At 51.0% G+C, this 69792-nt stretch overlaps 1 protein-coding gene across 4 annotated transcripts; it reads left to right on the top strand.

Annotated features, from left to right (window-relative positions):
• Nucleotides 1–13158: 13158 nt before the first annotated feature.
• On the top strand, nt 13159–66499 carry IGSF9B (immunoglobulin superfamily member 9B). Of its 4 annotated transcripts, none has more exons than XM_049857211.1 (20): nt 13159–13546; nt 23895–24092; nt 25969–26115; nt 31458–31609; nt 31969–32086; nt 33338–33479; nt 33735–33880; nt 36714–36856; nt 37148–37288; nt 37371–37487; nt 37756–37906; nt 39109–39232; nt 43051–43226; nt 45058–45284; nt 46106–46190; nt 48325–48486; nt 48816–48861; nt 49735–51384; nt 52897–52942; nt 58712–58775. In XM_049857211.1, the coding sequence occupies exons 1-19, from the start codon at nt 13483–13485 to the stop codon at nt 52940–52942; spliced, it is 4035 nt and encodes a 1344-aa protein (XP_049713168.1). In that variant the 5' UTR covers nt 13159–13482; the 3' UTR covers nt 58712–58775. The 4 variants fall into 4 exon arrangements, with proteins under 4 accessions (XP_049713168.1, XP_049713167.1, XP_049713166.1 ...); XM_049857210.1 differs by lacking the exon at nt 52897–52942 and adding an exon at nt 62356–66499 and having other exon boundaries at nt 13161–13546; nt 39109–39220; nt 58712–58833; XM_049857209.1 differs by lacking the exon at nt 52897–52942 and adding an exon at nt 62356–66499 and having other exon boundaries at nt 13161–13546; nt 58712–58833.
• The last annotated feature ends 3293 nt before the right edge of the window (nt 66500–69792 follow it).

Raw genomic sequence — 69792 nt, 5'->3', positions numbered from 1 at the left:
GGTATGAGGTCCCCAGCTCTCTGCTTGCTTCCCTTTCCATTTATCTCCTGTAAGATAAAAGGTGGTGCAGGCCACACCCCAGGGAAACTTTCTTTACATTGGATCAGGGATGTGACCTTAGCAAGGGTGTTACAATCCCACCCTAATTCTCTTTAATATAAAATTACAATCACAAAATGGAGAACAACTACACAATACTGGAAATCATGGCCCAGCCAAGTTGATACACACATTTTGGGGGGACATAATTCAATCCATGACACTCACCAATATCTGTTTTTTTGTTTTAATCAGTGCCAAAAATGAAGAGGAATTTCGTCCCGGGATGGAATACACCTAAATTCTCACCCGTATTTGATTTAGATGATTCAGAAGATGAGATTTTTGAACTGGGATTTGATTTAAGAATTTTAGGATGGTGTGTTGGAGTGAATGTGTTTTGCATGTGGGAAGGACATGAATTTTCAGGGGCCAAAGGGTGGAATGTTATGGATTGAATTGTGTCCCCACAAAATATGTGTTGTAATTCTAGCCCCTCTCCCTGTGGTTATAACCCCATTTAGGAATAATTAGTCTTTGTTATGCTATTGTGAAAGTGTTAGCATGGGGTGTGTCTTAAATCAACCTCTTTTGAGATAGAAAAGAGCAGATTAAGCAAGCAAACAGGCACAGATGGGGGAAGACAGATGCCATGCCACAGGAGATCTCCAAGGAACCAAGAAACAGAAACTGAAAAGAGACAAGGACCTTTCCTCAGAGCAAACAGAGAGAGAAAACCTTCCTTTAGAGCCAGTGTTCTGAACTTGGACTTCCAGCCTCCTAAACTGTGAGAAAATAAATTTCTGTTTGTTGAATCCACCCAGTTTTGATATTTATGTAGACAGAGTGGAATGGGAGACTCCCTCACAGTGTTTCCTGCCTCCCAATATTTAGTAAAGCTTCGTTTAAGACTCTTGCTCCTTGGGATTTAGAAAGGAAGCTACTGCATTTTTCACAGGCAGCAGAGAGCCTTGATTAAATTGGAGATGGACAAGATAGAAGATGGAAAACGAGCAAGAACCAGTGAGGAAGGTTGAAGTGGTCGGGTATCTTTATTGCACTGCTAATGGTGAAAAATCTGCAGATGCTTCTATTAAATGCCTGGGTTCATTCTGCCAGATTGGGGGAGATGGGGAGGGCACAAGGAATGAACTCTGTCCTAATGGATTTTCAGTCAGAGAGGAATGGAGGAGTGACTAGGCTGAGGGAAAGTAAGACTGGCCAGGATTCTGGAAAGAAAAGGAGGATTGGGAAAAATTAGGCAGAGTGGTAGCCTCCCTGGCCAGTGACTATTCAGTCCTGTGTTAACCAATCAGGGGTGAGGGGTGAGATGCTTCCAAGAAGATGGGATTTTCTTTCTGTACATGAAGCGATTCTTTTCTGAAAGTCATGGAACCTTCTCCAGAAAGCAGTAGGCCCTGTAAGGACGAGTAGAATTGGGGATCAAGAAGAGTGTCTAGAGGTCTCCTTTTCCTAAAGTAAGTTGTAACCGAAGTTCCTAGCCTTTAGAACAGAAGAGGGTACCTGTTCCAATCCATAGGGGTGTCTTGACTTGACTATATTTCTGAGACCTGAACCAGGATGAAGCAGTTGGTCTACACTGGGGAGTGTGGTTGAGGAATGGTGGTGGTAGGGAGGGAGGTAGAAAGGTAAAGGGGTTAGTTAGATAATGGGTAGAATTAAGAGGAACATCAGGGTGGCTTGATAATTGACTTCCTAATTTTCTGTAAAGTAGTTTAACTCCTCAGCTAGTAACGGACTGACAAATTCCATCTAAGGATGCTCATGGTAGCCTATCCCTTTTGGTTCATCCTTCACCTGTTTCTCTCTTCTTGGTGTGACTTGCTAGCCTCAGATAGTGCCCCTCCTCATCCTGTTTCCTGTATTCATCTCAGTTACCACTCCTCAGGCAATTACTAATTTCATGAGCCAAACTGGGATATGTAATAATATACCTTCACATTTGTATGCTGTTTGCAGTCTTCTAGTTACTTTTGTGTCCATGCTGTCATTCCATCCTCATGACGGTGCCACAAAGGAGGCTGTGCAGTGTCACGACGCTCTTCATATGCACAAATTCTGGAGCCAGACTTCCTGGCTTCAAATCCTGTCTCTGCTCCTAATGTTTGTGTGATCTCAGGCAAGTTCCTTCCTTTCATCTATAAAATGGGGCTGATAACAGATTGTTTCACTTAATGTCATGGGAATTCAAAGACCATTGGAAAGTGCTTAGAACAAGGCCTGGCATGTGAGAAGCTCAATCAGTGTCAGCTATTATTATAGTATTATTCCAGGTTTCAATTAGGGAAAACTGAGGCTCAAAGAGGGTAAATGATCTGCCTGGGTCTCAGAGCTAAGAACTGGCAAGATGCACTTGAACCTAGATCTCCTAGTTCATAGTCCCGCAACATGCAATGCCTTATTACCAAGCAAATCAATATGCTTTGCACAGATTATCCACCTCCTGGTGTAGGAGTTCATGGGGATGGAGCCAGAGCAGTTAGTACCTATATTCAGTGTCTACTCTGCTGTGTGCCAGGCACAGAACTGAGTGCTCTACTGTCAGCAGCTCTGGGAGGTCAGTGTTTTTATCCCCTTTGTAAGACTCAACGAGTTATGTAACATACCAAAGGAGTTTGGATTTGTGATGAGTTGGAATCGACTTGATGGCAATGGGTTTGGTTTTTTATTTTGTTTTTGGTAGTTAGCTCCATTTGCTCTTCTGGAGCAGATAAGGCACTTCCTATGTACTGAGCCTCTGAGAACTTGCTCTAGTTGTGACATTGTCCACAGTGCTGAGGGTCTCAGCTGGACCCACTGCTCACAAAGTGGGGCAAAAAGATTTTAGAAGGATCGTTCTCTTTTATTCTCCCCTGCATTCCCACAACCCTCAGACAAGGGGGATGGCTGTCTGGTTTCAAGTCACAGTTCTCTCCTTGACCCCTAGAGTCTCAGAAATTAGGATGCTGTGCAGGATAAGAGAGTCATCTCTCTCTATTCACCTCTCTAAACCCTTGCTGGCAGCATGGGGGCACTGACAGTTTACAGATGGTGCACTGAATGTATGTGTGTGTGTGTGTGTGTGTGCATGTGACAGGTGCACTCAGAGCTGTTGTGTGCCCGTGTCTTTGCTGTATCTGTATGTATCGCTGATTCTCTACAGGGCTCACATGTATGTGAGAAAGTGTGTGGGTGGGCAGGTCTGCGTGTGGTGGCAGAGCACCTGTTTGTGTGGGTGGTGTGAGTGTGTGTGTGTGTCCCTGGAGTGTGTGTGGTGTGGAGAGTGAGTAGGAGGAGGCTAACAACTGTGGTTGGTGCAATGCTGATGGCACTATGGTTGTGTGGAGTTCTAGTTTTCTCTGTCTCATCTTTACTCCCTCCCTGAGCTACATTTCACACATCAATGTGTGCGCACACACACACACACTGCAGAACAAACACTGCATTCCTAAGCCTGTTCACAGCTACTCCTTATCTACTGACACATACGACCCACCTGCATTACAGTTCAGTACTCAAACGTGCGTAGCAACACATGTGCACACAAAACATGAACACAGAAGCCCAAACATCTGCAGATGGCACAGAAGCTGGCCCCTGTACAACCCTACCTCCTCTGTTCTATCCCTCACCTTCAGCGCCTGCCTTTTCCAAGCTCTGAATCTTATGTCCTATCAATTGGGTGTGGCTTTCCTTGATCTGGTGCTCTTAGTAGATGCATTCAATGGGCTGGGATAAAGACACAGTAAGGAGGGTTACACATCAGTGTGATGTCTTTTGCTCCCAGAAATGTGGGTTTGTTCTCTCTCATTCGTACAAATCCTCATTACAAGAGTCTCCTGATGGCGCCACCTGCTGGTAGCTGTTATCCAGTGTAAATAGCAGGTGTAGGGGTCAGCTGGGTACCCTAGAGATAAGAATTAGGGTGAAGCGAAGGGACACTGGGCTCAGGGCGAGTGTGAGAAAGGTGGAGTTCACACGACAAGTGTCCTTGGAACTCTAACGTAGGCAAGAAGAGAAATGCATTCTGGGGACATATGGGCCAGGGGTTCAGGTGTGGGAAAGCACGCATCTCACGTGCGCGTGAACTATGGGCTGGTATGTGCGTTAGCCTTGCGATGGGTGAGTATATTCCATACACATGCCTCTGCCAGCAGCTTAGGTGGGTAGGGTGTTGTAGATGACGCATGTGTGGCTGTCTGAAGAGAGTCTGATTGTGACTGTGTGCTCAGGGGTGTCTGCATGATGTGTGCACCTGTATAGGTGAGATTTTGCATTCTGTGTGTGTGAGTCCCTCTGATGGGTGGGTTAAATGGCTCTGTGTGTAACGTGCTGCTTGTGTGTGTTTGTGGAGAGATGTGGGTTTCAGTTGTACTAACATACCATATGGTGAAAGCCTTGGCATTTCTGATCATGCCAAATTCTTCGACCTAGAGACAGGGCCCTGAGTTTGGAAAGTGTCACCATTTTCTCCCACACTGAACGTTGGAGTCCCCCTCCCTCCAAAGGTACTGCCTAATATTTGGTTGGTAGCCATCTTTCTCCCTTTCTCTCCTTTTATGTCCTTTTCTAAAGACCCCTAATTCGTGAGGTAAAGTCAGGCCCTGTGGCATGCCATGTACAGAGATTTTCCAGCCACCATCATCTCGGGGCCCAAAGGCAGTTGAACAAACCACTGACCCCCTTTTTGTCTGCCAAGGGTAGACCTTCGCCTGAATGATGAATGATAAACTATCCAAAGAGGTCCCCCACCCCATGCTTTTTTACAGGGCTCAGGCCTCAAAGATCCTCCACAAAAGAAGAGCGGCCTAGGGCAGAGAAAGGCCCTTTCTCCCCACAGCAAATGCTCTTTTCAAACCAGCCTCCCTCTTGTCGGAGTGTCGCAGAGGCCGCCTGGTGCCCCTCAATTAACCTTGGGACGTTGCCAGGAGAGCAGCCGGCACAGCAGCCTGCCCCTCCATCCCCCCTCTCAGCATTCCTCCTTCTATCAGCTCATTGTCTGAGTCCTCATGAGACACTCTTTTCAATGAGACATGGCCCCCACAGTCCCCTCCCACCCTAAGCTTCCCTGGTAGCTGTGCCCTTGGCTGGGCAAGTTTGCCACTTTCAAGTTCACAGGCATTTGCTTTTCCAAGTTGGTTTCCTAGAAAGGTACTGGGAAGGGAGCCTAGCTTCTAACCCTTCAGAAATTGGGACTCTGGATAAACTCTTGTCCTTTCCCATTGACATACCACCACCACTTATATACCCTCCCACTCCACCTCCAGGAACACACCCTTCTCAGACACATACACCAAACCAAACCCATTGCTGTCGAGTTGATTCTGACTCATTATGACCCTATAGGACAGAGTAGAAGTGCCCCATAGGGTTTCCAGGTAGGACTGGTGGATTTGAACTGCTGAACTTTTGGCTAGCAGCCGAGCTCATAACCTCTGTGCCGCCAGGGCACACACACCAGCCCCTTCCACAGAGCTGGGCCTTCCCACGTGAGGCAATCCAGTCTCCTGTGTAGGTGAGTCTCTACTAGCTCACATTGTCCCCTAGTTCCTAATAGCCTAGAAAGAGACACTTGGCTGCAAGCAAAGTTAGAGGTTCAGCTCCATTTCTAATTTTAACCAGAGCCACTGCAGCTGCCTCCCATGGGGAATATGGAGCCCAGAATCTGTGCTCCTCACTGGGCTTTTGGTATACCTCATGTGCACAGTATCTATTGAACACCTACCATGGACTGGTTACTGAACTAACCCCTTAGCTCACTCCATTATTCTGAATACCGCCCATTGTCCACTCACTGTAAGTTCTGCCTTGCTCATGCTGCACCTACTACAGTGCTTGGCTCACAGTAGTTAATACATATTTGTGAGTGCAGGCTGCTGAGTATGGTTGGACATTTACAAAATTCCCCATGAGGCTTAGGGAAGTTACACAACTTGCTTTCAGATACCCTGTTGGTGAGGTAAGGCAGGGATGGGACACAGGTCTCCTGACTCTGAGCCCAGTCATCTCTCCTCTATACCATATGTGGCTATGTCCAAGCACCATGGAAACTTGTTGCTGTGGTACTGTCACGGATGTTTGCTTCTGAGAATAAATCTGGTTCTGTCTCTAGGCTCTCCATACCACTCCGAAACTCAACAAGAGGAGGAACAGAAAGGAAGGGAAGGAGAGAGAAATGGAAAAAAGGTCTCATGACAGAGGCAGTGAAGAAAGAAGGAGACAGAGCAGTAGAGGCGAGGATAGGGAGAGCAGCTAAGGGAGGAGTCAGAGCAGGAGTAGTGGGGACAGTGAGAGCGGGGTGATGTTCCTTCCAAACTCTGGCTCCTGTCTGGCTCCCAGCCCCTCTCTTCTTGCTTCTTCTTCTGCACCTGGTGAAACAGCGCTCATGCCAAGGCTCTGGGAATGGGCAGAGGGGTTGCAGTGGAATAAAGATACATTTGACATCTCCTTGCTTCTCCCACACAAGGACCTTTTATGTGAGGGTTGAGAACTAAGTGTGGAGGGGTCCAGGATGAGAGGTCTGAGGGTCGAATGTGTGCCAGAAATAGACCCCTTGAGGGCCCCCAGCTATGGCTCCAGGCCCATTCTCCTCCATGTGCGCAGCCTATCCATCTGTGGGCCCAAAGCAGAAGCATAGAGCCCTCCCCACCCCATTGCCTGGGCTTCTTTCATTCCCGAGCTCTACCTCTGGGTCCCTCAGTGTTGCTCTGAACAAAGAGAGATCCTTTCTCCTCAGCCTTTTCTTAGGACTACATCTGGTTCTCACTTCCTCCCTCCTCCCTCTCTAATTAACTCCACATTCGCTCTCGTTACTCCTGTTTTCCTACTCATTCTCATTTTTCTAGTTGCCTGATTTCCTCATTTTCCCCATTAACTCTCTACTCTAAGCATGACCACCTCTTGGTTTGTGCCACGAACATACCAGCCATGCCATTCTGTTATTACTGTTATACATTCATTTGCCACGGACATTTATTGAATACCACTCTGTGCTAGGCACGAGGATCCTAGGAAGCAGTATACTAGGTGGCTCTCTGAGAGGTTCCAGACAAGTAACGTCCTTTGGTTGCAATGTCCTATTGTCTCCATATGTTTATTTCTCTCCTATGAGATTTAACTCATACATCACCTACTTCCACCATCTCCAACTTCTTGAAGTTCTATTGCAATGCAAGCCTGTGCCCCAGTCTCTTACCAGGTTCCATATTTGTGCTGTGCATTAGTGAGTTTATTTGTGATCAACCTTATTTTTCCAACTTGAAGCTAACCTCGTACATGACAGAAATTACAGCTTGTCACTTTTGGTGGAGAGCCTGGTGGTGTTGTGGTTAAGTGCTACAGCTGCTGTCCAAAAGGTCGGCAGTTTGAATCCATCAGGTGCTCCTTGGAAACACTATGGAGCAGTTCCACTCTGTCCTATAGGGTCACTATGAGTCGGAATTGACTCGACAGCAATGGGTTTACCATGCCTGGCTGACTGCAAAGTAGGTATTCAGTAGGTACTTGCTAATTAGTAATTTCTGCCTCTCATGCTTCTTGAGCCTGGGTCCTTGAGCCTCCATTTCTTGCATCTTAGCATGATCTGATAGTTAGATTCCTTTCTCTCCCTGATCTTCTCCTCACATCGAGCCCCTTTGTTCCTTCTGTCAATTTCAATGATGCCAGCTGCTTGAGTCCATGATGACATGCTCCTCTGTAAAACCTTCTGTTTGGTGGTTTTAGAAGTCTAATCATATTGAAATCTCTGGCTTTGGGGGATAAAACCAGGCCCAAGCTCCTCGTGTATAATGCAGCAGAGATGGTGGAGGTGGGCTCTGACTTCTGCCCGCTTGTTGGCATGTCTGTGACAGAGGCCCAGTGCATAAGGACTTTGAAACCCTTCTTTCTTGCAGACCTTGGCTATTGCTACCTTCCACTTTAATAGATGGGGGAACTACAACTTGAACAAAAGGGAATGACCAGATCCTAACTTGCTACGATCAGAGCTGGGATGGTTCCGTGGAGCCCTAACTCCAGGCTGTGTCAGTGAGGGCTACTGCTGCCCATCTGTAGAGCACCTCACTGCTGAGGCCTTTACCATAGGCAGGCCAGGGCATACTCAGGTGGACTGGAGTTGTCCCAGGAGTCCCGAGAATCACGTTTTCTATGATGCAGGCCTTGGTGAGTTGGGGGGTTGCCAAATAGTGATAGCGGCGTGTTCCTGTGGGGCATGTCACAAGGAGGGCACTCGCTATGGCCCCTGAGCTCTGTGGGACAAACTCGATGGAGAGCAGAGAACTCCCTTTCTGCATTCCCAGATTAAATGACAAAAACACAAAGCATGTTTTCTCTAAGACTGTTCAGAGCTGGCCTCTGGGAAGCCACGAAGGAGAAGGGGGGTTAGTATGGCTGAGAGTGCTCTGTCTGGGCTGCAGATAAACTTATCCTAAGTTATGGGCCTAGTTTCTTTCTTGGGCAAGGGCTTGTTCCGTTTTCAGGCAGTTTACATATATAAACCAGATAAGAAATGAATACGGCTTGGTTAAAATTCTAGGACCTGGTTTCTTTATCAATTAATTTCTACTTAAAAAAAAAAAAAACCCAGTGCCAAAACATCCTTAAGAACTCTGACTTAAGGGTCAGTGGGAGAAACTGCTTGGTATATACATAAGTGCATCTCTCTGCCCACATATGTGACTAGGGTAGGTGGCTAGAGAATGCCATCTCCTGTCCCCTCACAAGCGTGCTACATCCACCTGATGCACATAATGGTTAGTGCAAGGCGAAGCAAGGTCATCCTGAACCCCTGGAATGTAGCTCCTTCCTGTGTGGGGAGCTCATTTGCATGGGACATCAAAAAATATCTCTTGGGCAGTTTCTCAGGCCCCAAGTAGCTATTCTAGCAGTCTGCTTTGCCCTCTTCAAAAATAAATTCCTGAATATGTTTTCTTATTAAACTCTTCAAAGCACTCACCTTAAGCTAGGAAGAAGCAGCAAAGTCTCTGGTCCAGTTACCATCCCTTAATCCAGCTGTGGCCTTTAGGGAAAGCTGCAACTGAGCAGGAGAACATGAGATGTTCTGGAGGATATGAATCATAATGAAGCTTGAGTTTAATAAGAAAATGTCTTCAGGAACTTATTTTTGAAGAGAGCAAAGTGGAGTGTTAGAATAGCTACGTGGAGCTAGAAAAATAGATTATGACCAGAGACCACCTGCCCAAGAGACAAGCAGGGAGCTGGGAGAGAAAAAGGCCAAGTAAGGTGCCAGGAAAGTTCTGTTAGCATTTTTGAGCCTAGATGGAAATTTCTTAGGCCAAGAGGTTGTGAGGACCCTGTAAAACTTTTCTGTTCTTCTCCTGCAACAGATCTTAAGATTGGGTATTTTTATTTTGGAAATCCAATCTCTCTGTCCATTTTCTTCTCTCTTTCCAAGTTCTCAAAAAAACAAAAAAAACAAACAAAAAAAAAAACTTTTCTCTGGTGTATTAAGAGAAAACAAGCCCAAGGGATTTACTTCACATAGGAGCTGGATTTTTATAAGAATCAAGAGCACATCTGTTTGTGCCCGGGCCTGGTGGTGGCAGCGCGAATTAAAATGAGAAGATTCTAAAATCCAGAGACTCTCTGTGAAACCCTTTCTTTTTGGAGATTTCTTATACAGTTCATTTTTGCCTTACTTTTGGAGACTGTTTTCGTGGCCAATTATATTATTCAAAATGGCTGCAACATTATCTTTCATCCCACAGGCTCTTCTTACAATGTGATGTTGACCTTGTTCCTGTGGGCACCTACAGAGGTGGGCACCTACAGAGGTGGGCACCTACATGCTCTCCCTTGGAGCTGGGGCAGGTTTTGACTCTGGAAGAAATGATGCTCTGTGCCTACCAAGGCTGGGAAGTAAAGGGTGACATATCTTCTGCTTTGTTCTATTGGGATGCCAGCTCCTGGAACCCATCACCATGCTGTGAGGAAGCCCAAGAAGCCTGTGTAGAGCTTGTGTGGAGAGGAATTGGGTACTTTGCCTGAAGCACTGACCAGCTGTCACCATCAACTTGCTAGCCATGTGAGGAAGACGTCTTGAATGTAGATCTCCTACCCCCTAGCTAAGCTGGTGTCACAGGAAGTAGAGAAGAGCTGTCCCCACCAAGCCCTGCCCAAATGGAAGATCTATGAACATGACTCTTGTTGTCTTAAGCCACTACATTTTGGGATGGTTTGTTATACAGCAAAATAACTAATACAGTTCTCTAATGATATAAATACCTAACATGCTCTTTGGGGTTCATTTTGGGTAAATTGCTTTGACTTAGACTTGCCTCTCTTCCTCACAGGCAGCTGTCACAACAACTGTCCTAACCTAGATTATATACAGAGGTCTTCTGGAACCACTGAGGAAAAGTGAGAGGTGAAAGCCAAGAGTGTTCTGGGGCCACATTTGCTCAGTAATATGAAGAGGGAGCAAGGAGAGTCCCCTTTTTTGTCATCCACCTTTCTCATTTGTCCCCCAAGAGCCTGTGGAGGTATGTGGGCAGGTGCTGGGCATGATTTTTCATAGAGTGACCAATAAGACTAGCATTTTATATTTTCAAGAAATAAACACTTCTGTGAGGTTAAGAAAATATGACAATCACTTCCATACACAGTGTTCCTAGATACATCACTGCATTTATTAGGGACATTGATGATTAATGAGGTACACTTAGGAGGTGCTCATAAGAGTGGCTCATGTTCCTCCCGCAGTGGGCTCTTTCCTTTTGGACAGCTGGGAGCCATGCTTACTTTGAATACTTAACTAGATGTGTCCATGCCAGGGAAGGGCTGTCACCCTTCCTGTGTCCAAAGCTTGGCCATATGCCAATTGGTCTTATTCTTCACTGTGGCCTGATACAGTATGACATGTTTGATGATGATGATAACTTTTCCCTTTGTGTCTCGATTTTCTTCCATTTACTCTTTGCCTTACCATCTTGTTCCATTCTGTTTCCAACAGTCTTATCCAGAAGAAATTTATTCTCCTCCTCAGCTGGTACCTTTGAACCCCTTCCTAACCCAACTCATGCTCTTAGGCTCTTTATTTAGTTTTTATTCTTCCAATAGGAGAGAGCTTAATTCTCTATCAGAAACCACCACATTGCATAGGACAAAGTGGATGGCCAAGTAAATACCAAGATGGATGGGGAGAGCTGCTCCGTCTTTTTCCTTACCCTGCAGGCCACTAGGAGAGTGTTGCTCTGAGACCAGATGCTTCTAACTTCCCTGCTTCTTTAAAACCTAAAAAGGGTTAGGAACTGGGGATGGCCCTTGGGAATCTAGTGTTTCTGTTGAGGTAGGTCATAGTTAGCTGCTTAGCATTTTGGAAAGAGGAGAATCTTGTTATCACCACTTCTGCAAATGGACCCCAGTGAGGATTTACAGCCATAGGAAAGTATGCGTGCCAGGACATATGCACTAGGAAAGTGTGTGTGCATGCACGTGTTGGGGGTGTTGTTATTGGGTATGATAGCTGGGAACGAGTGCATCAAAAAGGTCCTAGAGCTGCCAGCTCACTCGTTATTCCCAATACAGACACCTTGGCAGAGAAAGAGAACCTAAAGCAAAGACTCGGGGAGCAATGGCCCCAGGGTTATTCATCTTGAATATGTTTGGATGAGGTGGAGTGGGTAAGGAAGGTGGTTACTCAAGGGTCCTGGGTCTCTAGATTATGTCCAGAGGCTGAAACTTGAAACTCAGTCTGGATATGAGCTATTTTCTTTATCCCCACATACCAATATGCTTGCTGTGTTGCTGGCAGTCCCAGCTTTTCATTTCCTGGCTGGCAATGAGCTAAGAGGGTCCATGGTTTCAGGGAAGGCTACTCCTTTAGTGTTCAAGGCCGCTTTAGATGCATGTTGTGTGTGTGTATGGAGTGTTTCCAGAAGCAAGTCTCTTCCTTGTTCTTTTGGGAGCTTCATGCCCTAGAGCTAGGGCTTTGTGGCTAATGAGTGCTTTGAGAAAATGAAATTCCTGAGCTTTCCCTCTCTGTCCCTCTCCCTTCCTTGGCCAACAGCCCATCCTAGGGAGCTGTGCTCCTCTCATCACTGCTTTCACTCCTTGAAAGAACAAATATCTTCACTGCAGCCTCAGAGCACTGGTGTGAGGTGATTATTTGTAGTAGATGTTTCCATGACACTCATTTATTTCTTCTGCAAATAAAACTGTATTGGGGGAGGGGATGAGGAGAAGTGAAGGTAGAGAGAAATGGAAATATGAAGACCTTCCAGTTTTCTCACCTATCTGCCTCTGTAGGAATAAGTAGCCCCATTCCCCCTGCCTGAGTCCCTCCATCCTACAGCCCTAAACTGCTCCCGGATCCATCTTGGCTTCATGCTGCTGAGATGAGAACAGGCTCTGAGTAAGGTGACGAGGGGAACAGTCATGTGCATGAGGAGGCGGCCTTTTTCAGAAGGGAAAAAAACTTTCATTGCTCAGAGTTGAGCGTTAGCAATGATGAGCAACGGTGACCTGCACTGGGGGTGGCAATGTGTGCCTCGGTGCGCCAGAGTGGGGCTGTGTGACTCCGGCAGCTGAGCCAATGACTCATCCTAAATTTCAGCCACTTTCAGAGGTCATTTTAGTCATCCCCCTGCTTTCAGGCTGGATGGAGCCACCTTGACATCACGTTCTGGGTAGGGGCGTTGTTCTGAGGGATGAGTGTTGGCGAGCGGAAGGGATTGGGGGTGGGGAAGGAAGCGCGAGACCTCTTTGAAAAAATCTCTAGCACAGGACGTTCCCCAGCTTTCCCAGGCTGCCCATTCCTGGGCTTTCCTCACTGAATCCGCACCCTCCTCCTGGGAACTGCTTTTTGCTGGATGGGAACCGGATGTTGGGTTTCCTTGGGTGGGCGGGGGCTCGGTCCTCTCAGACCTGTCAGGGATAATTGAGACTCCCAGGGTTTCAGGCGCACCGCGGAGAAACTACCGTTTCCTTCCCCAGAAACTTGCCACGCAGTGTGAACAGAGAACAGAAGAAGAGAGCAGAGACGCTAAAACGCCTTCTCCCAGGCAATGCGCATGATTCTGCGGCTGTGTGCTCGCCACACGTCAACGCACCTTGAAACCCGGCTCCTCTCCTGCGCAGCGCGACCGGCAGATGTCGAAGCCAATCGGCTCCAATATTTGTGGGCAGTAGCCAATAGCCGGGAGGCGGAGGCGGCCCCAGAGATCCCGGCCCTGCTAGGCTTCACCCCGGCTCGCTCGCTCTGCCAGCGCTCGTAGTGCAGGTGCAGGTGCCGCTGCCGCTGGGCCCGGAGAGGCTGCGCACGCTGAGGGCATGGGGAGCGCGGCGTCCGGGCTGCAGGAGGACAGGCGCAGGACGTGAGGCTGGCGTCCCGGCTTCTTAACGCGCTGGCTCCGGGCATGAGCGGTCGGCGGGAGCAGGAGCGCTCCTGAGATAGGATGACGCTCGGGGCTGGCGGGCGGTAGTACTATGATTTGGTATGTGGCCACTTTGATAGCAAGTGTGATCAGCACCAGAGGTCTGGCCGCTCAAGGTGAGTTGAAGTGCAGCTCGCTCCCCTGTCCGCGCCGGGCGGCTCGGCCCCTGTCCTCTGCGCGCCGGGCCCGAATCCCCGGGCGGAGCGCCGGGACAGATGCGCTGCCGCCACTTCGAGTGCGGGGAGGTTCCGCGCGGGCGAGGCGCGCCCGGGGCGCTGCCGGGGACCGGGGTTGCGGGCCGGAGGCGGCGGGCGGGGCGGATGCCCTGCTGCCCTGGGGCTGCTGGGATATTCGGAGAGGGATGCGCTGCAGCGTCCGGATCGGGTTTTCCACCGTCGGCCCTCCGGGCTTTTAGTCGGCCTGTGGAGCCATTGCCCCTAGAGTGAGAGAGTCCTGGGGCTCTGGGAAGTGGGCTCGCGGCCTCTGCCGGGGCTCGCGGGCAGTTGCAGGTGATTTGGGCAGGCAGCCTGCTGTCGAGCTCCGCGCCCCCGGCCGCTCTCGGGAGGAGCCCCTGCTTTCGGCCGCGCGGCCGGTGCGCTTAAACTCTTCTCCGGGGACAAGCGGTGCGCAGCCTGCTGGCGGCAGAGCTCTGCACCTTGGCCCTCCTAGCTGCGCCCCACGGCAGCTGGAGGTTCGATCGCCTCGTTGCCTTGGCAAGGGGGGCACACGGAGCCCCGAGAGAGGAGGAGAGCTCGCTAAGCCCGAGGTTCCCCAGCCAGACCCGAGGAGCATCCGTTTCTGGCTTGCCTGGGGCGGCGCCCTGCCTATTTTTACTGCATCTGTGCCCCAGCCAGACAAAAGTTCCCCGGGAAGGAGCAGCAGTCGGTGGACCCCGAGTCCCTTCCTGGGCTGGGAGGCCCGGCTGGCTGCGGGCGGGGCGGGGGGGATTCCCTCTGCTAGAACGCAATGCGGAGGTGGGATGCTTCTCTCACCGCTTTCCGCTTCTGAGCTGGGGAAGATGCAAAGGAAAGATGCAAGGGAATTGGGCGATGCGTGCGTGAGCACACCGGGATTGCTTTGGTGACGGGCAAAGCGACCTACAAGCCTCTGGGTGGCACCCTGGCTCTTGGCCCTTGTATGGAAGTTGGAGCGGAGCCTGAGGATGCCACGACTGAGTTCTCGGTCTCGGCGCGCGTCGCCCGGCTGCCGGCAAGTTCACAGAGCCGCGGTGCGTGGGTGGGAGCCAGGAGACAGGACCCTCCAACGAGAGACCCCACTCCCCACGGGGTGGGGGCAGAGTGGTCGGCAGGAGGCGCCTTTACAGGGTCACCTTGTCTGTGTGTGTGTCGGGTGGTGGGGGGAGTGATTTGAGAAAGTTCTCGGAGTGGAGTATCTCCCTTCTGCTCCGTTAGGCTCTGAACACAGGCCCAGGGAAGGGCGAAGGCAAGGGTGATTTTGCTAAGTGGCCTGTTGCTCTGGAGGATTAAAAAATTCCCCATTTCTTAGGTGGGAAAACGGAGGCCTGGGTGCCTGCAATAACTCATGGAAAGCGTGTGAGGTGAATAGGCTTCGTGCTTCGGCATCTGTCTCTCCAGCCTCAGCTTCACCCCCCCAGCCCCCCTTTCCTTACAGCCTCCTGGTGTCTTCTTCCTCCTCCTCTGCAGTTTTTGGTATCTTCCTGTTGTGGGACCCTTGCCGAAAGGATATGCTGGACCTTAAATTGAAAAGAGACACCGAAGGAAGGCTCTGAAATTGCCTCCAAATCTGAGAAGTCAGGGTGGGAGGAGTGGGCTTTTGCAAGTTTAAGTACAGAATAAAGTAAAACGGGTTTACACTGCAGCAACACATAGAATGGCAAGACAGGAGGAAGGACTTCACAGCACTGAAGGTTGTTGGGGTGAAGGTTATGCCTTCTTTGGGGGTGCAGAGAGATCCTTCTTGCTAGGATGCTTGCCCTGCATTCCTGCCTGGCAACAGGGGGCTGACCTTATTAGTCTTTTTTAGCTTAAAGTGGCCCTATGTGGAGGTTAAGGACTGAGGTCTAGAGTCAGATTACCTGAATTCAAATCCTGGCTCTGCCACTTGCTGACCCTGTGACCTTGGACAAGTTGCTCAGCCTCCCTAAATGTCACTTACCTGATCTCAGGGGTTTTGTGCATGTGTTTGTGACTATTAGTGCTTTAAAAAATGAGTATCTACTTGTTATATAGTAAGTACTCACTAAATGTTGTGTTATTTCAGTATCTCTGGGAATCTAGGTCCCCTGTTGGGTTTCTTTCCCTTGGTGGTTCAGGGCATTGAGAGCTGGGGATATGGGGTGGGGGGGGGGGGGGAGTCCAGAAGGCTACATATGTTGTATGTCAGGAGAAACCTTGTCTGTGGGGTGGGGTACCAGTCTCAGGGCTGCGTGGGAATCCTTGGAAAGATCTGCAAAGCTGGGGAGCAGGGAGCACAGGAGGCTAGCTCATGGTACAGCCTCCTGAGGAGGGAGGAGGGCCTGTGTGGCTGGCTTTTGCTTCCATTAGAAATAATAGACAGTGAGCCTGTGCTGGTGAGGGTCTGTGGGAGACTGTCAGCCCTCCTCTGACTGGCAGAGCCGGACTTCCTGGGGGATCCCTGAGGCTATTGTTGAGGTCCTGAAAGGGGGAGCTTGGCTGCAAGTAGAGGGGTGGGAGGGGATGGGTCCTTGCAGTGCTGGGTTGTTGGTTTGGGACTCTATCAAAGGGAACTCAGAATTTTCTCAGGAGACCTGTGGGTGGAAGACAAAGGTGGGATAGAGTCCTTTTCACTTTAATTATGTGTATCTGGAGGGTGCTTAAGGTTGAGTGGTGAGGTTGGGGAGGATGTGGAGGAGACAGGGACAGAGAGATGCGGGACAGCCTGGGAGATGTTGTTTGGAGTGTCAGTATCCTAGATGTGTGCCTGGCACACCTGGGAAGTTCCCCACTCAGTGAGGACTCGGGCCATGTCTGGTTGATGCTTGGCCTTGGCTAGAGGAAGGGAATATTTGGGCCTTTATTCCCAACACTGCCTCCTCCTGCCAACCACTGATTCTGAGTATATTGTCCCCAAATAAAGCGGGGTTCTGACTGAGGGCCTGGTGGTAGTTGGACCGTTGCCCTCTACTCGATGCCAGGCCTTGACCTCCCTCCTTCCTTTTGGCCATGGAGATCAGAGGGAGGAAGTTTAGACCTGGAGGCTGCTGGCAGGATCCCATGGACAGCCTGGAAGTCAGAAGATGTGGCCAGGGGTGTGTGTGTATCCCCAGTGCATGCAAGCCGGGGGCAGGGATATCTACAGCTCAAGCCCAGGAAGAATTGGGGAGGACACGTCAGAAGGGGCTGGCTGAGGGCAGGGGAAGAATCCATTTTCAGCTGCTTACTTGTGGCCCTGCATATGCAGTGGTGGCCTGTTCATGGTCTGAGACCTACTGGGATCTGTTTACCCAAGAAGCAGAGGCTGCTCGGCTGGGGAGTGCTCAAACCCAGCACTGGCCTCCCTCCCTGTCTCCTAGTACCCTCGCCTTTTCTTGTTCAGCTCTGCTCTCTCCTGATGCCAGCTTTTCCTCTGTGCTCCCAGCCTGCCCTCCTGGCCAGGGCACCAGCTTGCAGAGCCCAGACTTCTGCTGTGTATTCTTCCTGGGCCTCTCCTCAGGCCCTGCTAGGTGCCTGCTCACAGCCCAGAGCCTTCCTATGTGCTCATGGGGTGGGGTGGGGTGGGGAGGAAGTCCCATGGCGGCGGGAGGGCGGGGGGCAGACCTGGAATTTCCCAGTAGCTCTCTTCTCCAGAACCTCTCCCCTTCCCTCAAACATCCTTAGGCCTTTACAGGCTGTGACAGAGGGTCCAAGGAGAGTGCTTCCCTTCTGTCTGCTTCCTGGGGCGGGTTGAGCAGCTTGTTTGAGAGTGAGTCTGGATTGTGAAAGAGCAATAATGAGCGAGAGCTCCCAGCGAGAAGTGTGTGTGTGTGCGCGCGCGCCCGCGTGCATGCGTGCGTGTGTGTGCGTGCATGTGCGTGCGTGAGTGTGTGTGTGTGTGTACGTGAAGTGTGGTGGGATGGGGAGGGAGTTAGTGGAGCCTCCAGGGCAGAGATTTCTGCAGGCACAGAGTGGGGAGCCACCCTCTGAAAGATCTGGCTCCTTGCTTGCTTGTCTTCTCACCTGCACCTGAGTCTAGACAACCCAGTAGTCTCTGAAGCTCCAGGATACAGGACTTTGGAAGAGGGAAGCTTGAGTGGGGCAAATGAGGCACAGCTCAGCAGAGGCTGAAAATTGGTCTGCTTTGTGGCAGGGTGGGGGGCAGCAGAGTGGGTGTGGGCGCAGTTCCCCATTGTCTGGGTGCTCACTAGCCCTGAGAAGGGATGGACCCCTGGGGGAGGGGAAGGATGCCCTGGCTGGAAAGGCAGTTCATGGCCTATGTCTCCTCAGGGCGCTGCCCAGGGTGCAAGCCCAGTCTGCCAGAGTCATTGACCTATTTTTCTTAGGAGTCTTCCTTCTCTCTGTTTTCCCCTGAGTGAGTAAGCGGGAGAGTGATGGGCAGAAACTATGCCTTCCCTTCCTAAGGTTCTGAAGAATTCCACGTGGGCCAGGCATAGGAGGGAGGTCTGGCCAGTCCGACTGTCCTAAGAGAAGTGATGGTGAATAGCCCCTCCCTGCCAGTCCTCTGTCCACCTTCCTCCGTTACAGGCACCCACCTAGTCAAGGGGGGCACACAGCTGGCACACAGGGTCTCCTCATGAATTGTGGAGGTGAGTCCTATCCTTGTTTTCTGGCTTCAGAGCAGGGACTGGTGGTGCTTCATCCCTGAGTAGGTTTGGGGCTTACACTGCCCACTTCCTCACCCCCACCCAAGGAGAAGGACCTAGGAACAGGCCTGCCTGGGTCCCTCAGCGGTGGAGAGGGGTGTGTGGTGGCTATGGCTTTGCCTTTCTGACTAGGAGCCATTATGGGAGCTGAGCTGAGATTGAATTACTGACTTCCTTCCTGCCAGCGGCTCCTGGGGAAAGGGCTCTTGGAAATACAATCTAGTGGAAAGCAAATTAAGGTTGCTAATAGCATCACAGTCTCATGCGCTGCTGGAGGGAGCCCCTTTAAGGGGTTAGTGGGGAGAGGCCCCCACAAAATGAAGGGGGCCTTCTCTCCCCAGTATCTTGGCAGTGTACACAACTGGGAGATTTCCTGGCAGGGTCAGTCTGGAGCTCACCTGACCTCTGACCCCACCTGAGAAATTGGATGGGGGAGGGGCTGGAAGGGCTGTGAGGGCACCAATGGGGAGGCCATGGAGAGGAAGGATCTCTCCTCTGAGGAATTGCCTGGGGTGGGCGTGGGGGTCCCAGAGGCCCTCTACCCACCTGCCGTTTGAGAAGAACACGTGCCTGGGCATCATGGTTGTTTTGGGCACAGGCCTCTCCTTCAGGGTGTTACAGGGCCTCATTGAGTGTGCCGGCTCTTGGAATCTCCTGGAGCCTCCTGACTTGTCTGGGAGGAGGGATTGGGGACCATTGGGGGCTGTGCCTGTTTTGGACTCAGCAGGGATTATTTTTAGGCTGGCAGATGGAGGTGGCGGTGGCTGTCGTGGGTATTATTAGACAACGGGCCTGAGGTTTGGAGTCTGGTGCCCAGAGAAGGCGGGGGAAGGAGGCTCCAGTGAGACTTATTCATGAGGTAGAAGCAGTGCTCATACCTCATACCCACCAGCAGAGGCCAGGGTTTCAGGCACCAGTGCTGCCCAGAAAGAGCGTGCCCCAGGGCCAGTCAGCAGCTGCCCTCTGAGACAGGCCTGCCCTGTAGTCCCTTCTGGTCCTCTCTGCTGCTTGCTGGAGCATGGGGTGGGGAGCGGCTAGCCCCTAAATCAATGCTTCAAGAAAGGAGAGGGTGGGGGCTATTTTGGGGTTGCCCTGGAGGCCTGGCCTTGGTTCCCTATGCCAGTGGTTGGGCATGGCAGTAAGGGCAAGGAGGAAACCTTGCCACCTGTTATCTGAGGAACGTTGGATGAACCATTTAGCCTCCTCATTTGCTCCTTTAGAAAATGGAGATAGTAGTACTTCCAGCAGGGGAAATATACGGAATTAAGTGAAAATTTCTGTTGTGCATCCTCTGCAGAACCTGGTAGTCAGTAGGCATTTACAGTATGTAGCTTGCCTGACAGCTGCAGCTTTCTCTGCCCTGAGTCCTTCACCCTCTCGTGGTGTTCATTGTTTCTTGTTCCAGTACCCTCCCCTCCCTAGCCCTGGTGGAAGAGCTGCCAGCCCCTGGTGGCTTTTGGTTCTCTGCCCACAGGGGTGCAATGGCAGCCTGGACTCACTTCCCACTGGGGGCCACCTGGCCTGAGAGCAGGAGATTTGTATTCTGTGGGCTTCTCAAAAGGTCAGCCAGACTGCGGGGCCCCCACCTTCCTGTGCTCTCCTCCCATCAGGCAAGCCACTCGAAAGCAAGCTGGGTAGTCCCCCAGTGCAAGCTGGCCAGGCTCAGGTGCTACTACTTCCTGCCTTCTCTGGAGAGGTGTGTGAAACCTTGCCCCTTACAGCCTCGTTCCCACTGTCTCACCCCTGCGAGTGTCAGGTTGCCCCTCAGAGGGAGAAGCCTGGGGTGCTTTGCAGCAGGTCTCCCCTGAGCTGCTGCAGGCTTCTGTGATAGAGGGAAGGGTCAGTGGGTTCTTCCTCACTCCCAGTCCCTCCCCACCTCAGGCCACTGTCCATCCTTCTCCTGCCCCCTACTCTCCCTGACCCCTTCCTTCCTGCCCCCTTCAGAATAGGGGGTAAGTCGCTCCAGCCAGCCCCACTGGGAGAAGCCTGCCTGCTCCTGGTCAGCCTGGCTCTGTCTGCCCTCTGGTTCTTGGGCACCTTGAAGGTCTGTAGCTCTGTGTCCCAGTGCCTTGTGCTCCCTGTCTCCCTGCGTGTCCCCTCCTCCTGGGTGAGGGCAGCATGGACCAGTCCGGACTATATCTGTCTCTGTGTCTCTCGCCTTCCTTCTGACTTGCTTCTTGAACCTCCTTAACACCTACATTTGGGTTTGGCCTCCTCCTATGCTTGAGTCTGCCTATCTCTTCTCCTCCAAGCCCCACTTCCTCTTTACTGCAGCCTGTTTACTTTGCTTAGCTTGTTTGGGGAGGGGAGTGGCTTTGTTTGTTTGCACTGAGAGTTGTTTTTTTTTTTTCCTTTGGAGAAAGTGTTTTATTAGACATACTTTGGCACAGAAAGGATCAGGCGTAGGGAGAAGTGTTTGTGGGTGATAGAGTGAGAGAATGTGCTATTTGTGTGTGTGTGTGTGTAGTCAGGAGATGGAAAAAAAATCAGTAAATATTTTAGGGTTCAGGAAATCAGGAGTGTGGAGACTGTGACGTGGGCTCCTACTCCTCTGTCCTTTTTTAGGGAGCTCTATCTCCTTTTGTGGAGCCCTGGTGGCACAGTGGTTAAGAGCTTGGCTGCTAACCAAAAGGTTGACAGTTTGAATCCACCAGGGGGCTCCTTGGAAACCCTATGGGGCAGTTTTATTCTGTTTTGTAGGGTCGCTGCGAGTTGGAATCTACTCTACAGCAACAGGTTTGGTTTCATCTCCTTTTGTCTTGCTTGTCACCTCTGGAATGCTTATCTCTTTGAGCTGCTTTTCTGGGTTGAAAGGGCTCTTGGGCTCTTGAGAAGAGATGCCAGAGTGGGGCCCTGTGGCCTTGAGAACACAGTCAGGGGCAGGGAGCTGCGCTGGGAACCCTGGAGCAAGGCTGGGGCTGGGGAGGTGTGAGCTGCACCTCATTACCTATGCAGTGAGAATGAGGCAGTGCTAGGTGCAGATGAGCAGCCAGGCTGTGGGAGCCCAGTGTCAGAACCAGCCTTCTTTCTCACCAACCTGCCTCTTGCCATCCTGCTCCAGCATTGCCCCCCGGGCACCCTCCACCCCAGCAGCCTGAGCTGTTCAGATCAGAACTCTGCTGTTGGAAGGTGGGCAGCCCCCAGCCCCAGGTGCCAGCCTGTTTCCTGGGGCCTCTTCATCCTAGCCCCTAAGGAGAAGCCTTGGGGTAGAGCCGCCTTCTCTGTACTGCCTGTCCCCCACCCAGGTAACCTGCACTTGGAATACCTCCCACTTTCCTCGGGGAATATCTACCACTTTCTCTTTTATTTCCTCCCAAGTCTGTGCGTGCAGCAGACACTCACATGTGCACACACACACTCTCTCACACCTCCTTTGCTGAGCGCTACACACACACACACACACACACCCCCTCTCAGGCACTCTCAGTGCCTGCTGCTTTCCTGTCCTTCCTGGGTCCAGTTTTATCTGCCTTTGTGTGTGCTTCTGGGGGCTGGAGGCAGGGACTGTCCCTGTCTGGGTGCCCTTGGGGCTGTGGGGGAGGGGCTGCTGCAGCTGGGCCCTCTCCCTGTTTTCCCTGGGGGACTAGAATTCAAACTTAGCCCAAAGCAAGGTGGTGTGTGTGGGGGGGGTGGGAAACCTGCTGGGGCCTCAGGCAGGTGAGTGCCACACTCTGCTCCAAAAATACTCTAATCTTAGCTCTTTCTCTGGAAAACAGTGATGTCACCAGTAGCCAATCAGCTTCCTGAAGGGCTTGCTGCCGCCAGGGCCTCCCTCTCCTCCTTGCAACTTGCAGGGAAGGAGAGGGAGAGGAAAAAGGGAAGGGGAGGGAGCTCTGGAAGGAGAGATACACAGAGACCCACAGACCACATACACACAGACCCAAACACAGACACATGCAGAGACACAAGGGTCCCTCTGCATAACAAAGCAAAGGTGCTTCCTAGGCACAGGCAAATCAAAATCCAGGTACACCCCCTACACACACACACACACACACTCACACACATACACACGTGCACACACATGCACACACATGCACATACACACACAGAAACTGGTAGAGACAAAAACTGGTAGAGACATAGAACTGGGAGAGATAGGCAAGTAGGCAGAATCACCCACGTGGAGGGGGAGTTAGAGAGAAAGAGACAGAGGACATTGATGGAGAGAGGTGAAGATGGAGAGACACAGAGATACGGAGGAGTGTGAGAGAGACAGCGGGACACAGAGCAAGAGGGAAGGTGAGAGTGAGAGATAGAGAGACAGAGACAGGTAGTCAGAGACAAAGACAAGAAGCAGAGACAGAGACAGAGAGAAGGAGGGAGGGACACATGGGTGTCAGAGACACATGAAGAGGCAGACCCAGAGCTGCCCTGAGCAGACCCAGAGACCCCTCTGTGGGCACTCAAGGTTGCTCTCTAGGTTGTACTGCTTTGGTGCATGGCTGCTGTCCTAGGTGCTGCCCTGTGTGGCCTGGAGGGTGACTTGCAGAACGTTGGTGGCCCGGCCTTAGGCAGTGCGAGGGAAGGCAGGCTGGAGAGGCATCTCCACAGCCTGACTCTGAATGGGAAGTGATCTGGACAAGGTGACCTTTTGAGCCTCCTGGCCCTTCTTGGCATGGAGCCTGGAGGGGAGAGTGTCAGGCCAAGTTGGGGGCCACAGCCCCTGTGCTGGTCCTGTGTGTTGGTCCTGCAGGCAGCTAACCTCTCTTGTCTGCCTCCTTCAGCTTGTTGGTGGAGGTGGTGGTGGGTCCGTCCTTGCTACCTCCTTCCTGTGCCCCTCGCCTGCCAGCCAGGACTGCTCCCACCAAGCTGTTTGTGTATTTATCCTCTCTATGGGGGGGAGGTTCCCTCCCTTGCAGGAGCTTGGCAGCCCCCAGGCCCTCCTACTCTGTCCCAGCGCCCTGCTCCCCTAGGGTGGTGTCTGATGGCAGCGGGGCTTGGAAACTGGAGTCCATGCCCCTCCCATGCAGCCCTCTCCCATATCTGGCTGGCAGCAGTGGGCAGGAGGAGGCAAACCTGAAGGGTTTCCTGGTAGGTTTGATGCAAGCTGCCTCTGCTTAGCTTGTTAGTAATCCCACATTCCTGTGGAGTCCACGTCTTGTGCTGGGAACATCAGGTTGAACGGGGCGGGATGGGGCCGGGTCGGGGAGGGGGTGAAAGCGGGGAGAGCTGGCTCTCCCCCCTTAAAGCTCTAGTGGGGAGTGTCCCTGGGCAGGCCCAGAGTCTCGTGAAGAGGCTGAGCTCCCCCTTCCTATTCTCAGATTCCTTGTAATTCCCGGGGTGGGGGAAGGAGGGAGGGTGTCAAAGGGTGAGGCCAAGATTATGACTGCTGAGCTTTGGGATGGGGTGGGGAGAGGTCTGGCTTGTAGGATCGAATAGAACTGCTTCCCTGCTCTCTTCTCCTTCCTTCTGTCCTAAGGTTTGTTGGGGCAGAGGGTGGGGGGCAGAGTGCGCACTTGGCATCCTCTGGAGAGCGTAGTGAGGGTGGCAGTGGACAGCCCGGCCTGGGAAGGGGTACGGTGATGAGGTGAGTGAGAGGAGCTGTTGGGGGGGGAGTGACAGGAGGGGCTCCTATGAAGTGGGCGGGGGCTGTCTCTGGGGCTGCTAGAAGGAGGGTCTCTCCTTTCCTATGTCCTGACGACTTCTCTGTCCCCTGTCAGTCGCCCACGGACTGCGCGAGGAGCCTGAGTTCGTGACTGCGCGCGCCGGCGAGAGCGTGGTCCTGAGATGCGACGTGATCCACCCGGTGACTGGGCAGCCCCCGCCCTATGTTGTGGAGTGGTTCAAGTTCGGGGTCCCCATTCCCATCTTCATCAAGTTTGGCTACTATCCTCCACATGTGGACCCTGAGTATGCAGGTAAGATTTGGGTCTCCACTTGGTTTGGTTTGACAAGTGCCCTGGCCTCTCCTCAGGTCCACGCTTCTATTGCTTCTCATCTCTTTCCGACTGGTCTGTTATCTCTGGGTTTCACAGTCTTTGCCTCTTTCCCTCCTTTTGGCTCTAAAAAACCAAATCAGTTGCGGTGGAGTGATTCTGACTCATAGCGACCCTTTTGGCTCTGGAAGGTTTTAATTAAGCTGTGGGGAGAGGAGGGGTTAGGCGGCCGTTAGACATAAAGCCCTTCCCAACAGCACAGCCTAGGGTGTGGGGAGAGGCAGAGGGAGAGGAGGAGGGAGAGGCCCCTGTCAGCTGGAGTGAGGCAGGAGGGCAGGAGAGCAGCTTCTGTGGGAAGGAGCTGGGTCAGGGCAGAGCTGCCTTTGCCAGGTGTGGCTGCACCTTCACCTACTTCCTCCCTCTTGGCTCCAAAGCTGGGGGACTTGTTCCATCCTTAAGTGTGAGTATGTGTCTCCATCTCCCCCTCAGCCGCTCCCCCGCAACCCCGTCTGTGGCACTGGCAGGTGCCTGGCCTCTTTGTCTCCTTGGCCACTTGATTGTCCCCTCCTCCTGGCCCCGTTTGTATCTTGCTCCGCAGTTACTCCTGCCTGCAGTGGTCTCACTGTCTGTGACTCACTGCCAGCTGCCTGCCCGCCCGCCGACCTGCCAGGGAAGAGCGCTGTGGGTTGTGCCTGAGTGTGCTTGTGCGTGAATGCCTGTGTGTGTGTTTGTGTGTGTTGGGGTCCAAAGGAAGGGAGGAAGCAGGGAAGACGCTGCTTTCATCTTTACTTTTAGCTTCTGAACTCCTCATTGCATTTCTCCTAGAGCGCTTCCATTTCTGCCTCTTTCTCTCCTTGCCTGTGTCTGTCACTCTCCTTATGCCACAGTTGGTTTTGATTGGTTTTGTCTGACTTTCAGGAAAATTGCCAGCGTCAAGACAAGGAGAAAAGTGGCCAAGGTCATGATCCTGGCTTGGGGTGAGGGTGGGCTGAGGCGGTGGGTGAGGTAGGTAAGGCCCCTGCGTACTGCTTTGTCTCATTGGTATGGATGAAGTGGGAGGCTACTCCCCATTCTGCTTGGCTTATGCTGAAACTTTCTCTCCTTATTGCCATGAGTGAGACAAAGATGGCAGGTAGCTGAGATGGTAATGAGGAGGGCTTGGAGCTATGGAAGAGAACCATGGGAGTCTATGGTCGCCAGCCAATTCTCTCCTCATTTTCGGGGTTTGCAGGCCCTACTGTTCTCCTCCTTGGAGTCACTGGGCTATGGCAAGATATGAAGTCTCTCTAGCAATGGCAGCAGGACTGGAAAGGGATCCTAGCATCTTGGTCCCTAGTTTGCTTCCACTGCCCCTACTGCAAGGAAGCCAGACAGAAATGGGCTGCTGGGTGCTGATGTTGTGGGGACAAGCTGGGGCAGGGATGTCATTCAACTTGCATGGAGATGCTCTGGGCCCTGCCCAAGGCTTCCCTACCTTACCCACTTCTGTTCATACCGTCTCTTTTCTCAGCTCTGTATCCATCGTGCCTTTCCTTTATCTCAAAAGATCTCCAAAAGGACAGGCATATTCTTAGGCACCAAGGCTTTTCTCAGTGCCAACTCACTGAGCTGCAGCTCTAGGCTGGGACGGGGACAGCTGGGGCTGGAGATCTGGGGAGGGAGAGAGGCTAGTGGCCAGGCTTTATGCCTTTTCCATTGGCACCTGCTGCTGGAGGTTGGTGCCAGCTGTTCTCTGGGGGCCCTGCCATGAGGCATGGTGCGAAGGTTATGGTGGGTGCCCTGCCTATGGCTGGGGGGAGGAATGATGAACTGTTGCCTTCCTGATGGCATCTGGGGATTTTCTCCACTCTGTCCCCAGGCCGAGCAAGTCTTCATGATAAAGCATCTCTGCGGCTGGATCAGGTTCGCTCTGAGGACCAGGGTTGGTACGAGTGCAAAGTGCTCATGCTGGACCAGCAGTATGACACCTTCCACAATGGCAGCTGGGTCCATCTCACCATCAATGGTACGTATGGGCCTCTTTCTAGGGAGTAGCTCAGGAAGATCATTCTTGGGGTCCTGCTTTAGACTGCTCTGGGGAAACCTTCTCTCTGTACCTCACCCCATTCCTTTTCCAAAACCTCATGGAAAAGAGGCATCTTTGCAGGGATTGGCCCCACTAGATATCTGCTTCCCTAGTCCTAAAGTCTCTGTGGTCAGTGGTTGTATAGCAGGAGCCGCTCCCTGGGAGCAAGGTGAGGGTTTGCGTTGCCTTTTGGTGGTAAAGCTCCTTATGGGGAAGGTAGAAACCTGGTTCTTGAAACCAAGAAGGCTAAGGCTTTGCAGAGGCAAAACTCCTTAACTCCTGGTGTCATTTCCCAGCCCCAGGAAGACCCTGCTAGCCCAGGAAATGCTTTCCTACTCACTAGTGGAATTCCTGGAGTCCCACCACAATAGTCTTTCTTTCTAGGCTAATATTTCAGTTCCTTGTTGGATACATTAATTTGAGAAATGTTTATTAAGAATCTATTGTGTGCTGAGCACAGCACTGGATGATGGGGAGACAATGGTGGGCAAACGCTCCCTGCTCAGATGGAGTCCATTGCCTCATCACATGAAGGAGTCCTGGAAAGGAGAACAGTTTTCATGTTTACAATTACTTATGGCCAAGGTTAAATGAGTTTTGCTGTAAGTAGATGCTTTCCAAGTGTCAGAGTCAGGGCAAGGAATCACTCTTGGAGGCCCCAAGGTAACTTCCGATTTCCCGGTGTCGGCCTGGGTTGGTGCATGGCTCTCTGGCTGTGACAGCACCAGAGAATGGACCCTTGGGGTCTCTCTAGAGGGTTTCCTGTGTCCCTAGGAGCCCTCACTTGAAGGAGAGGTACTCTGGGGAAGCCTTAAGGAGGCTGGGACTGTGGGGAAAAGGCAAGGAGAAATGGACCCCATAGTGGGTAGGGACAAACTTTTTATTTTTATTTTTTCCAGGACCCTTATCTTTCTTGCTTCAACTTGTGACAATGTATTTAAACAGTACCACGTTCTAGACACGGTGCTAGTTATCAACAGTGTGTGCTGTTGGGCAGGCCTTGGGTGTGCCACCCAGAGCTTAAAGTCCTTATGGTTTTGATGTTGGGAAGTAGAGTTGCTGTGGCTGGAAGAGAGAAGTTGATGTTGGAAGTCTCTCTCAGAAGTCATCCCTGCTGAAGGAAGGCCCTGTCTGCCCCTACCTTGTGGGGCAGATCACCCCTCCCAGGACTTACATCAGACCCACGCTCCTCCTGGGTCCGAGAACCTACCCAGGGTCCTGGATGAACAGGGTGCTTTAGCAAGAACACTGGCTTCTATTCACAGATAATGCAGAGATGTGGCAGTGTGGGTACAGGCTTCCTGACACTGCCCTCCACATTCATGCACTTGTCTGTTAGTCCGAGGGCTGGATCGGAGGTACCTGTAAGATCTTGGGTTGGTGTTCCCCACCCCCAGCAAGCGTTTGAGTCACCTATTGATGCCAGCTGTTTTGTGCTCAGGGAATGAAAATTTATCTTAATATTAGCCCAAGAAAAAGATCATTAGGAAAGTAGATCTGCTGCTGAAAGTTTGACTGACTGAACACCTAGCCAGATGTCCCCAAGCTGCTTCCTTTCTCATTGCTCTTCCCTCACCTTCCTCTCCTTTGCATTGCCCTGGTGGTCTCCATCCCAGTGACCTGCAGCAGTAGGAGCTCATTAAGCCTCATGCCATGGGATTTAGTCTATTGCTTCCCTGTCTCAGTGTGCACAGGTGAGGGTTGTTTCTTTGGAAATTCCTAATGCTTGCAGTGGAAGAAGCGTGGGCCCAAACCCTAGAAAAATGTGGTTTATTTCATGTATCTACCACATCTTAGCTGTGTGATCCTGGGCAAGCTAAGTAACCTCTCTGAGCTTCAGCTTCCTTGGTTACAAAAAATCAACGCCTATTTTCAGGGTTGTTGTAGGATTAAATGAAATACTCTGTGAGGATACATCTTGAGCAGTGCCTAGAACATCAATTATGTGCAAGACGCTGGCCTTCTTTCCAAGAGTGAAAGAGAGGAAATCGGTGAAAGCGAGTAGCAGGGATACAGGTAACACGTGAGAAGGACCTGGCCTCAGGTAGGAAGATGCAGAGGACTTTGGTAGTTTGAAAGTCCTTTTCAGTATACCAGCAACTATTCATTCAAAACATATCTTTGAATGCGCATTTGGTGGCAGGCTCTGGGATATAGCCCTGGGCACGACTCAGTCCTGGCCCTTAAGGAGACTCCAAGAAAGAGCCAAACCCAGAGACAATTATTATATGGGCTTTGGGAGCACAAAGGAGGGAGAGCTTCTCTGAGGAAATGACCCTTATTCTGGGACCTGAAGGAGGAGGAGGTGCTAGCCAGGGGTGGGAGGTGGGCAAGGATATCCTGCCTGGACTGGAAGCCCAGAGGGAAGGGAGCTGGCAATTCAGGGAATGCAGCAGGTTGTTCATATGGCAGTGTCAGGCAGAAAAGCTAAGAATGTTGACTGTCTGCTCCAGACTTTAGAACTAAGGGTTACAATAGAACGTGTTTTACCATTGGCACGGATACTAAATGGGTAGAGCAGAACAAACACTGCACAAAGTGAAGAGAGATCTTTCTTCCTTATTTCCCTTTCCCTTCGTTCCAAGTCCTCAGTCCAGCCTGGGTATTTTCACTGTTGACAGGAAGTCTAAGCACCAACATTCCGTTGCTTTCAAACTAGAATGTTTAATGTCAGACCTTTTCTGACAGGGCTCACCTTTGAAAAATGAAGGGCTGGTGAAAAATTAGAATTACAAATTGTCTTGTTCTCCTTCTGTGTTTTCTCTGAAGACCAGTGGGGTAGAAACAAGCCCAATTATTTCCTTTATCACTACCAAAAGACCCAATAAGCCCAAGCCTCACTTTAGGTCAGTGAATTTGTTGCAGGGGAGGCCAGCCTTTTTCTAACCTTTTTTTGTGATAAAGAATTAAGCCTGGAAATGCAGCTGGCAAACCAACACCTAATTTAGTAAATAACTGAGAGTCAAACCATTATGTTCTGAAAACTCGAAATTGTTCAAAGTACTTTCCTGATTAGCACCTAAATAATAAAGTAATTATGTAATTAGTAATTAATTTGTCACTTCAGGACATAATTTATTATCTTTTCTTTTAAGCTTGACACCAGAGGTAATAGTGCTGTGGCTGTGCTAGCTTGCTCTGGGGAGCAGGTCTGGCAGGAGAGGGTCTGCTTGGCTTCCAGGCTCTGTTGGGAGGGTGGTAGGAAATGCCTAAAGCTAAGACTCCAGGGTCTCTCTCCCAGGATTTGGAATGATTGTTGCCACTATTTTTAGTATATTCTTAGGCATTAGATGATAACGGATTTTCTCAAAGATGAGTATTGTGTGTTTTCGTATGATGAAGTGTGTTTCTTAATTCATTCCATATTTACTCACCGAGTGTCTCCTGTGGTCCATGTTGAGCTCAGGGCTTTGAGATTAAAGAAGAACGTGGCCTTGCCATAGTTTTGTTCTGAAGAAGCTTGTGTGTTGGTGTTTATGTTGGTCTACAGGTGTGTATATGTGCGTGTGCCTTCGTTCGTTTGTTCACTCAGCAAATACTTTTTGCACATCCTGCTGCATGCCAGTGACTCTGCTCAAAGCTAGGCATACCATGGGGCTCCAGAAAACGTCCTGGGTCTCAAGGGGCCTGCATCCTGATAAAGGGAGCAGACAAGAAGCAGGTGACAGATAACCATCTAAAATGACTTCAGCTAGTGATAAGTACAGAAAATATAGCAGTGTAAGGGGGTGGAGAATGCTGGAGGTGCAGTCTTAGATGAGCTGACCAGGTATCATGTTAGCAAACCCTTGAATGAAGTGAGGGTTGAGACCCGGGCACAGAGTTCTGGACAGAGGGAACAGCAAGTGTGCATGCCCTGAGGCTGGAAGTTGTTGGCACATTTGAGGAACACAGAAAAGGCCAGTGTGGTTAGAGCATAATGAAGGGGAAAAGGGTAGGAGGCAAGGTTGGAGCAGGAGGCAGGGCCAATCCTAAAGAGACTGACTAGTTGTCTGGGGTTTGGAGAGGAGAGAGAGGCCTCTCTCAAAGCTTCTGATTCCTGCCTAGAGGTTCCTGGGGAGATGATAGTAATGGCAAGCTAACCCACATTTTATCTTTGTCTCCATTTTTCAAGCTCTGTTCACAAACATTATTCATTTCTCACTTCAGTTCTGGAGGGTGGAGGATTTAGGTAAGGCCCAGAAAGGTTGAGTAAATTTCCCAAGGTTGCACAGCAGTGGCAGGCTAGGACCTGGACTTGGGTCCTGAGCTTTGGGAACCTTGAGAGGAGCCCAGCATGGCCTGCTCAGCTTATCTCGGACTGGATCCAAGTTGATGTCTTTAAGGCCTCATCTCCCTTCTCTCAGCAATTCCAGAGGACTCTTAGGGCCAGTGTTCAGAAATGGGGATCTTTCCTTGCCATTTCAGACCATAGAACATAGCTCGTGGAGTAAGGTTGACTGAACCACTTCTCCAAGCAGCTCAGGCAAAGGAGAACGAATCTCTTAAAAGGTGATTATCCATAAGATAGAGTTTCAATCCAACCCCAGTGCAGGGGAAATAACTTGGCATCACCAGAGGGGAATTAACAAGAGAGCAGCTTACAGTGTGGACTGTTTGCCTTTATCTATGGAAGCCAGAAAGCGGAGAGGAAAAAGGGTGCTTTTCTCTGCAGAATCTGGGAAAATAAGGCTCTGTGTGACCTTGGCTAGTGATCTGTTTTAGGCCTGGACAGGACTCTGCGCCTCAGCATCCTTCAGACTGTGGGTGGCCTAGACATGTGAGGACCTGGCTGAACTGGGCATGATTAAGACAGTGGAGGTCAGTAGGTGTAATGGATAACGGTGAGGCAGAAGATGGAGGATGAAGAAGAGTCTGGGGAGGATGGGAAATGGAAGTGTACACGAGAGAGCCGTCTGGTCATCGTCATATCTCTAGTGCTAAACACAGCATCTTCCCTGTAGTTGACACTCTGCAGACATTAGTGGGAAAAATGTAGAACTTGGATCCAGCCAGACCGAGTTTGAATCCCAGGACTTCTCCCACCTCCATAATATTCCTAGGCAGATTATTTTGCCTGTGTTGGCCTTTGTTTCATCACCCGTAAAAGAGGGACTACACTATTCATTCTGCAGAGATGCTAAGGGGATTCCTTATGAGAGGTACCAGGTGTAGTGCCTGGCACAAGGTGGGCCCTAAGCCAGTGGCAGAATGACTGGTGGCCCTTGTGGTTTGTTGCACCTGTGATGGCGGGCAGCCACGTAGGCCGATTCTGTCTCTCACTTTCTTGATCTCCTTTCCAGCTCCTCCCACCTTTACAGAAACACCCCCCCAGTATATTGAGGCCAAGGAGGGTAGCAGCATTACCATGACCTGCATAGCTTTTGGAAACCCCAAGCCCATTGTCACCTGGCTCAAGGAGGGGACACTCCTAGGTGCTAGTGGGAAATACCAGGTAAGTGCAGTTCTGAGATGGGGCTGCTGCAGTCTTGTCCTCTCCTAGCTCTTTTTGCTTCCTTTCCTTCCACAAGCTGGCTCTCAGGCCACACGAGTGCTGACACTGCATAGGCACCAGGTGGAGGCGGGAAGCTGTCTGTGGACAGGAGGCTGACTAGCGCGGTTGGAGGGGCCGTGTGTCCTATTGTTGGAGGGAGGTGGGAAAGGAGACGAAATTTCTTTCACGTACCCCAGACCCTGGTGTCTGTCTCTGAGGCTATTTCCCCCTTGACTTCTTTAGACTGCCTGCCCTGGCTGCATAGAACGTCTTTGGGGTCCAGGGTGGGAGTGCTGAGCTCTGTCCTTCTTGGCCCCCAGGTGAGTGATGGGAGCCTGACCGTGTCGGCAGTCAGTCGGGAAGACAGAGGGGCGTACACCTGCCGAGCATACAGCATACAGGGGGAGGCCGTCCACACCACCCACCTCCTTGTCCAAGGTAAGATGGGTGTCTGCAGCTCTTTCTTCAGGGAACTGCCAGCCAGCTGAACTCTGGAGGGGACTCTCCCAGGGCCCAGTGTGCCCAGCGGGGTGGGTAGAGATGGGCATCCATGATAAGTTGGGCACTGGAGCCTCCCCACCACGGTGTGCCTAACTGAAGCTCGCATGGCAGCCTGTGGGAAAGGGTGCTGTAGCTGTGGGCTCACCCACGGGTGGCAGGGAGGCACCCTGGTGAGTGGGGTTCTAGTTTCTGCCTCTATCCAAATGGCATCCCTGCCATGCCTCTGCCTTGCGTGGAGAGGAGCCCTCCCCGGGGTCGTCCATCCCCTAGTGATGGCATCAGTAAGTGACGATCAGAACTCAGGCCAGAGCCCATGTTTACGTAGCATCCAGGGCATTTGTCAGAGCTGAGGTCTTCAGCATCAGCAAGTGAGATGCGGGCCTTCCTGCCTTGGGCCCCAGGGCCCCCAGAAGGTGCTGGACAGCGTCTGGTAGAGGAGTCTCCTCTATTTACTGACCCCAGCCAGCTCCCCTGTCCCCTGCCTGCTGGAGGGACAGAGGCTGGAGACTGGCTGTTGCCTGTCTCGGTGGCAGGGAGCTGCTGAGTCATGCTGTCCTTGCTCCCCAACTCTGAGCATTGGTGATGGTGGCAGCAGGGGCCAGAGGTCACCCTGCAGCTTTGATTAAAGCTGACCACCTCTTGCAGGGGGGAGCCAGCCAGTTGTGTGTGAGTGTATGTGACTGTGTGGTATATGTGTGTGACTGTGTGTATATGTGTGTGTGTGGTAGTGTGATGTGTTTGAGTGTGTGAGAGTTTGTAAGTGTGTATGTGACTGTGTGTGTGTGTGTATGTGAGTGTGTGGACTTAGATGGCTGGTTTGGGGAGCCAGAATTTACAGGAAGATTGTGTGTGGGCAGGGAGGGGGGCATGTGTTTAAAGGCGGTATCTGTAGCCAACCCAAGGGGACACGACACATCTGGCCATACCTCAGGACCTCCTGCATTTCTGAGATCCTTTTGGGAGAATAAGAACCTGAGCACAGAAACCAGCTAGAAGCATCTCCATGACAACCACCTGGGGTTAGTTAGAACTCTTGGACAGTGCTGTCCCCCAGACCCCTGCCCCAGACAAGACATCCTTAGGCCTTACAGAGCTTCCTGGGAGACCCTGGTGCTGTTCTTTCCTCCTCGCCCCTCATCCCCGTCTCCTCCTCAGATGAAGTAACTGTTTGTCTCCCTCTTTCCCCAGGGCCTCCTTTCATAGTTTCCCCTCCTGAGAATATCACTGTCAACATATCCCAGGATGCTCTGCTCACCTGCCGGGCAGAGGCGTATCCTGGCAACCTCACCTACACCTGGTACTGGCAGGATGAGAACGTCTACTTCCAGAAGTGAGCATCCTGCTCTGGCCCTCATGGGTCTTTCCCCAGACCAGGAGGCAAGGCCTCTGGGTAGAGACAGTGGAGTTGTCCAGTCTGCATGCCCTATGTGCTGAGGCTAGAGATGGGGCTGGGAGGCCTTCTCTCTGCCCCACCTGCTGCCCCTGCCTCCCCTGTGGGGCACAAGCATGCACTAGGGACTTGTCTGGTGGCTCCTGGAGGACCCCTCACTTGCCCTCCCTCTATGTCTCCTTGCCTGCCTTGTAGTGACCTGAAGCTACGGGTACGGATCCTGATAGATGGGACCCTGATCATCTTCCGGGTGAAGCCAGAGGATGCAGGGAAGTACACCTGTGTCCCCAGCAACAGTCTGGGGCGCTCACCCTCAGCCTCAGCCTACCTGACAGTGCAGTGTGAGTGGGGTGAGGGGGAGCCATGGTTGTGGGATTTCCAGAGGGTGCAGGCCACTGTAGTATCTGGTATATGAGGCCAGAAGGCAGAAAAGATACATGTCATTTGGTGGGGTAATGACAGCAAGGAAGGACAGAAGGACATCGCAAGAGGAGAGAGACCTGGGAGGTCAGTAGGGATGAAATTACCATTTAATAGGTGTCTTCTGTGGGCCAAGTGTAACTACTCGTGCTACCTCCTCCATCTCTTCAGCTGAGTGCAGGGTAGATTCAAGGGTACGTGGACCCTGCTGACTTCTGAACGATTGAACTGAACCTTAGCCAACACTTCTCTATCTTGAGCAAGTTGCCATTTGGTGCTTTTTTCTCAGGCCTCTGAGAGAGTGAGCTTAGAACTGAGTAGAGTTCCATTTCCTGCCGTCCCTGCATGCTGCCTTCTCACAGCTGTGGATTGGTGGGGCTGAGGGTGTGGGGCAGTGCGCTGAAGTCCCTGTTTGGGGATGGCTGATTCAGTCTTTCCATGACCAGCCTCCCACTTGTCTTCCTGTTGGTCTTCTCTGGAGCTGCTGGAAATCCCAGTGACGGAGCTGAGATCTCGTGCCACAACAGTCTAGGCTTTTGTATGAGGACAGAAATTCAGCTTGCTAATCTTTCATACATCAGCTGCAGTCAGCTGCTTTCCCACCCCCTGGCATGCTGAGCATTGAGAACGAGAGGAGGAATGATGAGTAATGACTTATTTTACCTCTTGGTTTGTGCATGGTCCCGTCACTCCAGCAACAAAGACCCCACATGCTGCTGTAGCTGACAGACCCTCCGTCTTGGGGACTAGTGTGGGAGGGTCATTCATGCCTAGGGATGGGAGTGGCAGGTGGCAGAAGGGCAGCCAGGAGTTTGCAAGACCAGCTGAAGAACAACTGGTGGCCACAGGAGGCGAGGTTTTCTTCTGACTGCCCAGCAGAGCTGGGTGTCGGGGCCTGTTCACCACTAAGTTGCCTGGTGATTGGGCCAGGCTGGACCAGCTGAGGCCTGCAGTCACTAATCTGACATTCCAATTGCTTTCTGATCTATAGAATGGCTTTGCTGACGAAGGAAAAGACATACTTTTTCTACTTCCACTGTGACAACTTAAAAGGACTTTTACAAGGCTGTATTTCATGATGTATATTCGCAAAGCTCAGGGTCTCCCCCACCCACACCTGTAGTCAAGAAAAGCAAGTTAAGGAGTTGTTTATACATTATTTACTCTGTGCTCCAAAGTGTGCTAGAGTGTGAAGGTTGTAAAAGAAGTGGACAGTTGATACCTCTACCGCTGAGGGGCAGACGGCCTGGTCACAGCGGGAAGCGGACTTGTCTTCAAGATCACATGGTGAAGAAGGTAGCTTGGGGAGGGAAGACTTGATAGGGCCACTGTGTCCAAAACGGTGCGGGTCACGTCCTCTAAGCTCAGGCTGCTTTCTGTTGAGAGAGACGTTTGGTTCTCCCTTCTCCCTCCACTGCCACTACCTGCCGCCAACTTGGCCTTTCTACCTCCTTCCTGCCTGCAGAGAGAATCCAGGGGCTTGAGACTTACAGGTGGGTGAGACAAGGATCTTTATTTCTGCTAAAAGGAAGTGTTCAGAGTATTTCCCATTCATAAACCCTTTGAAAACCTTGGAGTAAGAAAAAAAAAAGCACTCTACCACATAAAAATAGGCAGCTAGGTCTAAATATATAACTCGGCCTGGTATTTATGTAATGCTCTTCTCTGAAGAGCTCAGAATGCTGGAAAGATACCGGCTCATTCATCCTCACTGCCTCCCTAGAAGTTCTGGATCTTTCTCCTCAGCACCCTCTGGGGAAACCGGGGCCAATGGAGAGGTGATATCTCAGCCCGCATCACAGGATGGGCCCACCATTGGGTCGCTCCACTCTGTCCCCTTCATTTCTTCTGTGGCCATGGTTTGACTCTGTATTCTAGCTGCACAGATAGGAAACAGAGGCCTAGGGAAGCTGAGCAACTAACTGAATGAAGAGGGAATGGGGGAGAAGTCACCACCTGATGCATGGAACTGACATTTCTCTCTTGGCTTAGGCTATGGGGAGAGTGTGCACTGCTTGCCGTTCAAGACTGACTTAGGGATAAAGAAGGGTGGGGTGCATGGTCTGAGGGAAGAGTCTAGAGCTGGGAGAAATGGGCCCTGACAGCCCTTGCCAGACAGGTGACGCAAACAAGTAGAATCGTTTAAGGAGCACTACAGGCCATGGTGGCACAAACAGTTTATACTCAACTGTTAACCTCAAGGTTGGTGTTTGAACCCACCCAGTGGTACCACAGAAGAAAGGCCTGGCAATCTGCTTCTGTTAAGATTACAGCCAGAAAAACCTCACGGAGCAGTTCTACTTTGTAACACATGTGATCACCTTGAGTTGGAATTGACTCGATGGCAATGGGTTGTTGGATTGACAGACTGTGGCACGTTAGAATACGATTTTAAATGCCCCCAAGCATTGAAAAGACATGTTTTTGAAAGTACAGCAGGCTGACGATGACAGAAGTCTGTAACCTATGCCCAAGTGGTCCTTGGGGACCTGTGGGCCATAGGCTCCAGGAGGGCAGGGGCTGGTCTCTCTGGCCCCCCATGGTGTCCTGGGTGCCTAGCACAGTGCTTAGCTCTGAGGAGCATGAAGTATATACTGACCGAACAGAGGAATGAATGTGAAGGGCAGTGTTTGGAGTTGAAGGGTCTGTGCAGGGCTCAGCAGGGTGGGTGAGAGGCTCGGCCTCCTGCCTGGGTATCTCATTTGTTGCTCCCCCGTGTCTTCTCCTCTCCCTCCCTACACTATCACCTTGCAGACCCAGCCCGTGTCCTCAACATGCCACCTGTTATTTACGTGCCCGTGGGAATTCATGGCTATATCCGCTGTCCTGTGGATGCAGAGCCGCCAGCCACCATGGTCAAGTGGAACAAGGACGGCCGCCCCCTACAGATTGAGAAGGTGCTAGAGAGGCGTGTGCTGGGATTTAGAATGAGAAGCACCTTTGTATGTTATAATGCTTAAATGGGTAAAACAAAGAGCTGCTTCTATAGGGGTCGACAGGCAGGCAGGCAGGCGTTGGCCTTCTCTAAGTGTTTGCTTTTCTCCTGTGGCACTTGGAGCCCTAGACAGTAGCTGGTGTTCTGTAAGTACCTGTCGATAGGCTGGTTGGTCTGCTGGCCAGCCTGTAGCCAGGCAAGGCTGGGGCTGAGTGTCCACTCCCTGACCTGCTCCCGCTCTGTTCTCTGGCAGAACCTGGGCTGGACCTTAATGGAGGATGGCTCCATTCGCATTGAGGAGGCCACAGAGGAGGCTCTTGGCACTTATACCTGTGTGCCTTACAATACTCTGGGGACCATGGGCCAGTCTGCTCCTGCACGGCTTGTCCTGAAGGTAAGGGTCCAGGGCTGCATGGGACCTTGACTGGGGTACCTGAAATGCATGACATCACATGCTTTGCTGTGTTTCCCCTTAGGATCCCCCATATTTTACGGTGCTACCGGGCTGGGAGTATAGGCAGGAGGCTGGTCGGGAACTCCTCATCCCCTGTGCGGCCGCAGGAGACCCCTTCCCCATCATCACATGGAGAAAGGTACCTTTGGGTTCTGGGCTCCTGGGAGCTGTGTTAGGGGATGTTAGTTCAGCCCCCCAAATTGACTTGACAGCCCTGCTGTGGCTGGCCCAGAAGCTTAGTGAAGAGGGCACTCTGGAGGACAGCACAGCGGAAGGGTGGGGGCTTCCTGCTCCGGCTTGGCCCAGGCTCCTGAGGTCAGGGGGCATGTCTCCTCCCCTGCCCTGACGTGGCCCTTCCCTCCCATGCCCGGCTCCTCGCCTGCTTTCTTGCCCCTGGCTTGGGCAAGGTAGGGAAGCCCAGCAGAAGCAAGCACAACGCCCTGCCCAGTGGCGGTCTCCAGTTCCGAGCACTGAGCAAGGAAGACCACGGAGAGTGGGAGTGTGTCGCTACCAATGTGGTCACCAGCATCACTGCCAGTACCCACCTCACGGTCATAGGTAGGTCATAGGTACGTGGGCTGGGAGGAGTTGAGCGCGGGGCTCAGAGGGCCTCTCACAGGGAGCATCTGCATGCTCAGGGACGCCTTTGCTAAGTCAGTCCATCCTTTCTACCCAGAGCCCACCGTGGGCACACCTAGCTGTGGACTCCCTGGAAGGGAACGCCAACACGGTCTGTCCTGGGGGAATTCCTTTTCTGATGGGGAGAGGCAAACGTACACAGCGGTCTCCTGACAGAAACATGCTGCCCCCATATCAGCAGTGTTGACCATTCAGAGCTCCAAGCGTGAGGGCCTAGTGGGAAGCTGGAAGGACTGGAAGGGCTGGATGGAGGAGGGATTAGGCAGCAGAGTAACTGGTGGCGGGTACTGATCTGAGGGGCCTGGCAGTGGGGAGGAGGAGGGCTGGGGCAGGGGGGATGACTCATATCCCTGCTCCCTGAGACATCTAGCATCATATCCCTATTTCCTATTACCTAAGGTATCCCCAGGACCTCAGCTTTATGTCAAGATACCCTGTCCCTTCTCGGGACTGATAGCTATACCCATAATGGTGTCAGCAAGTTTGGGCATTGACTCTGAGTGTCAGGCGCTGGGCTCATCATGTAATTCTCCCCACAACTTAGGCAGTGTGAGCTGGCATTTCCCTCATTCTATGTTTGTTGAAACTGAGGTAGAGGGGACTGAATACCTTGTCCCACGGTACATCACCAGTAAGTGGTGAGGCCCGAACTGAAACCAGAGTCCATGTCCACAGCCACCCTGTGTGCTGCCCCTTCCTTGTTCAGGACAGGCTTGTCTGAGCAAGGGCAGCGCGCGCTCTGATCGTCTCTTGAGGCCAGAGGCCTGTACGGCAGGGTGACTCTGGCTTTGCCTGTGACCTGAAAGGAGAGGGCTTCTGCAGCCGCAGGTGGACTGGGATCAGGAGGACTGGGCTTCCCTCTGGCCCGTGTCCCCATGCTCATACTATCTCCTGCCAGGCTGGATCTGCCCAGTCAGGACAGTTCCATGCCGGTCTGCCTACCCAGGTGGGTCAGAGGGTCAGCACCTCTGAGCATCTCCGCATTCCCAATCACTCACACGTGGGACTCTATTTTGCTGCCTCGTGCCTCAGCCTCTCCTGGGCTCCTGGATCAAGACTGTGGGCGTCTGGCTCCATTGTCTCACGCTCTTTGCAGTCTGAGAATTTCATGTGGTCTCCAGGCACGAGCCCTCACGCCCCGGGCAGTGTCCGGGCCCAGGCCTCCATGACAGCTGCCAACGTGTCCTGGGAGCCCGGCTATGATGGAGGATATGAGCAGACATTCTCAGTTTGGTACGGACCTCTGTGAGTCACCCCCGCATGCTTTGCTCTCTGCTTCTCCCTTCCCGACCTCAGTCTGCCCCAGGGTGGGTGGAGGTTAGGAGGAAGACACAGTGAGTCGCCCGTCAGACCTCCAGACAGTGAGGTGGGTGGAGACAGTGATGAGGTTCTTGCGGGTGATGGGGATGACTGTGAGGGACCAGGACATCCCTGCATTCCTAGCCTTTCAGGTTTGGGGGCCTGTATGGACTGTCGCTTCAATTTTCCATCACTGTTCACTGCCCTCCCCTGGTTGTCTCTTCTGGCCTTCTTTTTGTATGTGTGTCCATGGCTTGTTCTTCCCTAGGTTTCTCTGTCCTCTGGAGCTTGGTTTAGACTCCTGATATTCAAGGGCTTTGTAAAGAGCCTAGCCCGAGGCTTAATCTGATTTTATCTTCTCCTTTCCCCAGTGGAGAAAAGGGGTGCCCACCCTCCTGGCCTTGTCCCCAATGTCTGCATTTTCTCTCTAGGACCATGTGGCTAAAATGAATAAATGTTATTATTCATTTAGCTGGGTGAGGTGATTTGAGATCTTCGCCCAGTCCTTGGGTTAGAAAGAGATCTCGAAGACACGAATCAGAGTGCAGACAGGAGGTGTAGAGAAGGCGGAGAAAAGAAGCAGCAGCCTTTCACCATCACTTGAGGATTTCTGTTACACATTCCTACCTAGAGCCCAGAATCCTGCTCTCTGATAGGCTTTACCTGGTAGCACTCCTAGCCAGGCCCCACCGGAGTTGGGAGAGGGGAACCATATACTACAGGGGCCTCACAGAGGTTCAGAGACCTCTTTCTTTTAAATAATATTTTATTGTATTTTAGGTGAAAGTTTACACAGCAAATTAGGTTCCCATTTAACAATTTTTATACAGCATTTTCCATGACATCGGTTACATTTTCCACAATGTGTCAGCATTCTCATTATTTCCTTTCTGTTTGTTCTGTTTCCATTAATCTAGCTTCCCTGCTCCTCCTTACCTTCTCATCTTTGCTTTAAGGTAAATGTTGACTGTTTGGTCTTGTATAGTTGAGTGTTTAAGAGAGCATGGTACTCACCATGGTATTGTTTATTTTATAAGCCAATCCATTATTTGGATGAAAGGTGACCTCCTGCAGTGGCTTCATTTCCAAGTTAAAAGTGTCTTAGGGTGATAGTATCAGGGGTTCTTTTAGTCTCTATAATCAGTCCAGTAAGTCTGGCCTTTTTTAGGCCAGACTTTGAGTTTTGTTCTACAATTCTCACCCATTCTATCTGGGACCTTCTATTGTGACCCTGGTCAGAATGGTTGGTAGTAGTAGCTGGGCACCATCTAGTTCTTCTGGTCTCGGGCAAGATGAAGCCATGGTTTGTGTGGGCTGTTAGTACTGTGGACTAGTTTCTTCTTTGAGTCTTTGGTTTCCTATATTTTCTTTTGTTCCAGATGAGTAGAGACCAGTAGTTGTATCTTAGATGGCTGCTCGCAAGCTTTTAAGACCCCAGATACTACTCACCAAACTAGGATGTAGAATGTTATCTTTATGAGCTATAATATGCCAACTGACCAAGTTGTCCCATGAGACTATGGTTTTAAGTCTATTAACTCAGTAAACCAATCCTGCGAGGTATTTGGATATATCTAGGAAGTCGCCATAGTTGTGCCCCGTGTGTGCTTTATTATATATATGGATATACATAAAGAATACATGAACATGTATATACATATGCCTACAGATACACCTATACCTGCACACACATGTGCTCACATATACCTTCCTGTACATGTATACGTACATATCTGTATCCACCTGTGTAACCACACACGTTTTTTGGTTATTACTGTTGCTGCAAAATTGTATGCAAAGTTTACTAAAATTGTCCCTTATTCTTGAGTACTTCTTAGTGTCTTCATATACCTTGGCCAAGTTGTACAGACTTCACCCATATTGGGTATTGCCTTATCCCATCACCAAAAATAACAAGTGTCTACTATCTAGAAAGTGGTTCCTCCTCCTTCCCCTTCCCATCCCTGGTAACCTTCAGAGAATGTTTCTTTCTGTGTGTATACTTATTCTTGACTTTTTATAAAAGTGAGATCATACAACACTTGTCCTTTTGTGATTGACTTATTTCACTCAGCATAATGTCCTCCGGATTCATCGTGTTATGTTTTGAGGACTCATCATTATTCTTTATAGTTGCATAATATCCCATTGTGTGTGTGTACCACAGTTTGTTTATCCATTCATCCACTGATGGGCACTTAGGTTGTTTCCATCTTTTCTATTGTGAATAACGCTGCAGTGAACATAGGTGTGGATAAGTCTGTTCGTGTCACTGCTCTTGTATCTCTAGGATATATACCGAGGAGTGGGATTGCTGGATCATAAGGTATTTCTATTTCTAGCTTTTTGAGGAAGCACCATACCATTTTCCATAGTGGTTGTACCAGAGACCTTTTGATACACTTCCTAACCGCAGTGGGCCTGCCCATGTCCCACCATGGTGATATGGTGGAGAGCCCCCAGACTCTGACTCTCCTGGGTATCCTGAGCTCTAAGTGGGCACCTGGGTCCAGATGACAAGCCTGGCTGGGAACGACCTCTTCTCTGGGTTGCAGCTAGGACACCTTCAGTGGCAGGGTCAGGGGAGATCTCTGCAGGGCCATGGAACTGCCAGGCTGGGTGGTCAGGGAGGGGTGTTTGGCATGGCTGCACTGTCTTTGGGGATGCTCAAGTTAAAGGTCTGGGTGTACAGTGAGGGGGGGCTCTGGGTGTAGTTTGGGGTGCCCCTTTCTGCTTGTGGCTGTGCTCCGTGCTGCTGCTCCTCTGTATCGTTTCTCACGCCTGGTCACTCGCTTTGGTGCCCTGGGTGGGGTGAGGGTGTGGTGGGGCCCAGGTGTGGGAGGCCTCTTCCCTCCTCCCCCTCCGACTGTCCCTGACTCTCTGGGCGTTGACTCAGACTAGCTGCTCTTTGCTTTGCTTTCAGCCGCCTCAGCTCACTCTCCTGGACATACACGGTAGTGAGCCTTCAACCTGGCACCTGGTGGGGGCCCCCGTGGGCGCGCACTCAGTTACCTAGCTTGGCTGCCTCTGGAAGGCAGGTCTCAGTCCCATGGGCCGGTGTCTCCTCCTTGTGGTGACAAGTGGGTACTGCACTTTAGCCAGCCAGCTCAGTGCCTGTGTGGGTGGAACATGGTGACAGGTGACAGTGCTCACCCCCAGGCTCCTATTCTCATGCACAGTGTAACCTTCTGACCCTTAAAGCCTGAGGGGTCCTGGTTCCACTGTGGGGGGCCCTGGTCATGTTAGCCATATGTCCTAAAGAGCGGTCCCCTGGAACAAGCCCAGATGATCCAAACGTGGTTAAACCAAGCCCTCTGGTTACTCTGGGCTCCCCGTCTAGTCTGTCCACTTGGGCTCCTTTCCTGGGCCTCCTCTGCTGAGCTGCACATGCTCACTTCCACTGGAGCGCTTGCCTGTTCCCAGCATTCTCACGTTTCCAGGCAGAGCCCACTTACTGTGGGTTATTCACTTCTGAGGGTTGCTACAGGTGGGATTCTCTTATGCCAGTTGGCTATGTGACCATTGTCTTAGCATTAATCACACCTCAGGGTCCCTCTCAGTGCGGGAGATACCAGCAATGGCATCAGAAGGACTGGGACAGCCAAAGTGGGGCAGATCAGCCTGCCCTGGTCATGACTCTCCTGTCCTTGAACCTGGGGAGCCAGCCCCGCACACCTTCCTGAAGACCTTGCACCTGCTCTCTTCTCTCCAGTGTAACCCACCCTGCACCCTGTCCCCTGTCCTCTCTCTTTCTTTTTGGCCAGGATGAAGCGGGCACAGTTTGGGCCCCATGACTGGCTGTCCTTGCCAGTGCCACCGGGACCCAACTGGTTGCTGGTGGACACTTTGGAGCCTGAGACAGCATACCAGTTCAGTGTCCTGGCCCAGAACAAGCTGGGGACGAGCGCCTTCAGTGAGGTGGTCACTGTGAACACTTTAGGTGAGGGGCCACGGGCTGCGATGTCTCGAGGACGTTGCCTAGAGGAGCCGGGGTATATGAAAGTCATGATGATGGTGATGGTATCAACAGCCAACATCTGTTGCTTATTATATGCCAGACAACTTGCTAAGGGCTTTGTATGACCATGTCATTTGATCCTGCCAACAAGGATTTGTCATAGCATTCTGTGGGGCCTGGTGCTAAGTGCCTAGTCCAACTTCAGAGCGGGTGTTGGCCAGATCCTGTTGCATCCTCAGATGGATTGTTTCCTTCCTTGTTAGGCTGCACGTTTGCATCTTCCTGCATCTTTTCAGGGCAATTAGAAAGCCTTCTTCCTCCCTCTGTTTTACCTGCTGGTCATTTCATTTGGCCTGCAGCTTCGTTTGGTGGCTGGCATGTGGTTATTTCCCCCAGTCTCTTCCTACATGCCAGCTCTTCCCGCCTGGGCCTGGTTGCTCACCCTGTCCTGTCTGGCTACAGTCAGATCTGCTCTTCTCTCGGAGCCAGAGAGCAGCTTGAGCAGGCTGTTCCCGAGGTGCAGCAGGTGGAACAGCTCAGCCTTGCTCTCAGGCCATTTTGCCATGCTGGCACCAAGGTGAGTGCACGGAGAGAATGCTAGCTAGCCCCAGCTGCTCTGTTGGGGCCCCCATTTCTCCACCTGGTCCAAGGAGGGCGTTGACAGCATGAAAAAGATAGTCCGAGTTCCTAGTTTCTTGGAAGAGAACAAAAGATATTTTAATTACATTTAATTCTTCCTTTCATCCTGTCCCCTTTTTTTCTTTTGAAGTACAGGCAGTCCCTGAGTTATGAATGTCTGACTTACGTACAACCCGTAGTTATGAACCGACTCCTGTAAAACCTATTATATTAAAAATTCTAGGTACTATAACGGTTCATAAAAACAAACGGGCGCTACTTTGCAACACACATCAAAACATTATTGTTACTGTATTATTATGTTAAAGATGTTTTAGTGTATCTGGAAGTGATTCTTTAATGTTTTTATGCATGGAAAGGTATACTATATACAATATACTAGGACAAACATTTGACTAACCGATGTCAGATACGAACTATACCTCACTGTTCTGGCTTACCTACAAATTGGCCTTAAAGACAGACTTAGGAATGGAACTTGTTTGTGATCCTGGAACTGCCTGTACTCTGCTACCTCATAAGGAGCTCTGGTGATGCCATGGTTAAGAGCTTGGCTGCTAACTGAATGGTTGATAGTTTGAACCCAACAGTTGCTCTGCGAGAGAAAGTGTGGCAATCTGTGTTTGTAAAGATTTACAGCCTTGGAAAGAAATCCTGTGGGGGCAGTTGTACTCTTATGTCTAGAGTTATTATGAGTCAGAATCGATTCGATGGAAGTGGGTGTTCCTGGGTATTGCAAACGGTTAACGTGCCTGACTGCTAGCTGAAATGGTGGTGGTTCAAGTCTACCCAAAGGCACCTTGGAAGAAAGGCCTGGTGATCTACTTTTGAAAAATCAGCCATTGAAATCCCTACGGAGCACAATTCTACCTTGACACACGTGAGGCTGCCATGAGTCACAGTCAACTCAACAGCAAGTGTTATTTTTTAATTCCCTCACGTGTGTCCTTCAGAGATCCCACTTGCCCTGAATTCTCTTCCTTGGATCAGGAGGGCTATTTTACGTGACTCTCTCTTGCCCCTGAAATGGCACCTGCAGAGGCACCGGGGAGGTGAAGACGTTGGGTCCTTGGCCCCAGGGAAGTGTGCGTAGCCAGGAGACAGCAGGGTGGATGAGGATGCAGCAGCCCCTGCACACCCATCCAGTCTCTCCCACCCTTCTTCCTGGCTGCAGCATTCCCCGTCACAACTCCAGAACCTCTGGTGCTGGTCACTCCACCGAGGTGCCTCATAGCCAACCGGACCCAGCAGGGTGTGCTCTTGTCCTGGCTCCCTCCTGCCAACCACAGCTTCCCCATTGACCGCTACATCATGGAGTTCCGTGTGGGGGAGCGCTGGGAGACACTGGACGACGTCATCCCAGGCACTGAGGGGGAGTTCTTTGCCAAGGACCTGTCGCAGGTGAGGGCTAGCTTTGCTCTGCCTCTTTTTCCCAAACTCTGGAGGTGACATGACTCTTTCTAGAGCCATTGGGACCTTTGGGTGACCCTACTCGGGCTTATGAGGTCTAGGCACTCTGCAGTTACCCTCATTTCCGTATTCACCTGTATCTGCTACCGACATCTGGAATCCTCAGATCATGGCAGCTGAGGCCCATAGACTTAGGGCAGCTTGCGGCCTGGAGGACTGTGGTGCCTGGAGGGTCTTCCTGAGCACTGACGTGAGCCAGGCAGGACAGGCTGGGAGCCCGGTGTGTACGCTCAGAGCCCTAGCCTCAGTTCTTGCAGCCAGGCTAGCCTGGCTAGGGCAGAGGACTTCCCGGGATTATCTTCCAGGATTGCCCAGGGAGGGTCCCCTCCATTAACAACTGAGAACCCCTGGAAGAAAATATATTTTCTCTTTTACCGTCTGAACCTCTTTAAACTTTGACAAAGTCTCTCGCTGCTGAGGGGAGGCAGCTTGTTTCGTGGATACAGACCCTCTCATCTGCCCTCCCTGACACTTTTGTTGACTGGGGGTACTGGAGTATGCATGTCTCTGCCAACCCCAACCAAGAACGTGACGTCATGCCCGTGGCTGGAAATCAGCCATGGTGGCGTATTTACACCACAGCCATTGGCAAATGCTATAAACAGGGCTTTTTTTCCCTCCTAACCTCAGAGAGCTGGTCGTTAGGCATCACACCCTTATCCGTGACAGGCCATGTGCAGTGGTAGAGAGGTCACAGGTGGGGTCAGTGGTTGGCTCAGGCCTGCTGACAGGGTGCTGTCCCTGGGCTGCAGGATACCTGGTATGAGTTCCGGGTTCTGGCTGTCATGCAGGATCTGATCAGCGAGCCCAGCAACGTGGCCGGCGTCTCCAGCACAGGTACTCGGGGGGTTCTCTTACCATTACGGGGATGGAGGCCAAATGTGGGTCTCTGTGGAATAGTTCACGGGGGGTTCTCTTATGATTATAGGGATGGAGGCCAAACTTGGGTCTCTGTGGAATAGTTCATGTAGGAAGAGAGGCCGGACTGCAGAGTAAGGAGCCCTCTGGATAAAACCACATGAACTGTAGCATATCTTATGCCCCTCAGACCCATGCTCTGCTTCCATGAGGGATGATATTTTATCCAGCTAGACACTGGCTTCTGACAGATTCTATAAGATAATAACAGGAAGAAATTCAACTAAGCTTGTCATGACAACGGTCAAAAAGAACTTGCTTTAACTCCTATTTGTCATAAATTGTTTCCTCTAGATCCTCCTTCTGTAGTGGGGATAGGGCACCAGTGAGCTGGAGAGAAGAGACAGTAGGTCCATAAGTATTTACTGAATTCCTATTACAAGCCTTCTTCATGGTTATGTTTTATTTAGAAAATTGTTGTTTGTTTTTCCCTCACTTCTTTCCTCTCCCCAAATTGATAAATAAAGCCAGCTCTTTAGCATTTTCTCCATTCTTTTCCTGGCCCCAGTCCCATTTCTATACATTTTTCCCCAGCTATTTTTTTTTATGTTCTGAAACAGAGCCAGGTTCCTCCCCTATTAAGTGGTTCCCTTGGTATGGGAAGAGGCTTAGTAATCAAGTAATAGCACCCTCCTTGCACACAGTTCCCTGGGACCAGTTGGCAAGGATCTTGGCCAGAAATTCCTAGGGTTCCAAAAGCCTGGTGTAGGGTGGACCGGGAGGTGGAGGGGGATGGAGCCAGAAGCCTGGTGTGGGGTGGACGGGGAGGCTGGGGAGCACGAGGTGGCATAAGATGGAATCAGAAGCTTGGGGTGGACGGGGAGGCAGAGAGCATGAGGTGGTGTGAGATGGAGTCAGAAGCCTGGTGTGGGGTGGACAGGGACGCAGGGAAGCAGGAGGTGGTGTGGGATGACGGAGTGAGATTTGGTCATATATTAGGCAGCAGAACCCAGCCTACTTATGTTCTTGGCTTCCTTCCAGGGAGGGGCCAGGGAGATGGAGGTATAGGGAGCAGAGCTTGCAGCCAAATAGAAGACTTAGGGTTTCACAGGATCATCCCAGTGAGCTGCTATGTGCTTCTAATTTCATAACCGGCTCCCGAGGGCTCCACACGGGGTGATGAGGATACGGTGACCACAGCATGCCTCCTGTTTAGGCCCCCCATTCCCTCGGCTGCCACATTCATTTTCTACGCAACCAATTAGCATGATTTGGATCCTTTTTACCCATTACTATTGATCTAGCTATGGCCAGATGTATCACAATATTTGGGTTTTCCCCTTTGATGTATGTCAGCGAAAAGCGGAAGCTCCTGCTATGCCTATCCTACGGGGATAATAGAACAGACTGGAGGCAGGAGGCCCAGCTCTAGTCCTGGTCTGTCCCCAGCTAGCTGTGTGAATTTGGACATGAAAAGAGGCCCTCTCCTCATCTGTAAAACATGCCCCTCCCAGCTCTTGCATTCCATACCTGACATAAGCAGGAGATGCTAAGAAGTTGCAATGTCCACAGTGGTAATGAGTTAAAAATGGATGGGTCTGAATTCTGTAGTAAAAATTCCTCTCACTGCTCCAGTAGTTTATCTCCAGATACCTTCACATCTGGTCTCTCATTTTGTAGTGAGACAGCATGGGGTTAGGGAGAAGATATTGGACTAGAAAGCAGAACATCTGGGTTCTAGTTCACTCAAACTCAGCAAATCATAGTTTTCTCATTTTGAGAATGAGAAGAATACCATCTGCTCTGTCTACCTCATGGGATTAATGTGAGAATATATGGTAACATGAATATGTAAGGCACTGAACAAGTATAGATGACTATTAAGATTATTACTCCCATGGGGATAAGATACAGATGTTATTTTAACGTATACCAAGCTGTGCAGAAATTACTTGGCTTCTGTCAACACCCCCACCCCCATACAGATCTCTTCAGTATTAGGGTTAAGCCCTGACATGGTCTATTCTCAGGGGTGGGCAGCATCTCTGGAGACTGTGTGTCACAGGGCTGGGGCATTTGGGTGGCATTCTGAGTGTGCCACTCTTCCTTGCAGATATCTTCCCACAGCCGGACCTGACTGAGGAGGGGCTGGCTCGACCCGTGCTGGCTGGAATTGTGGCTACCATCTGCTTCCTGGCAGCGGCCATCCTCTTCAGCACCTTAGCCGCCTGCTTCGTCAACAAACAGCGCAAGCGTAAGCTCAAGCGCAAAAAAGGTGGGTTTCCACCCCGTGCCCTGTGATGTCCGGCCTGGTTTTAAATGCCCCCACCAGGAGAGGAAGACCATTTTTAGTGCGGTCCCTCTTGAAAATACGGAGGCTGGGGTCTGTTGCTAGAGCTGCTGGTGCTTGATTTGAAGGAGCAAAGTGGGAGGAAGGGGCTGTCAGGGAGAGTCTGGGTGAAGGCAGGAAGTGGTGGTGGGCCCAAAGACGCCTGAGGTAGGGGAGCTTGTCCCTTTGTCATGCTGCTTCAAGTCGCTGATACCTGGGGGTGCAGATGCAGAGTCGGTGTCGTCTCAGGCTCAGTGGCTCTCTTTCCCTTCCAGATCCCCCACTCTCCATAACTCACTGCAGGAAGAGCCTGGAGTCCCCGTAAGTGTTTGACCTGGGATAAATGTGAAGTGGCTATTTGTGGTCTGTGGGTAGAGGTGGAGGGCCTTGCTCAGGCCTGCCACAGTGAGTTTCCGAGCTGGTTCTGCTAACTGATCGTTAACTGGACACTGTCCACAGGAATGGAGCGGAGCAGTCTTGTGGAGAATCCAAGTTAGTGGATAATCTAAAAACCATTTTTTTTTTAGCTTTGGAATGTATTTCCGTAGTTCTTTCATCCTAACAGATTTGCCTTTTTTTAAAAAAATAATATTTTATCATTTTTGGTGAAAGTTTACACCGCAGTTTAGGTTCCCATTCAACAATTTCTACACAGATTGTTTGGTGACATTGGTTACGGTCTTTACAGTGCGTGGACATTCTCATTACTTCTGTGCTGGATGTTCCATTTCCATTAATCTAGTTTCCCCACCCCCCTAACCTCCTCATCTTTGTTTTAAAGTAATTATTGACAGTTTGGTCACGTATAGATGACTTTTTAAAGGAGCACAGCACTGATAGGTGGTATTCTTTATTTTGTGAGCCACAGATTTGCCTTCTTAATATGTTTTGCTTCAGTTGATGTGAAAACGATCTTGCACTTCTTGAGCTCTCACCAGCTTCCCTGAGGGTGAGGTTGGAGGCGTGACTAGACTGGGTGTGCTGGGAATAGGGGCCAGCCAGAGTGCAGGAGGATATGTGGGTGATCATCCAAAGGATGGGCGATGCACACTTCCACGGTCAGGGGTGGGCTGGAGCAGCCTGTCTCTGCACTTGCCCTCAGTCTCGTGCTGTTGTCGTTGCTAAGAGAACAGGAAGGAGGTGTAGGCTCTTCCTCTTATGCTTTAGCTCCTGCTTGCTCTCTGTCCTCTTCAGCCTGTCCTCGGGCAAGGTGAGCCCTGAGAGCATCCGTACACTCCGTGCCCCATCAGAGTCCTCAGATGACCAGGGCCAGCCAGCAGCCAAAAGGGTGCTGAGCCCCACACGAGAGAAGGAGCTGTCGCTATATAAGAAGACCAAGAGGGCCATCAGCAGCAAGAAGTACAGTGTGGCCAAGGCTGAGGCAGAGGCTGAGGCCACCACACCCATTGAGCTGATCAGCAGGGGTCCCGACGGGCGCTTTGTGATGGACCCCTCGGAGATGGAGCCCTCACTGAAGAGCAGACGCATCGAGGGCTTCCCCTTTGCCGAGGAGACTGACATGTATCCCGAGTTCCGCCAGTCCGATGAGGAGAATGACGACCCGCTGGTGCCCACCTCTGTGGCTGCCCTGAAGTCCCAGCTGACCCCGATGTCGTCCAGCCAGGAGTCCTATCTGCCACCACCAGCATACAGCCCTCGGTTCCAGCCCCGGGGACTGGAGGGCCCCAGTGGCCTGGAAGGGCGGCTCCAGGCCACGGGCCAAGCCCGGCCACCGGCGCCCCGACCCTTCCATCATGGCCAGTATTATGGGTACCTCAGCAGCAGCAGCCCCGGGGAGGTGGAGCCGCCGCCCTTCTACATGCCGGAAGTGGGCAGCCCCTTGAGCTCTGTCATGTCTTCCCCGCCCCTGCACACTGAGGGTCCTTTTGGCCACCCCACCATCCCTGAGGAAAATGGAGAGAATGCATCCAACAGCACGCTGCCCTTGACTCAGACACCAACGGGTGGGCGCTCCCCTGAGCCCTGGGGCCGGCCAGAGTTCCCCTTTGGGGGGCTGGAGACCCCGGCCATGATGTTTCCTCACCAGCTGCACCCCTGCGATGTAGCTGAGAGTCTGCAATCCCAGGCCTGTCTCCCCCGAGGACTGCCCCCTGCCTCCCTACAGGTGCCTGCGGCCTACCCAGGCATCCTGTCTCTGGAGGCACCAAAGAGTTGGGCAGGCAAGTCTCCGGGCAGGGGCCCAGCCCCCGTGCCCACCGCCACCAAATGGCAGGACAAGCCTATGCAACCTCTGGTGAGCCAAGGGCAGCTCAGACACACCAGCCAAGGCATGGGCATACCGGTGTTGCCTTACCCTGAGCCGGCTGAGCCGGGGGGGCGGGCCGGCCCCAGCACCTTCGGCCTGGACACCCGGTGGTACGAGCCCCAGCCCCGGCCCCGGCCCAGCCCCCGGCAGGCCCGGCGAGCCGAGCCCAGTTTACATCAAGTGGTGCTACAGCCCTCGCGGCTCTCACCTCTGACCCAAAGTCCTCTGAGCTCCCGCACGGGCTCCCCTGAGCTGGCTGCCCGGGCCCGGCCACGTCCAGGCCTCCTGCAGCAGGCAGAGATGTCCGAGATCACCCTGCAGCCACCGGCCGCCGTCAGCTTCTCCCGCAAGTCCACGCCGTCCACAGGCTCCCCGTCTCAGAGCAGCCGCAGTGGCAGCCCCAGCTACCAGCCCGCCATGGGCTTCACCACACTGGCCACAGGCTATCCCTCCCCGCCACCAGGCCCTCCAGGGCCTGGGGACAGCTTGGATGTGTTTGGACAGACACCTTCCCTTCGCAGAACAGGGGAGGAGCTGCTCAGACCAGAGCCCCCCCCACCGACATTACCTACTTCAGGGTGAGTATGAGCTGCTTTCTCCTGCCCTTCTTCTGGTTGACTTCCTTCCCCACATTCCCTGCCCCGCCCTGCCCTTCACCCCTTCCATTAACTCAAATGACAGGGCTTGTTTGGACATGCTACAGCATCCTTCGGGAGAGGAGTTCGGGGTGGCATTGGCAGGGTGTGGTCATTGGGTGGGGGTGGGGCTTACCTGCCCAGGTACCCTGCCAGGAGCATGAGGGATCTTCTCTACCCAGCACAGATCTCTTAGGAAGCCCCAGAGTAACTGGGAGAATGGACACAGATGGGGAAGAGGTGGTGGCATGGTGTGTTAGAGCGGATGGCCTCTCTGAGTGCTCTCTCAGTTGGTGTCTTTTGGAGCTGAGGGCCGGCCACACACCTGTGATCCTGGCGTTGGGTGGCCATTCCAGGGAGTTGCCCAGAGGTCTGTGTCCAGCTTCCTTTTCTTCCTTGGCCCTTTTTGCTAAGCAGGACCCAGCAGCGTGACCTCCCCAGACGACCAGGCCAGGGGCTTCCTCTTCCCAAACTCCTGCCCCTTAGCAGCCCTAGTGAGCGCCGGCCTTGAGGGCCCTCCCAGCCGCTTCTCCTGAAGGGGGTGTCCTGAAGGTGGGGAGACATCTCTCAGGCCTGGTGAATGGTCTGCCCAGAGCCACACACCCCACCCCACCTGTGTGCCTCACAGGAAGCTGCAGACAGACAGACAGACAAAAGCTCCCGCGAGCAGCCCGACTGAAAGAGCACCCTCTGTACTGTAGCAGTTGGTATTCCAGGTACCAGAGTCTGCCTGGACCACTGTCTGCGCCTCTTTTCTCTTGTCCTTCTTCACACCCTCTTCCTGTCCTCCTCCTCCTTGCCCTTCCTTCTTGAGTCTCAGTCTCTCTGTCTACCTCTTCTCTCTCCTCTTCTTCTTTGGGGTGACCTGACCTGCTCAGAGTAGCCTGCCGCATCTCCAAGTGTCCCCTCAGTTGCTCCCTCTCTCTGGTTCCGTCCTTGGTCTCTTCTTGGTGTGGCTGCCTGTGGAGGGGAGCAGAGAGGCCCAGAGGAGGCTGGGTGGTGGTAGGAAGGGTGAAGGAGGGTGAGGAGGAGGGCCCTTCAGTGCTCTTCCTCGTCCCAGCTCAGGGACCCGCGCTCCACTCCGCCATCTGGTACCTGGAAGTGCAAGCCTCACTCCCATCCTCAGCACCCCTGTGGCCGTCTGTGGGAGGTGCAGGGAGTGGGTGCAGGGAGTGGGCCACTTTGTGGAAGTCAGCCACGTGTGGCTCGGAGCCTCGCGCCCAGTGAGTTCAGGAGATGGTGCGCGCCGCAGCCCAGCCCTGTTGTCTGTGCTTTGTGCTGCGCGCTCATCTGCTTTGTCCCATTGTTGCTTCTTTGTCTCCGCTCCTCCCCTCAACCCATTCTCGGCTGCCTGTTGGTTCTCTGCTTCCCGCCTCCTCCCCTCCTTCCCTCTGGGTGTGCGGGGTGGTTCCCCAGGCCGGTGTTGATAACTGCTTTGTTTCTGATTGATCTCAGCTATCTGGGCAGTGTTGTCGAGACAAGCCTCTCCTCAGCTCAATAGGTAAGGGAGCTCCCTCCGCGGCTGGGGCAGGGCTGGGGGCGGTGGATGGACAGGCGGATGGGGCTTCGCCAGGGCCATTGCTTCCTTTAAAGGGGAACGAAGGGACAGCCACGCCATTTCCCCTCTCGCTCCCTCTGTTGGGGCGGCAGCCTCTGCTGCCCAGGTACCCAGGGCTTCTGGGTTCCTCACAGAGTACAGCTTCCACAGCCCTGGGCTGCGCTCTGTCCCCGCCTGGCTGCAGCTTCGGGACCCCCTCACCCCAGAGCTTCCCCGTTGCCACCTGCCAGAGCTTCTGACAGAAGCCCTGAGGCTGCATGCACAGGAGGGCTAGAACCCCAAGGTCTGCTCTGCATCTCTGCGTCCTTGGAGTCTGGACACCCCCTCCATCCTGTTTCCCAGCAGCCACAGCCATACTGCCCCCTCCGGCTCCTGAAGATGTAGATCACTCCCTTGGCTTCTGGCCCCCACTGTCTTCTTGGGATCTGAATAGTATTTGGTCCCCTCAAGGTGTCCAAGGCTGGACTGTGGTCCAGCTACTCCTCCAACAGCAGGTCTGTGAGGAGGCCAGTCTTCCTCAGGATCAACTCTCCCATGGTGCTTCCAGGCCAAGGGTGGGGACATGTCCCCGCTGCCCCACACTCCTCACATTTTGTAGCCTGCTCCTGATGGCTGCAGGACTAGGGGGTGGACCTTACTCTCAGATTCACGTTGCTTTTAGACCCCTCTAGTAGCCACCCCAACTGGCTTGGGCCCAAGCTCTAGAGAAGGGTCTTGGAAGGGACAGTCCAGCAGGGGAGGACAAGGGTCCCCCAGGCAGAAGGCAGGGGCAGAAATGTCAGGTGAGGCCTCACCGGCATCTTTCCTGCCCTAACTGCGGTGGTGGCTCCAGGAACCTGGGCATTTAGAGAGGCGTCAGTCTGTGAAAGAGGCTAGCTCTGTGGAACTCAGGATGTCTCTAGAAGAGGCTTCCTTTGTCATAGACTCCATTGCCAGCCACTCGGTGGGGGTGAGAGAGCCTCCCTCTTGGATATGCCTGGCCTCCCTAGGTGAGAAGTATCTACATCTCTTTCCACCTAGAAATATGGACGGAATATGATTATAACTCAGGATTGAGTAAGAATTGCCTCCCACAAAGAGCACTGCATTGCCATGTCTTATGATCTGTGGCTAGAACGTAGTCCACAGCCATGAGGCATGGGGTTGGCTCTGAGGCTGGCAGGGGGCACAGTGCAGCACAGGCTCTGGAGGGGGTGTAGAGAGGGAGCAGGAAGTGCTGCCTGCTCACCTGCTCGGGGGCCTCCTGCTGCCTCCAGAGTGGGAGCTCCAGAGAGTCCTCCTCTACCCTGTCCTGCCTTCCCCAGTGACGGACCCCTCTGTTAACCTCAGAGGTGTGATTGATAGTGCTGGGACCAGCCCTCTCGCCTCAGCTCTGGAAAAGTGCCTAGATGCCATTCCCATGTGCTGTTTCCACCCCCTCCCTTTGCTCAGTGTCCCTGCTGTGCCTGATCTGAGGGCACTGAGCTCCCCTGCGCTGCTGTGGTAAACCCAGAAACCAGGGGCAGAGATGGGGAGCCACTGTCTCTTCCTGGGCCAACAGCACCCCTAGCCTGGGAGAAGGTCAGCCCTCATGGTGCTGCTTGCGGAATGAGCCCAGGGTGTGGCAGCTGCGGGGCCATTGGGAGCTGTGAGGCCCTCTCGAGGAGCTGTCGTCACGCTGCGCCTTTGCATGTCTCCACTTGGTCTTGCTTGGAGAGGCTGTGGCGCCTCTTGTCTACGTGTGTTCTTGTTCCTTTCTCCTTCCGTTTCTGTCCTCTTCCTTCTCCTGTAGTTGGTCCCCTTGCCTTTCCTCTTTTCTCTCTCCCTGTTTTTTTCCTCTTCCCAACCCCCATCTCAGAATGGGGCGTTGTGTTGTGTGGACTAGTCATTGTTGTAGCCTCCTGGGAGGCAGAGCTGTTCTCTCAGCTCCCTGCTGAATACTTGTAGTACCCTAGTCTCGCATCTTCATAGCACCCTTCCTGTTAATGCCTACTGTGACCTTGGTGTTACAGGTGGGTCTGGGACATGCACGTGGCCCCTTCAACTTGGTGAACTCAGGAAGGAGCTCCCATTTGGAAACATGCTCTGACCCCCCTAGAAAGGTACCATCTTGTGGTTAAAGCTGGGCAGGTGCTCACCTCCAGACCCCTAGGTTTCCATTTTGCCTCTGCCTTGGATATGAGTGATGTTCGTCTGTCCCCTACCCACAGTTCATAACCAGGAAGCACCTTTTCGCTTTCAGGCAAGTAAGGAGAGGAGGAAAACACCCTTAAAACCACTGCTTCTGCCTGTCAGCTGGGGGTAACTGGGAGGTTTATCGTTGTGATCAGCTTCTAGGGCATTGAGGGAAGATACTGTTGGGGTGGAATCTGACTTACATGTCCTGGTGCTTTTGAACCTGGCTGCTTCTTTCCTCAACTACCCTGGTGAGCACAGGACTAAGCAGATACAGACTCTTGGGCTAAATGGTCATGATCCAGGTTTTATATGGGTTTTATGAAGAAAGAAAAAAATTGGAATTTTAAAGTAAACTGCAGATAGTTGCTGGTCTTTGTGAACTGCAAGGAACATTCCTGTGTTTGTGTGAGATGCAACACGGAAGACCCAGCAAGCTTTCTAGGCTTGGAGGAGGAGGAAGAGATTTCCTGCATGCTTGAGAAGAACTTAGGCTGCTTGGGAGAGCACTGTGACCTCAGCTGCTGGAGTGCTCAGGCTTGGATTCTAATAGGGGCCCTGCAGGGTCAGCCTCAGGATTGCTTGACCACCTCATTCCAGGGAGATGATGAGGTGCTTAATTAACCCAGGCTTTCTTCGATCTGAAGGACACCAGCACCCAATGCTCCATTACCTGAAAGACCCCCAGGTGATACTAACCTGAGCAGGAGGGCTTAGCCCCGCTTTCTATAAAGGGAGGCTAGCTCACTCTGGAGAGCTTCAAATGCTGCAGGTAAAGTTTGGTGGGACACATTTCATGCGTCTTTTTCTGTATAATTTTCCACAAGTAAAGATACACACCTTGCTCCTCCCTCACATCTTTCTCCTGCCTAGGGAGAGAGTGTCTCAGTGCTTCCGGGAGCCTCCTGCCGTGCGTTTCTGTGTCTGAGCACCGAGCCAGGAGTGGAGACAGGTGGTGAGAGGCGTCCTGCAGTGTCCAGTTTGGCTGTTTACAGAGGGAAGCTGGCTTATTCTTGTCAGTGGATTATTACTTTGGGGGAATTTTTGCCTGAAGACAAACTTGAGCCTGCTCTCCCCATCTCTGTTCTGTCCTACTCTGACTCTGCCACAGAACCAGAGAATGTCAAGGACAATAGCCACTTGGGTGTTGCAGGACAGATTTATTTCTCAGGTGCAGTGTGGAAACAGTGTATTTCTTCTGTGTAACTTCTATACCTGTCTGGAGTCATGACTCTATCACATAATAACTGGGTTATTGGATAAGGAACTTAATTCCTGTAAGCCTCAGTTTCTCCATCTGAAAAATGGAATCAATACAGTCTTTATCTCTTAGGGTTGTTGTAAGGATTAGAGAAAATTATTATAGGGTATGTAGAACAGTGCCTGGCATGGTAAGTGGCAAATAAATGCTATATGATAAGAACTATAATAGTAAAAATATGTTGACTGTACTAATAATATGATCTCTGGAAGTTTTACCTGACTTGGAAAATCCCTAGGAATTTTCAGGGGCACGCTGTCCCAGTTTCTGTCATGCCCTGATAGGTCACCCTGGATTATTTTGGAGAGCACTGTTCCTGGGGTTTGCTTGCTTGTCATATGCCTCATCAGACCATGCATTGGTCAGATTGTATGGTTTTTCTGAAGAGGCTTTCCGGGACCTGGAGACAGAGATAAACTAAACAGGTGGGTTCATATCTCTGATTCTCCTCTCAGGTAGCATGAAGATAAGGAGGAGGGAGAAGAAATACCTGGGGGTCAGGACACTTACTCAGCATCGGGAAAAGTTAGATTCCTCCGGTCCTAGTCACCTCTACCTTTTGCTTTCCTTCCAAGTTCCCTTTCAGTTGCTGCTGCTGCTGCTGTTGTGTAGGATCTCTGAGGGTAGATTATGGGGTTTGTGAAGGAGGAAGGAATGGGGCATTGGCACATGGGGCCTTAGGGGGCAAACCTTACCTCTGAATGGTGAGTGGATTAATTCTCTAAGAGACTGTAAGTATATGTGTGCACACATATATGGTCCTGCATGTGCTTCTTGGTTTGGTGCTGCTGGAGGGCTATGGAGAATCAAGGAGTTGTCTGTGACCCGAACTTTGAGGGAGCTTCTTAATACTCTGAACTAAAGGGCTATGCAACGATGATAACCATCAAGAAGATGAAGGTCACTTCATCACCAGTAATGCAGGAAATCCCAAGGACCAGAGGCTTGTCTGCCGTTAGTCTGTAAGTTTTCCTTTCCCTCCTTCCTGTGAGGATATCCGATGTTGGGGATGTGGGAATTCAGTCTTCCCACCTCTCCATCATTTTTCACTTCAGATCCTTCTGGGGACTGTTGTTTTCCTCACAAGCCTGGCTCTCCTACTCCTTTTAACCAGGGTTTACCAAAAACTTACTCTGCTAGAGATGGGGGAGGTAGCCCCAGAACATCCGTCCTTTCCTGATCACATGTAAAGGCAGTGCAGGTGTATAAGAAAGCATGACCTGTTTCTCCCTCTCTCCCCTTATTCCCCAGGCCCCAAGGCTGGCTTGCCTTCAGAAGAAATGGCATTGATAACACACATTCTAGATTTTCTTCTTTATGACTCTTGGACAATTCTCCCAATATGCACAGATGTCACTGCCAGCCCTTCTCATTTCTCTTTGGTCCCCTTTGTCACCTGGGCTGCACAGGCTCCAGTGACGTTGTCTGCTTTGTCCTAAATGCAGTGAACCCATCAGACAAATAGCAAAGTAGGTTCCACAAGTGGGATAGAGAAAGAGAGACCTATAGACATGGGTCTCCTCTCCTGTAACCTGTTTCTCTGTTTAATCTGGAGAATCCCCTGGGTACTTGTTACAGATAGCTGGAGCTTCGCAAGGCTTCCAGAGTTGGACACTCTGACATTCTCTACTTCAGCCCTCTTCTTTTCTGTTACGGGACTGAGGAACTCTGAGCTTAGTCTGCAGAGGGTCAGGAGACACCCTGCTGAGAATGTTGCATATGACAAGTATTTGTTGCTGTTAGCTGCTTGGGGCTTTGCCTGAATCTTGTAGATGGAAAAGCAGCAGCCCAGTGAAGCTGGGTTTTGTGTACCCTCCAGCTCGTTGGGTATTGGGTTTCTTACTTAGCCCTGGCCTTCTCTTTCCTGGAGAAGGAGGACGGTTCTGTAGGCCAGTTGATTGGGTTGCTTGCCTCCTGCTTTAATCTACCCTTTTACTTTTCATTTAAAGGTGTTGATTGTGATGATTTCTGGGAACTTCAGATGTTGACCCAAACCTTACTCATCCCAGCTTGAGTTATATGTGATGGGGATTACTATTAAAGTCTCTCTTTCCTTTCCTAGGGTCTTCCAATTCCTCTACTGATTGGTTTCCATTTGAGGTAGGCGTCCCACTGCTGAGGCTTTCGACTGGGTTTTCTTCCTTCCAGGAGAAACTTCAAGGAACCAACAAGGACATCTTGGACTTCTTGAATTGTATTCTGCTCTCCAATGGCTGTCTATTTGGCTTCCAGCCAGTCCCTCTTCAGGAGCTCCCTGTCTGGGAGCTGACCTGTGCCTCTCTAATTGTCCCTTCCAGAACACATTCACCTGCCCCTGCGAATGCTGCTGCACCTGAGAGGCTGGAGGCGCTGAAATACCAACGGATAAAGAAGCCCAAAAAGTCATCCAAGGGCTCTTCGAAGTCAAAGAAACGATCCGGTAAATGGTGGCAAGAGTCCTGCCCCTCTTCCTGCCTTGCATTACCATTATTATGAAAATTGTTTGGCTCAAGATCCCAACCTTGGGTTTTCTCTAGAATTGAATCCACCAGCTTCTTTTGGTCTTTGTTTCCTTTGTAACACTAATTGTCAGGTAATACACAAATACAATTTTCCATGTAAAATAGAAATGTAGGGTTAAAATCTCTGATTGCACTCCCAATTCTGTTTCATCTCACAAAGGGGAACCATTACTATCAGTTTGTGAGTGTGTTTTCAGAACCTTTTCTGTGCATATATCTTTAGAAAATCTATTGTGTTGTTTTAATACTAACATAAATAAAAAACCCAACAATCATTGCCATTGAGTCGATTCCGGCTCATAGCGATCCTAACTGCCCCCATACAGTTTCAAAGGAGTGGCTGCTGGATTCAAATGGCTTACCTTTTGGTTAATAGCCAAGCTCTTAAATAGGATCATTACTTTTTCCATTCTGCAATATGCCTTGGAAGTATCCCTGTAGCCTTGTATATTTCTTCTCTATTATTTCAGGCCTTCTAGTTGAACATGGAAATTATGGGATCCTCCTCAGTGCTTACGGAGGCCCTGGGTGATGCAGATGGTTAAATGCTTCACTAGTATCCTAAAGGTTCGTGGTTCAAATCCACCCAGAGGTGTCTCAGAAGAAAGGCCTAGTGATCCACCTCTGATAAGTCGCAGCCATGAAAACCTTACGGAGTACAGTTCTACTCTGTAACACATGGGATTACCGTGAGCTGGAATCAACTCAGTGGCAATTGGTTTGGCCTTTGGTTTGGTACTCTATGCTTTAGGGTGTTGTGACATGGACCCCACCTCTGCAGATTGGCCAGAATTTTTTCAGTGAGATAGAGCAAAATCTCCTTATGCTATGGAAAGGACACCTCTATTGAAATATGTCCGATGGTTATCCAGCAGTGACAGATAACTCAAGGTTAATTTGTGTCTTTTTTAGACTTTAGAAAATTCCTTAACACTTATCAAATAAAATAGTGTCTTTTTATTAGTAGCTTTAGGAATGTGTGACATACTGTTAAGACTGCTAAACTGTTTTCTTTGCAGATCTTTAATATCTACTATACATACCCAAACCAAACTCCTTGCCCTCCGGTTGATCCCAACTCATGGCAACCCTTGTGTTACAGAGCAGAACTGCTCCATAGGGTTTTCTTGGCTGTAATCTTTATGGAGGTAGATTTCTAGGCCTTTCGTATACAGCACAGCTGGGTGGATTTGAACCATCAACCTCTAGGTTGGTGTCGGACACAAACCATTTACACCACCCAGGGACCATATCTACTGTATAGCAGCATAACTTTTATAGATATGGCTATGGAAAAGTGTCATATAGAGGCCCCTTGAATATTTGGGAGACAGTGATCACTTATTTATTATTGAACTCTTGGGTGATGCTATTTCCTGCCAGGTAACAGATGAGAATACTGAAGCATAGATAAAGAAAGTAAAATTTTCAGGCCTAGGATGAGAAATTGGAACTACAAGCTGAATTTTTAACTCCTATAGGCTTATTTCAGCTTAAGACCCATCGGTACATCTATATCTACCCACCTAGCCACCCACCCACCTGCCCCCCACCCCCCTACCTACCCCCCTATCTACTTACTAGTTTTTTTGTTGTTAAAAAAGTCACATCAGATGCCTGTATTCTTTCTCGTCCTGTTCACAGTGGGCCTGTGACCTGCCCCATGTTGACAACTCCCAACTTTCTATCTTTATTCGGTGTTCTTCCCTGAGCTCAGGTTTGGTGTTTTCTGTTGCCTGGCGAACATATGCACTTGGATGTTTTATCAGCCTTTAAAATGTAACATGTCCAAGATGGAATTATTGATTATCCTCTCCAGACCTGTTCTCTTCAGCCCTTTCCCAGTTTAACAAATAGTGCTGTAGTCTACCCAGCTCCTCAGGTTGCTTCATCCTCGATTCGTCTCTTGCCCTCACAGCTCACACTGATCCATTTGGTTCAGACCTTAAGACATATCCTGACCTTTCTTCGCTGTCTCAGCTGCTAAAACCCAATTCTAAGTCACTCTCATCTTCTGCCTTGACTGTTGCAGTAGGCGCCTAAGTGGTCTTCCTGCCTCCACGTGTATGTTCTACACGCAGCAACCAGAGCAATCTTTAAAAAGTGTAAATCAGAATCTCTCTCCCTCAGTCGTTACATATGCACACAAACACAGTTCTGACCAAAATCTTCCAAAAGCTTCCCATTGCAGTGAGAACAGGACCCAGGCTCCCTCCAATGGCCCTGCCTGTCTTTCTAGCCTTGTCATCCTCTCCTCTTATTCACCCTGCTCCAGCACGGTGGCCTTCCTTTTGTTCTGGAACATGTCACATTTGCTCTCAGCTCAGGACCTTCACGGTTGCCATTCCTTCTGTTGGGGTTAATTCTCCCTGAGATGTTTGAAAGGCTGCTTACCTCTCATCATTCAAGACTCAACTCTTACCCCTTCAAAAAACAAAAGCAGAGCCTTGGTCATTTGCTGCCACATGACCCTATCTTATCTTTCTTTGTAGCACTTTAAGTATCTAAAACATTATTTCTGTATTTTTTAATTCTTTACAGTTTGCCACCCCCCACCCTGCGTAAGATATAATCTTCTAGAAAGCAAAGGCTTATACCACTGTTGCCCTTGAAGGACAGATGAGGCAGTGGTGTGGCCCTGGGCCTTCAGGAGGAGCCCAGGTCTGACTGTGTCATAGGTGATTAAACTCTTGTGTAGAGATTTCCAGCCAGTCCATCATTGCTTACAGTGGGTAGGTGAAAAATGTATTGAGTCCACCCATTCTTAGAAGCCCTGAGCCTCAGGACCTAGCCTGACACCTGGCACCCAGGGAGCACTCAAAAACTACCTGTAGGATTGGACTGGACTATGGGATAGACAATGATACTGGTGAAGGACGAGCTTCTTGGATCAAGTAGACACTTGAGACTATGTTGGCATCTCTTGTCTGAAGGGGAGATGAGAGGGTAGAGGGGGTCAGAACCTGGCCGAATAGACACACACAAAAAAAAGAGTGGAGGGAGGGAGTGTCCTGTGTCATTGCGGGGGAGAGCGGTTGGGAGTATATGGCAAGGTGTTTATAAATTTTTGTATGAGAGTCTGATTTGATTTATAAGCTTTCACTTATAGCACAATTAAAAATTAAAAAAAAAAAAAAGAATGAGGAGTTAATCACAAAAAAAAAAAAAAAAAGCACTATCTGTAGATCGATTAGACCTATGAGTCTACAGAGAGGAAAGTCCTAGCCACCCTACTTTCTGGGACTAGCACCAGAGGAGCAGAGTTGAATGCTGTTGCCTTAGTGGTGAGGATGGTAGTTTCTCTGCTCCCACATGTGCAGGATTCCTTTGTTTAAGATTAGAAACTCAGAATATGTGCCCTGGCTGAGGAAGAGGTATGTGTGAGGCTGCATTCTTTCTTTCACTCACTTTTTTTTGTCTACCTCCTCCCTTCTCCCTAGACGGTTCTGCCTCCCAGGCTCAGCAGCTTTCAAACTCTCAGGTTCTGTGGCCCGATGAAGCTGTCTGCCTCCGAAAGAAGAAGAGACACTCTCGCCCTGATCCCTTTGCCCGCCTCTCCGACCTGTGCCACCGCCAGCTTCCAGAAGACCAGACAGCGATTCTTAACAGCGTGGACCATGACGACCCAGGCCATGCCACTCTGCTGTGACTGTTCCCAGGGCAGAATGCGGGGTGGAAGGGCAAAGAGAGGGGCATGATGAAGGCTGTGTGAGGAAAAGGAAGACGTGGTGTGCGGTGACATGTCCTCCTCTACAAGTGAGGGGCTGCCCTGGCCTTAGTTCTGAGGATGGCGCAGATCCTGGTCTGCACGGTCTCTGCCCTGTTGAAGTGGTGTTCCCCTCCAGGTCTAGGCCAGCTGGCCTTGTTCATGGATGATGGCTGGGGTAACCCCGGGGGCCTTGGGCAGAGGTTGGGAAGTGAACTGGGGATGGGGAGATCTGCCCTCTTCACCAGATTGATTTTTTCCTCTCTTCAAATATCTTTGCAAGTGAAGAAGAGAAAAGCAGTGGCTTTTATTGCTCTTTGCTTCTGTTTCAGTGTTTCAAGTCCTGGACGAGGGCTGGACTTCCAGCTCCTCTTCCAAACTCTACACATATATAGATATAGACGCAAGTGCGTATGTCCTTAGTATGTGGGTTTCTCTATGGATATGTATATGTATATTGAAGCAAAGTGCTGTTTATTTCTGTGGTGACTGGCAGAAGGAGAATGAGCCCACAGACACTTAGGGTTGTAAGTAGGCTAGCAGCAAGCTGGCAGGGGTGCCCTGCTGCCTGTCTCGGGTGTCATTCCTTCTGAAAGAGGATTCATGCCTTTTTAGCTGAGTTAGCCTTTGTCTCTCTACTTTCTCCCATCCAGAGCAGGCATGGAGTCTTGCCATGACTACCAGCAGAGTTAACTTTTGTCTCTCTACTTTCTCCCATCTAGACAGGCATGGGGTCTTGCCGTGACTACCAGCTGCCGGCTTTGGGGCTCAGCAGTGAGTTAGCACAGAACTATACACAAGGCTTCCTTTCTTGGTTCCCGGGTGGCCTGGAAAAGGGACAGGCCAGCATTGTTCTTCCTTCCAGTTTGGCTCAGGCTATAGAAGCTGCTTAGCAGTAGGGCAGAGAGGCAGGCCTCCAGGGGCACAAGCTCAGCTCCCTCGTCAATCTTCTTGGTCCAGTCAGGGCTAGAGCCACCTGTGCTGAGTACCAAGCTGCTGTGGCTTTATTTATAGCTGCCTCTGGAGTCTGTTCCAAAATGGCTGTTGGGCTTTCCTTCCCTTTCATGGGAACCAACCCCCAGATTGGTTAACTGCCACCGTGCAGAGGCCTCGCCCCCTGTGGGCTCCTTCTAGGCCCTCCAAGTTGTTTGTAATCCTTCTCTGCCCTGGAGCCTTCCTCCACCCCAGGTCCCAAACTCCAATAGGATGAAATCAATGACACCAGGGTGCTTCAGATTCCTGGGTTCTGAGGGCATCTTGGATACCCTTCTTTCTGCAGTTCTATTTATGTGGAACTGGCTGAGGCATGGGAATGAAGATGGAAGCAGAGGGCTGGTAGGGCCAGGGCTATGATTCTTCCTCTTCCAAAATCTTATTTCAAACTATAAGCTCCAGAAACTTCTGTAGAGCCCTCTCACAGTTAATAAAAATGAATCTCTTCCAGTAAGATACAGGTGCTGCCCAAGAGGAGGAGAGAGGCCAGGGGTCAGTGGAAGGGTGCATTTGCCATCTCTTCCCCTCTTCTTGGGCAGGAACCTGGCCTTGTAGCTAAAATTGAGGTGGCTACTAGCTTCCTTAAAGTATTTCCTCTTGGTGCTGCTGTCTTGGTGGGTTTGGGGACGTCTGCCTCTTCTCATTGCTTGCTTGGACTTGAGCCAAGTTTGTGAGCAGTTTGAATCTACCAGGCACTCCTTGGAAACCATATGGGGCAGTTCTACTCTGTCCTGTAGAGTCCTGTAGGGTTGCCATGAGCAGGAATCGACTCGATGGCAACGAGTTTTTTTTTTTTTTTTTTTGGTTTGGTGAGCAGTGAAAGCCCTGGGAGGTTTCTCCTAGTCTCTCTGCAGCTGCCAAAGACTAGCCCAAAGACCTTGTCAGGAGGGCCTCTGAGCCTGGATATGGACCCTTTCCTGGGCGTTCAGCTTAGAGGTCAGTTCTGTCTCTGCCAGATAGGCCTGGGGCTTCCTCTCTCTCACCCACTGAGCTGGGACCAGTGCCGCCCCTGAGATTCAGCAGGTCACACAACCATGGTTCTCTTCTAAATGAGGCATGTTGTGGTGGAGGCGTGACAAGGAGTAGAGTTTCTGGCCCTCATCTTGTGGATGGCCCTGTAACTCTGGGACTGGGACTTTAGGATGTTGCTCCTCCCCTAAGGTGTCCACAACCATGAGAAGTGAGGTTGGGTCTTTCCAGAGGCACTACCACTTCTGCCACTGTGCCACATCACGTTATTCAGTTGAGCGTCTCTGTGGGCTGTTGGGACCAGCCCTGCCTGAAATACTGTGGGGCTAGGATCTCATGCTGAGTCCATTTGTAGCCACTGATGGCTTGTGCTTTCCTGACCAGGGGAAAATCAGATCCCAGGATGCAATATGAATGTGGAACATCAGGCAGTTGGACACCAGGACGAATTAGGCCAAACTTTCCTGGAAGTCCAAGCCTGAGGCTAGACCCAAAGGAAAAGAGGGGGTGGAAAGCATGTGTCCTTAGGAGATTCTCTAGGGCTGTGGGCGAGGTGCTGCAGACTGTGGCAGTGTTCCCTGGGAGTCCCAATGAGCTGTCTTCATGCTAACAAAGGTGCTGACTCCCTTCTTCTTTCTTCCCTTTGGCAGGGCCCCTTACCTCAGCACATCAGACCAAACGTTTGGAGCTGTGCTTTCTGCTGGCCACTGGGTGGCAGCTGTGCTGTGGCATCCCCAAGACTAGGGAGGAGACATTGCTCTCTCACTGGCCTTGACTTCATTTTTCCTCCCAAGAGGGCTTCCTTCTTGTGGCAGTGTCCTTGAAGGCCAGCAGCCTTCCTGCACACCTAGGAGCTGCTTTAGTGCCTCTGTTAAGGACTGTGATGAGAACTGGCAGGATGTGATCCCCTCTCAATGTGATGGGGTAAGACTTCACAGGCACACCCCTCAGTGCTGTGTGCGCACCTGTGAAGGTGTGGTTGGGAGTGTGTGCGTAACGGGGTATACTGCTTTCTAGGGATCAGGCGTCCTTTGCGCTGTTACGCTCCCTAAGACTTCCATGCCCCACTATTTGGGAGAGCAGATGTATCTTCCAAACCTCCCCTGTTCCCGCCGGCAGCCTTGCTGGAGGTAATAAGATGAAGATCTAGCCCTGTGCTTCAGATTTCTGTCCGCCCCTTCCTTCCGCCTCTGGACCTGAAGCTGCGGCTGCCTCAGTGCCACGTGGCCACAGACCAGGAAGAGGGTAAAGGGGTCCTGAACGGCCTCAGGCTGAAAGCTCTGAGCGGGACTGGCGACTGCCGATGTTTGGGGAAAGAAAATAATGAGGAGGAGGCAACCCTGTTCGTAGAATCGCAGACCATACTGAGTCGCGTTCGTTTTATGCTTGAACTGTGTGGATAGGCCAGCCTGGGGGTCCCTGCCTGCTGACCACCTTGGCCCCCTGGTGCTTTCCTCAAGAGACTGGGGGAAGGAGAGGCCTTTTGAGCTGCCACTTTCTTGGCAGGAAGGCTGCCTTCCCCACAAGGGTTAACGGGCTTGCGAGGAGGGAACTGTGTCCCATGGTCACTCTTGGAGGGAGGGAGGTTCAGCAGGGTGGATTGGGTGAGTAATTACTAATATTTTTCATGCTTTCTGTCTTTGGTTTTGACTTGTGATCTAAAACACCGGGGGTTGAACTGATTTCAGTTATTTACTCTTATGCCCTTCTCATGGGGAAGAAAACGGGCAGGGTTCAGCTGAGGAATTTCTTGACTTTTTAGTTTTTGTTTTGGTAAGATTGAAAAAACAGTAGCTTTTCCAGGGAAGAAACAGACTTAACAGAGCCTCACGGCCTCTTTGCCACCCCCCGGATTTGAATCCAGGGCTGAAATGTATGTAGCTAGAGCCGTTTCTTCCAATTTTGTTAGAAAAAGCCTTTGGGGTATTGGGGTGGGCTGGGGGAAGAATTGTACATAAAGGACATTTTATACATATGTAAAGAAACTTGGGGAGAGAAAAGCTAATGGCTAATCTTGGGCTTGCTTTGCTTGCATGTCAGGAGCTTTGGGCACTGCAAGGACTGGGGGCAGTCAGAAGGAGGCCGAGGGCAGGAAGGTGGCAGCTCCAAAGCACATGCCCTCACTGCTCCCTCTGGAAGCCCCAGCTCTGTCTGCACCTTCTCCAAAACAGAGCAAGGGATGCCCCGGTAGGATGGAGGAGTGAAGTCCCCTTGTGGCTGTGTTTGTTGCTTTAGTGAGAGGGCCCAGGAGGTGTCTAGTGTTCAGCTGTAGATTGAATGAGGTCATTAGTGGGACCGGGGTGTTTTGGGAGGGGTGGTGGAGAGTTGGAGCATGGAAAAGAGGTGACATTCTTTTGCTTGGTGTATATAGGCTTTAAGGGACATAGAGTGTTAGACCAGCCACGGAGCAGGGACCAGGGACCCTGGAATATGGTAGTAAGATTAAAACCAGGGCCATCAAGCCTTACCATTCTCTTTGGAGATTGTGATAACTGAGTTACCACTAAGGGTACAAGTACAAGACGTGGGATTATCCCAAGAAAAGAGAGGGGTGATTGCCCTGGAGTGGGGCCAGACTGGGGAATGGTAGCAGTGACGATCACTTGGGGGAGTGGAGGTTGGAGGTGACATAGTCACTGAAAAAAGATAGTGGGGGTGAAATCTTGGCACATAGGCCCAGATGGGATCTTGGCAGAAATCTTGCTTTTTAGCTACACCTCCTTGCTTCTTCTAGAATTAGCCTGTAACACTAAGTGCCCAAACTGAACACGGGCATCTTCTGTGTCATACATACCAGTGTTATCCATTTTCTTTTTTGGGCTCCTCAAGCCTAATTTAGGAGACTTGTCTTGAGATCCCCATCTTATTACCAGCTCTTTGTCAGTGGAGTAGGGAGACTTGTTCTGTGAGCTTCCTGTGTGGCGTCTCATAAGCAGAAGTGGCTGGCTTCCCTTTCCTTTTCCACTGAGAATGTTGGTTAGACATGGGTGGTGGCAGTGGAGAGGAGGGATTGGGGCTTGGCTTCCGATTTATCAACCTTTCTTCTTTAGGTAGATGAGCTTGCTTCAGGCTTTATACCTAGCAGTTTTGCCCTCACCTTCTCCTCTTTTGATCGCTTAAAGCCACACCAGTCTTTAGTTGAGGTAAGAGGGTGAAAGGGTTTCACCTTGAAGTTGGAGACCAGCCATTCATCTGTTCTTAATGCCTCCAACACTGCCTCCTTTCAGATCAAGAGGCAGAATTAAAAATCTCTTCTTTAGAAGAAGTGAATAAACCAAGAATCAAAGCCCAGATTGGACTTTGCCACTCTTATCAACCTGATGTTTGGTTAGGGGTACCCACTACCACCACTTCCACTGACTGGTAGTTGATCTACACTGGACCAATGTTTCATTTCCCTCTGTCTATACTTTCCAATAAAATGTAATTTGAGCAAATATCCCTACCAAATGTTTGAGTGTTGGGCTGCTGAGAGGGTAGAAGAGTTTTCATGACCTCATTTTAAGCTGACAGAATAATTCCTAATAGGCTGAGTCAAGTCCAAAGACATCTCCATTCCCTTAAGGGTTTCTGTGTAGGATAAGAGAAGATTAAGCATTAGTGCAGATATTATTAATTAATGCTTGCCATAGCTTATAGAAGGAAGAAGCAGGTTGTCTTGAGATTGCTGAATACTTTGGTAGAACAGTAATTTAAATCACTTGTTCTTTTCTTTGGTGGGTCAGTAGTTATAGTAAGGGTTTTTGAAGAGGGCCGTTGAAATAGTTGTTAGCTTTGGACCACTGGCTTGGAGAGCTAGATTGGGGGATTGAAGTAAATTGGTACGAACTCCCTGTTTCTGTCCCTGATCCTTTGGTTATCTACCTTTCCCATCCCACTAGATGCTGATATAAATGACCATCTGGGCTTGTTTTTCTTCCAGGACTTGGAGAAATGTACTCTACCATTCCCATGTCTCCTTGGGTTTCCTGAATTTCCTGGATTTATTGTAGGAACTAGGATAAGTTTTCCCCCTGCATCCTCATATATACACTGATTAGGCTTCCTTTCCTTCCTCACCCCATTTCTTTATGGCTCCAGGGATCTTGAACTTGTGCATGGTTTATGATGGGGAGGTGATTGGGTGGGAGGAGAATCTGGGAGGGGAGAGGGGTTGGGCTGGGGTGGGGAGAATTGCATTGTCAGCCTTAGAAATACCACAAGCATGCTTTTGGGTGGTGTGTAGGGTTTTCACATAAATGGGTGGAAGGGGAAAGTGCATTCCTGTCCTCATATTGGTGATGAGGGCTTAAAGGCTTTTAGCTTCCTTTTGGCTTAGCGCATCTGTGAATATTTCTTCTCGGTGGAGGAAATAGACCTCCTCATGGTCTTCTTGCAGTCCTTGGGAGGGAAATTGTCAGTCGCTCCATATATGTCTACTGCAAACAAGGTATTATGAGAGGTCTGCCATGAGTGGACAGTGTGGCTGGATCAGAGAAATGGTATTGTATCACCTTTCCCTCTTAGTTACTAGGTTATCTCCCTAGTTTCTAATCCCCAGCCAGCTGTCTATTCTGTGTGTTTCTTTCCTGGGTTCAGGAAGTGTGTGTGTATAAGAGATTTGTAGGAACATACCATTTTCCTCAGTAGCACCAGACTTAGGAAACTGTCTTTTTGGTTGACTCTTTGCTAGACAACTTTTGTTTTAATAGGAGGGTCAAATTAGTAATATACCATCTTTAGTGTATTTTTATGGAGATTATATATAAAATTATACGAATATATATAATTTGTTCTATTTTAAGGAGAGGGGAACTTACGTAAGGGGGTGGGTGGGGCACAAGGATCAGATGCAATAGTAGTGACTGGTAGGCTTTAGACAATGGCACATCTGGGGTGTGGGAAATGGGAGGGCAAGAGATCAAAGCCAGGCAAGAAGAATGGGGACTCTAGACCTCTGCACACACATATATATATAGAGAAAAGCTATATAAAGTCTATCTATCTTTGTCTGTCTGTGTATCTATCTGTCTGTCAAGTCACAGCTTGCTTTATTTGTGTACCTGTGCTTAGAGATGTTTTGAGCAATACCACCTTCCTGAAGTGGTCTGAAATACTAGCTCATGCCTTGATGCCACCTCCTTCCCCTCCTTACCTTCATGCCACATTGTTTGACTTACCCTCTATTGCTTGGATCTTTTTGATGGAAATGTGTATAAGTGAAAACTGA

Source organism: Elephas maximus, chromosome 17 (genome assembly GCF_024166365.1).
Source record: "Elephas maximus indicus isolate mEleMax1 chromosome 17, mEleMax1 primary haplotype, whole genome shotgun sequence".
Classification (NCBI taxonomy): Eukaryota; Metazoa; Chordata; class Mammalia; order Proboscidea; family Elephantidae; genus Elephas; species Elephas maximus.
The sequence above is the reverse complement of the archived record's forward strand: the minus strand, read 5'-3'. Positions and strand labels throughout refer to the sequence as shown.

What these genes read in the sequence shown, in the direction of transcription:
- IGSF9B (XM_049857209.1), top strand. Translation starts at nt 13,483, where the DNA reads ATGATTTGGTATGTGGCCACTTTGATAGCAAGTGTGATCAGCACCAGA. An exon ending in TGTGGACCCTGAGTATGCAG is followed by an intron (nt 24,093 to 25,968) that starts GTAAGATTTGGG and finishes CTCTGTCCCCAG; the next exon opens with GCCGAGCAAGTCTTCATGAT. An exon ending in GCCCCCTACAGATTGAGAAG is followed by an intron (nt 36,857 to 37,147) that starts GTGCTAGAGAGG and finishes GTTCTCTGGCAG; the next exon opens with AACCTGGGCTGGACCTTAAT.